Raw genomic sequence first — 70,694 nt, forward strand, 5'->3', positions numbered from 1 at the left:
GCTCATTACCTGCATCCCCTTTAATGTTATTTGAGAAGGACCAGCAGAGGCTGAATGTGTTATATAATTACTGTAGCTTACAGGACGGTACTTCTTTGCCTTTGACACCACGGAACCCTTGACATGTAGTCCTGGCTTCTAACTGGGGCGCCCTATAGTAAAACAATGGGCCTTTCCTGAATGCCATGGTGATCACAGGGACCCGGGATCTCTCTCCGTACAGGTTTCAAGACAGACAGGAAAGCCAATACTCGTTTCTCAGTGAGGCTTGAGTTGCATTCACAGAGCAGGTGAGGGAAAGGTTCGCTGTGGCCCTGGGGAGCCGTGGTGTGTGGGGGACTCAGGAAGGGGGTAACAGAGCAGGGAGAGGAGGAGGTCCCAGCAGATTCATATGTTGGAATCCTTACCCCCAAGGGGATGGCAGCTAAGAGGTGGGGCCTTTGGGAGCGAATTAGGTCATGAGAGTGGAGCCCTCACGAATGGGATTGGCGCCCTTATCAAAGAGACCCCTCGGAGCTCCTCCATCCTGGGGGGACACAGCAAGAAGATGGCCGTTCATGAACCAGAAGGCAAGCGCTCACCAGACACCAACTGACCGCTGACTTCCAGCCTCCCGAACTGGGAGAAATAAACTTCTGTTTTCTGTAAGACATAAGCAATTTGTTTATAGAAGTTTGAATGGACGAAGACAATATTTCTGGTTGTGTCTTTGTCTTTTCTTTGCTTTTCCTTCTTCCTTCCTTCCTTCCTTCCTTCCTCCCTCCCTCCCTCCCTCCCTCCTTCCTCCCTCCCTCCCTCCCTCCCTCCCTCCCTCTCTTCCTTCCTTCCTTCCTTCCTTCTCTCTTTCCTTCCTTCCTTTCTCTCTCTCTCTTTTTTTTTTTCAATTATAAATAACGTGGTGAACATCATTGTGCACATTTCTGGTCATTAGAAGGCTTTAGGCAAAGATCAGATCGCTTCTTGGAAGATCATGGGGGTCAGAGTGCTGGGTGAGATTTAGGTGGTAGCAAAGACTGGAGACAGGAAACCGGCTAGAAGAAATGTCTTGTCACCGCCAGGACAATGAGGCGCGTGCTCCCAGCCGAGACTGCGGTCAGCTGAGGAAGGGAATCGGGACACAAGAAACACAGCGAAGGAGCGCCAGGACTCGGTGTCAGAGAATGTGGGAGAAGCGGCAGCAGTCAGAGATGCAATAATGCTAATGGTGAAGAATGATTATAACATTAGAACTCAGACTTACCAAGTGCAGTTCTAAGCTTGTACGATTTTTTTTTCTCATCGCCACACGACCCTTGGAGGAGGTGCTATGGCTCCCAGTTTATGGAGGAGGAGAATGAAGCCCAGACCCTTTAAATAATTTGCCTCAAGTTCACGTAACTAGCAGGTGACAGAGAGGGGAATCGAATGCTGGCAGATGCCTGCCCCGTCTGCGAGCTTAGCTGGGGGCTCACAGTCCCCGCCTGCCCTCCCAGCCTGGACCACAGCATGGGGGCTGATGGTCCTGCTTGCACGAGCAGGGAGTCATGGGGCAGAGCAGATCTGTGACCATTTTATCTCTGAATGGAACACAATGTCTCTGGGGCTCCAAAGAGCCCCGTGGGAGACCCGTTTGTGCTCGCAGAGCGCTGCTTAGCACCTGGAGGTTTGCACAATAGGTAGGAAGTAAAGATTTGCCCAATGAATGCACAGCCCTGTGATCCATGAGAGGCTCTGCCTAGAAGCTGGGCGCTGCTGGAGGTGACTGGGACCAGCTGGGCTGCTTGCTTGGTTTGTGGGGTCTGAATGCAGCTGCAGAGCCCCATCCGCTGAGTCCCCCTGGACCGGCAGCCCCCGTTTGGCTGACCAGGGTCGCGGCTCTCACCATGATGGCAGCCCGAATGGGACACCACAGGTAGAAAATGCCACCAACTGGCTGTTGACAAGTAACTTCAATGTCTCCTTGAATGTTTGCCTTCCTTTGTCATCCCTACCCTCTGCCAGGGAGGGCATCAGCCATAGATAGAGGGGAAATAGGCAGTCATTGGAAGTGCGGGGACCTCGAGGGACACCCAGAAGCCCCCAGCCCCAAATCTGCCCTGCGAGCCCCATGGCTGCTCAGTCTCCATCCGCCACTGGCTTAAGTCCTCCACTGTGTCCGTGACCACGCTGCTTCCCACGCTCATGCTGCCCCTCGCCACCGTCAGGAGTGGCCATCCCCATAGACTTCTGCTTTTTGGTAAGCAGGAAGAGTTTACCATGACATGTGACTGTCCTGCAGACCCACGGGTTGGTTCTGCAGGGGGTCAGCTGGTGCCAGGACACACTGTCTGGTCAGCACCTCCAAAAACACCTTATCTGTGGCAAAGGCATTTCCTGCTAAGGGAAGCTTATTAATCCAATTTTACCCAGTAGCAGGATTCAAAAACAAGTGGGTCCTCCCAAAAAGCAGGGACTGGTATATTCAATAGGTTGGAATGGAGGGTGGCCGTGATGAGAAAGTTGGAGGACGGGAGCCACGCTGGGCACTCTCAGAGCTTCCACAGCTGCCAGCAGACCTAGGAAAGCAAGCACCTCTGAAGTCTCTGGTGACCCATGAAGACAGATGGCTGTTGGGGGGATGGTGGCTGTTGCTAAGAGTAGCCGGAAAATGAGAAGTCCAAATGTGGCACCTCCTGAGAACTTAGTCCTTACAACAGTCATACGAGGGAGGGATGTTGGCCCATTTCGTGGATGAGAAGACTAAGGCTCGCAGTCCCAGCTAGTCTGCAGCTAGGAAATGGCCCCAGGGTACAAACTCCAGTACCGTGTGGTCTCCTGGGAAGGGGCGGGGACATGGCAGGGTCTCAGTGTCTCAGTGTCTCTACTCAGCCCGGAGCTGCACACCAGCCCAAAGTCCATTTGAGGTTAAGGCCAAGTCCCTAGAAATATACCTCCCTCTTCTCTACAGCCCTCTTGGCTGCATGGCGTCCCCCAGCACTAACTCCTGCTCGTTTCATCCAAGGCTCCCATCTGAAGATGAGGCATTGAGCAGTGAGGATAAGAAAAGACAGGGCAGTGGGTTTTGGGGTTCCAAAGGCAGGTCGGTGGGACCCAGGGTGGGCATGTCCTCCACTCCAACCCTGTCTCTCACATCGGCTCCTTGAGAGATTTCCAGCCTCTCATGCCCCACTGTCCAGACCCCATCATCACCAAACCCCATCATCACCCTTGTTTTAAATAATGTTATTCAAATATAATTCACATGCCACAAAATTCATTCATGGTAAATGTACAAATCAGTGATTTCTAATGAATTTATAGAGCTGTGCCACCATCAGCATGGTCCAGCTTCAGAACACTGCATCACAAAACGCATCCTCCTGACTGTGCGTTAGTCCCCACTGCCGCTGTTTTCTGTGGGCAGATGTTTTCTCCGTTTCTGTAGATTTTCTTATTCTGGACATGTCATGTAGTCCTGTAGTATGGATGGTCTTTCCCGTCTGGCTTCTTTCACTGAGCATAATGTTTCTAACATTGTTCATGTTATGCTATAGATCAGTAGTTCCTTCTTTTTTTTATTGCTAAGTAGTATTCAGTTTTATTGCTAATTAGTTGAATGGACATGCCACCTTTGTTGATCAGTTTCCCATTGGTGGACATTTGGGTTGTTTGGGGCACTTGTGTATAATGCTGCTGGGACCATGAGGCTAGATGGTTTGGGGTGGACCTCCATTGTCTTGGATAGATTATTAGGAGTGCTGGTGACATCATCTCCCTCTTGAATTTTTGTGAAATTCTTCTAGAACCCTGTCTTCTGACTCCAGACTTGCCTCCCTCCAATTCAAGTCCTACACTGTTCCCATAGTCATGTCTCTGAAAGGCACACCCGGTTATGGCTTTCATCAGCATAAAACCTCGCAAGAGCTCAGAATATGCAATGGTCTCCTTGGTGTAGCCTGCCAGTGCCTCTCCAGTCATCATCTCACGTTGGGGATCAGGCCAGCCCAGGAATGTCATCGTATCCCCAGTGCCCAAGTCCCTTTAGAAGACACTTGGTCACTATTATTGGATGAAAGCATGGGACTGGTAGCCCTGTGATCAGAGCTTATTCAACTTCCAGGCATTGGACCACCAGACCCTGGGACATATGCTAGAAAAGGTCAAACAGTAGTGTAGGATTAGGAACCAGGAGCATTGATTACTCCAGCATTGATTCCAGAATTTCAGTGAGCCCTTTCCCAAACATTGACAGCTAAATTCTGAAGCATTTGGTAAGAAATCTATGCCTTTATTTATATGGTTCTTCTCTCTAGAACAACAGATTCGCCATCTGCTTGAAGAACTCCTACTCATCCTTCAAAACTTTGTCAGCCGTCACCTCTTCTATGATACCTTGCCGGATCCCTCCCATTGGTGCAGAATTATTTCCTCTTATTTTCATACCTATCTCTTCTATGTCACTGTATTTTGTACACACTTCGATCACAGCACATTTTATACATTATTTGCTTACATGTCTTATACCACACTAAACCCCCTCCCTGGCATCTTGGGAGGGACTATATCCCACTTGCCTTCTTATCCCAGTTACTGGCACACAGGAGCTGGATACAATTTTTGTTTTTAAGATTTTATTTATTTATTTGTGAGAGAGAATGAGAGAGAGAGAGGATGAGAAGTGGGAGGGTCAGAGGGAGAAGCAGACTCCCTGCCAAGCAGGGAGCCTGATGCGGGACTCGATCCCATGACTCCAGGATCATGAACTGAGCTGAAGGCAGTCGCTTAACCAACTGAGCCACCCAGGCGCCCACAGTTTATTTTTATTTATTTATTTTTTTTAAGATTTTGTTTGTTTATTTGACAGACAGAGATCACAAATAGGCAGAGAGGCAGGCAGAGAGAGAGAGAGGAGAAAGCAGGCTCCCTGCTGAGCAGAGAGCCCGATGTGGGGCTCGATCCCAGGACCCTGGGATCATGACCTGAGCCTAAAGCAGAGGCTTTAACCCACTGAGCCACCCAGGAGCCCCCCACAGTTTATTTTTTAACTGAACTAAACACGCTCAAGCTTTAAGTTCCCCAACGTCAAGGGGAATGACGATACTTGCCCTGGCCACCGTAAGGAATTTTTTAAAATGAGAATAACATGTCTAATAAACAAAAACACCTTGAAAAAAGGCACGAGAGACTCTGTGAAGGTCAAGTCCAGTAACCTGTGGCTTGGCCAGAGATTCTGGTTACTCAGCGGGACATGACTTGGCCCTATTTGGTTCAGGAAGTGCCTGGGGTTCTCCTAAGCTTGCACCGGGGCTGTGAATCTGGTTGTGGTTGGCGGTCTGTTCAGCACTGTGATAAAGAGCCCGTGACTGTTGACAAATCCGTCCCCATCTCCCTCCAGTCCCTTCTCCTGTTTCATCTTTCTTCACTGCCCTTATCGCTATGTGACATCATGCAATAGAGTTATTTGCATGGTGATTGTCGTGCTGTGGCAAAGGCTGCTGGTTGCCTACCCAGGTCCATTCTCCCATCCTCCTTGCCCCTCCACGGGACCCCGTTCCCCAGCCCCTCATGAAGTTGGATGTGGCCACGGGGCTAGGTTGCACTCACAGAAAAGAAACAGAAATGATTGTTGCCTCTGCCCCCCAGGCCTAGGCTTTAGCACACCGAGCTAGCCCCTCTGTGCCCCCTCCCATCTTCTTGCTAGCGACACAGTGTGGCCGCACCACGCTCCACCCAACCAGATGGAGAAGGGAAGTCTTGGAAGGAGCCTGGGCTCTCCCCAGGGACCAGGCAGAGCAGGGCAGCCCACCGACCTGGGAAACACACCTTGAGTTACTACTCAAGAGAGAACTCCACTTCTTTGTTCTTTGATTTAATAAATTTTAGGGTCTCTTTGTTACAGCGACCCAACCTCGCCCTAACTAATGGACCCTAATGCTTTGTGACAGCTGGGACTTTCTTTTTTTGTTGTTCGCCGAAGTGTTTCCAGTGCCTGGAATTATGCTTGGCTCCTAGTAGGGGCTTGAGCTAGAATTTGCTGTATAAATAAATGAAGCCGGATGCCCATGTTTGAATCAGTGACAAGCATGTTACCCTAACCCTGTGGACCTCAGTTTTCTCACCTGCAGTATAGGGATAGTGATGGGACTCACCATTTGGATTACTGAGAAGATTAAGATAATATAGTTACAAAACCAAAAAGATAATATAGTTACAGCTCACAGAGCAATGCTTAACATGTAGCAAGAGCTCCCTGTTAGAGACCATTATTATTAATTATTATTATTGTATAAATGTCATGTTTTCTGCATCCTTGAGGTCTTCAGTAATACTGAAAATGATTTATTTTTTTTTAAATGTTATTTATTTGAGAAGGGGAGATAGCTAGAGAGAGAAGAGGGGCAGGTGGGAGAGGCAGGGGGAAAGGGAGAAGCATGTTCCCTGCCGAGCTGGGAGCCTGACATGGAGCTTGATCCCAGGACCCTGGGATCATGCCCAAGCTGAAGGCAGATGCCCAATGGACTGAGCCACCCAGGCGCCCCCTGAAAATGATATCATGTTAAATTAAGAAATTTCAGGGGGGAAAAATAGCCAGGGCAGCTAGGACAGCGGACGAATCAACTTCTGCCATCGGCTGGCATGAATGAAGGGGATTCACCCCTTAAGGGTGTGCTTCATGAGCTCAGTGTGACGGTTTTGGGAGATACATGCAGATTTATGCAAATCACATACAAATTCACATAAAAATAGCCTCCCTGTGCCTCCGCATTTACTAGAAAGAATTCTGGAGGTTTTATACCATTTGTCTCAGAAAGACACACCTGGAAGGAGGGAAGTGCGCGCAAGCACGCGGAGGTGGGCACGTGGGGCACGCGCAGGGCTGTGTGCGCTCTGGTGCGGGGAGGCCTGGGGAGGCTCGGGGAGGCTCACGCGGACAGCTTAAATACAGCTGTGCAATCAGAGATGTGTGGCTGGTCCAAAATAAACTTTGAAACGCCAGGCTCTGAGGGCCTGCATCCCATCAGCGCCTTCACTCGACAGCCACGGACTCGTCTCCCATTATTACAGAACCACACTTGAGGACACGGGAGGCACCAAGGGAACCCAGGAAGCCTGTTCCTGGTTTGAAAGAGCTCACCAGCTGTCAACAGCGGAGCCATCCGAGTCTTGATTTCTGTAAAACGGACACAAGGACCCACGGCCTGTGCACCTGACCCTTGCTTTAAGGGCCCACTAAGATCATGGGTGCAAGGGGCTGCTTTGCAGTCTTAGAAATGGTTAATGCGCGTGTTTGGGATTGCTGTGCTTATGCTTGTGAGGAAGGGTGTGAGCAAGGAGCGGAAGCTATGGGGCCACAGGGCACGCTGCAGGATTTGTAGGGTTGAACAAATAATTTGGTAGCATGATTACAGAGACCCCTACCTCTCGAGCTTTCCAAAGCAGCTCAGACTTCAAATACTTTGTCCGATGATCATTCCACATGGCAGAATCATCATTCATACACGTCTGTACTCTTTCACTCTTTCAGCAAAGACACTGAACTGGGTGTAGTGTCCCAAGGAAGGTCCTACCCTATGCTGAGTCCCAAGATTTAAAAAATGGAACAGACACGATCTTTGCTCACAAGGACCTTTTTCTGCTGTCCTTGCTCACAAAGACCTCTTTTCTTCTCACACCCGAGCTCACTAACCATCCGGCAGGGGAGACAAGTGTATCATCAATAAATATCACATTGCACGCAAGGAACAATAACAGAAGCCCGGAGAGCAAGAGACTCAGAGAAGGAAATATTTGGCTGCACCTGGGAAGGTCAAGGCCACTTGGAAAAATGCATGGTGTCTTCAAGGGCGAGCAGGAGCCTGCCAGGTGGGCTGGCAGAGGGAAGGCTGTGTGCCCGGGTACAGAAGCATGAAGCATGGCCATGTGCTCCCAGATCTGATGCGGAAAATACGGCCAACAGTGTCAAGACGTACCTTTCCCCACTCATGCATCCCTGACTCCTCTGTGACATTTTTGAACCCATGAGATTTTCTCGGCGGTTACCCTAGACAGCGAGTCCTCACTGTTTGCTGTCTGCTGCTGCTGCCTCCCGTCTCTTCAAGGAGACTGTGAGTCATCTGAGAACGGACGTTGTCTCCTCCATCTTTGTCTCTCCGGGACCCAGGTCGGTGTTTGTTTGTCTGGGACGTTTGTTACAGGAAGTGTCCGAATGGATGACAGTGTCGGAACACTGTTACTTTTGAGATGTTGTGCCCCGTGCTGATTTCTACACTATCTCATTTAATCTTCTCAATAACCCCGGGGGGTGGCTACCATGAATCCCCATTTTACAGATGAAGCAATTGAGGTTTTGTGAGATTACTTGCAGAAGAGAAACAGTCTAGAAATGGTGAATGAGGATCTGAATGCAGATGACCGGCCCAGGGGCCAATGCTTTTAGCTCTGACTCTACCCAACTTTACTGACCCCATGTGGTGTGCTTAATAAAACAGTATGACTTAGAGTTTTCTAGACCTACATGTCAGTGTAAGTCCTGAGCTCTAACCAAACTGAGGTTATTTCTTCTCACGGCTGCTTCCTAAGCCACGGGCCCCTTAAGCATAAGGCTGTGCCTGCTCTGTCTTTGTATCCCTATACCCAGCACGGCACCTGTTCTTCCAGGATGGAGAATAAGGACCAGGGAATTGTCCAGGGCAATCCTGGAAGGACTCCCTAGAGGAGGCCAAGTTTCTTTGAGCCAAACTTGAGATCCAAGGCAGAAAGAGGGTATTGTGAAGGCTGGAAAGTAGATGTGATAAATCCATAAATCCATTTGTGGGCTGCTGCAGGCTTTTGATGGAGTGGAGAGGAACTAGTAATGTGGTTGGAGGAGCCCCAAACTCCCAGGCTACTGTAGAGGTGTCGCTGGAACTCTTTGTGCCCACCCCCACAGACGCCTTTCCCTCCATGAGACCAGAGCCGAGGCCAGCTTTGGAGGGATGAAGGCCCTTCCTGCCCAGAAGAGCTGCGTGGACATCTTCAGGTGAGACGCCATCGGAAGCTATTGAGAAACTGGTAGGTTGGTTGAGATGCGTCACTTGCAGGTAGCAATTAACATAATTAAACATTTTTTGAGTGCCTCCCATGTTCTGGGGCTGATTCTAGGAACTGGATCAATATTATGGCCCTCATAGGAGCTCCATTTGGTGGCAGAAGGTAGAGTGAATAAGTAAACTATCAAGCTAGGTAGAAAAGAAAACAAAAGGGTAGCATAGAGAGTAACTGGGGAGAGAGGGAGGTCCATGAAGGCCAGTCAGAGTAGGTGACATTTGGACTGAGCAAATCTAATGACCAGGATGCCTGGGTGACTCAGTCCATTCAGCGTCCAACTCTTGATTTGGGCTGTCATGATGTTAGGGTCTTGGGATCAAGCCCCGAGTCTGGCTCATGCTTGTGATTCTCTCTCTCCCTCTCCCCTGCCCCTCCCCAATGCTCAGGTTCATGCACATGAGCTCTCTCTCTCTAAAAAAAAAAACAGAAAAGAAAACCTGATGACCACGTGGCACCAACCATGCTAAGAACAGAGGGAAGGGTTCCAGCCAGAACGTGCAAAGTTCAGGGGTGGAAATGAACATGATGAATTAGAGGTACAAAGGACCAGAGTGGCTGGAGGGTGGTGAGCCAAGGCGAGAGAGGTCCCAGATGGGTCAGGAGAGGCACCTGGGGCCAAGACTACACAGGGTCTGGTAGGCTTTTATTTTAAGCACTATAGTGTATTAGCTAGATATTGCCGTGTAACAAATTACCCCAAAATGTAATGGTTTAAAACAGAACACATTTTTTATCTCACTGTTTCTGTGGGTCAGGAATCTGGGTTTGCCTTCACTGTGTCCTCTACTTCAGGGCTCTCCTAGGCTGCCATCACGCTGTTGGCTGGGCTCATGGGCTGGCTTGAAGCTCATGTGGTTATTGGGGAGATATGGTTCCTCACGGTCTACTGATCAGAGGTCGTCCTCACTTCCCGACCATGCGGGCCATTCCAGAGCAGCAGCTTGCTTCATCAGAGCACACAAGCCAAAGAGGGAACAGAGAGGGTCTGGTAGCAAGACAGAAGTCACCGTCTCTTATAACAGAACCTTAGAAATGACCTCTATCACCTTGGCTGTATTCTATTCATTAGATGTAGGTCACAGGTCTTGTCCCAAGTCAAAAAATACCCAGGTGGGCGGGGGGAGGTCACAGACTAGGGGGTGTGTGTCATTTCAAAAGTCTGTTGAACACACACAGAAAGCCATTGGAGGTGTCTAAACAGGGAGTGAGATGGTCTAAGGCATAACTTCAAAGGATCACTTTGGCTTCCTCAAGTATTGGGAGTGTGGGTGGGGGTTGCGCAAAGTGAAAGCAGGAAGGCCGGTGGGGACTTCTGTACCAGATGATGCTGGTTTGGGCTAAGGAGGTAACAGTGGAGTGGCAGAGAAGGACAGCCAAGGTGGCCTTGCCAATAGATAGGAGGGGGTGGGGACAAGTGAAGAGGAACCGGGGATAACTCCTCTGAGTTGGCTATGACATCATGGCATGAGGGTGCCTTTGACTCTTGGGACATGTGCTCTGCATTTTTTTCCTCCTGGGAAAGACCATCGCCAACACCCTCTGGCTCTACCCAAGGTCACCCATTTGCTGGATGGCTAGCTAGCATTAGGAGTGCCAGCTGCAAGCAGAGAACAGATGTCTCCTTGCGCAGGACTGAGGGACTGTCCCCACATCCTCCGTCTTATTAAGCTGCCCACGCTCAGACCAATCAAGCCAGTGAACCGGGGGTGTGGTTGGGGAGCCACTCACCTATACCCATGCTCACAAAGTCAGCCAGAGCTGGAGAGAGTGAAGGTAGGCACGCATGTGTGCATACGTGTATGTGTGTGTGCATACGTGTTCCTCTGTCCCTCAGATGGTCTATGGTTGGAGTGGAGAATATGGTTCAAGGAAGGGAGACTTCTGAAAACTGACCCTAGAATTTTAGGGCATTCTGAACAAATAAATTCCAGACAAACAAGCACTTTAGGACTTTACCTGAAGAACACCTGGGTGAAAAGTAGAGAAGTTAGGTAATTATGGGGCTGCCATTTGCTGTGACAGTCTCACCACCAAGCATTTGATAGATGCCTCATTTAATCCTCCTAACAACCCCGTGCACTAGGATTATCCCATTTCACAGATGGAAAACTGAGGCTTTGAGAAGGTAAGCAACTTGCCCAAGGTGACAGAGCTCATGAATGGGAAAGCCAGGGTTTGATCCGGGTCTGTCTGACTCCAAACCCACGTTCCTGTTACACCCTCACAACCTCTCATTTAAGCTGGTTGAATATTTGTTTCCTGATTCCAGGGATGAAGCTAGAAGCAGGAGCTTTTCTTCTAAGTGGGTCCAGGCTTGCCAGAGACCTAGTGGTCTGGGTTTGCTCTCCTCCGTGCAGGCAGCAGATAGTGCCCCCTGGTGGTGGAGATGAGAAAGGGCCGTGGATGAGAACAGAGGAGCTTGGAGTTGGCCGGTTAATTGGGGGGACAGAGTCACAGCAGTGCCCACAGAGCAGAGAGCCGGTTCCATGAACTCAGGCTGTCCCAAGCAAAGGGCCAGAGCATGTCTCCTTTCCTAGGGCCCTTGGGTGTCCTCCTGCCTCCTGCCCAGTCAGCCAGGTGCTCATCAGAGGCAATACACACCCGTAACCCAAATGACGTCACCGAACACCAGCCACGTTCATCATTCAAACCTAGCATCTGCTCCTAAGTGCAGACTTCTGCACAGCCCATACAGAAACAATCTTGTTTACAACGTAGGGCCTAAGACTTTGGCTAATTTAGTGGTCAGTCTGCCAACCAAAGGGGGAAAACCTCCTAAGGACTGTTTCTGCATACAGGAAGCAGGGTCCACAGAGGGGATTTTCTGGGGGCCACTGTCCACGTAGCTTCCCAAAACCCAACTTTGCAGGGAGACAGACATGCCACTTATGAAACAAGACAAGAAGGGCCACGTAGTTATAGCTCGGGGAGCACTGGGGGAGTGGGGAGCTCTGCTTGGCCAGTTGGGGAAGGCGTGACCCCGGGTTTTGAAAACATAAGAATACCTTGGGTGTTTGCTACACCAGGTTCTGAATCTTTTGAATAGGAATCACAAAGAAGGTGCTGATACACGGTCTCTGAAGGTCTGTCCCTGTCACCTGCGACATTTTCCCATCCGGCTGTAAGAGGCCCCCTTCCTGGGGGTGGGGGGGAGCAGGGTGATTGGAGCAGCTGGGGAGTCAGGATGCCTGTGTTCTATTTCCAGCAGCTATCACTGACTCATGGTGTGACCTTGCTGAGGTCAAAGCTATGTTTTCCTTGCCTGGGGAAAATCAGAGGTGACAAAGTTTGCATTTTCCCAAGGGATAGCAGTCCTGGAACATCGGGAGCCCCTCCCTGCTCCCCATGAACCCCAACTGAGTCTTCTCCTGCTGATATTAATGAAAAATGCTTAGGTTTATATTTGAGGGACTTTGGGGGACACTCAAAGTAAGAAACAAGGCATTCTTGCCATAACAGGACTTAGGGCCACTTTTTTTTTTAATCATTTTTTTAAATTCATTTTCAGCATAACAGTATTCATTGTTTTTGTACCACACCCAGTGCTCCATGCAGTCTGTGCCCTCTCCAATACCCACCACCTGGTTCCCCCAACCTCCCACACCCCCACCTCTTCAAACCCTTCAGACTGTTTTTCAGAGTCCATAGTCTCTCATGGTTCACCTCCCCTTCCAATTTACCCCAACTGCCTTCTCCTAACTCCCCTTGTCCTCCATGTTATTTGTTATGCTCCACAAATAAGTGAAACCATATGATAATTGACTCTGTCTGCTTGACTTATTTCACTCAGCATAATCTCTTCCAGTCCCGTCCATGTTGCTACAAAAGTTGGGGATTCATCCTTTCTGATGGAGGCATAATACTCCATAGTGTATATGGACCACATCTTCCTTATCATTCGTCCGTTGAAGGGCATCTTGGTTCCTTCCACGGTTTGGCTACCGTGGCCACTGCTGCTATAAACATTGGGGTACAGATGGTTAGGGCCACTTTTATAAGCAGTTTCTCTAAATATTCTTTAGATCACGTTTCCTACCAGTATTTCCCCACGTGGGCCTTACGTAGTCTGTGGAAGAGAGGAGAGCCAGTATCTTCTCCCAAGTTCCAAGACGAGAAAGATCCAGGCCAGGAGTGGTGTTTCTCAACAGTTTCATTAGCAGAAGCCCCTTTCCTTACTTTACCACCAAGCACCCCCGTTTTGAAAGCCCTTGCTAAACCCTTTGCATTTAGTACATAGAAATGCATCTCCGTTTTCATTAATCAAAGTTATCTGTGAATGCCAGCTTCTGCACAGCACAAAAGAATCAGTGCTACCATCAAGTCCATTACCAAGAATTGCAGCATTTACTCTGGGTGGCCTCCTTGCAGATAAAGGTCCGGTTTCACCTGATTTTTTTTTTTTTTTAAATTCTGAAAAGTGTTCATCACCAAGGGTCCCAGGGACCCCAGGCTAAGAAATGTTTCCCAGGGGAGATCAGGTGGCCCATGAAAGTTTCTGTGACTAGCAGTGGGGCCAGGACCAGGTTTAGGAGCCCGACTCCCAGGCCAGGGCCGCAGCCAGCCAGTTTCCTTGCAGGAAGGGCTGGTGCCCACGGAGGCACACAGGGGCACGGGTCCGCACGTGTGAGCTGGGAGCCCAGTCAAACACAGATACCATGAAGCTGTGATGCTGTGGGCCCAAGCCAGGGATAAAGGGGCTCTCCTCAGTACCGGAGGGAGCAGCCGAAACCAAGCCTGAGACTGGAAAGGCGGAGAGTGTCACAGATGGGTTCAGGGCGTTCCTGGAGAGTTGCAACAGGGGGACCTTTTTATTCTACCACCTGCCTGTGCTTTGTCTGAGACTGAAGTAACACATCATGTATGAAGCCTGGGGTACGCTCACCCACTCTAGGAGGATTGAGATGATCCCCTCCCCCCCGCATCTGCCTCTTCAAGAGGAAGATGCCAGAGCGGGGGTGGATCCTCTGCACCGGGGGATGATAAAGGCAAGCGGGGGACCCTGGGAAAGTAGGGGCACAGAGGATTCCGAAGGTCTGGCATGGTGGCTCAGAGTAGAAGCAGGTAAAGGGCTGGAGGACCCCAGAAGCTGTTCCCTGAAACTCTCCACCTACCCTCCTCCCCACCCCCCATCCCGGTCTTCTGCAAACACCTGTCATCTGTTGAGCTGTTGGCTCCGTCCCAGAGGCTCAGGTTTTTGATCCATCTGAAGGCATCGAGACTGCATGTACCTTTGGAAAAAGGCTGGGGCTTAGCTCTTATGGTTTTAGAATCTGACCCTCTACCCATTTGTGTGGGGGCCAGGGACCAGGGCAGGGTCTCTGGGGGGCCCCTGCCCAACAGCTGTTCCTTGGGTTATTTTGGTTCTCTGGGAGCTTATCAATTCCATGGTATTTGGACCAAAATAGCCAGCAGCAGGGCAAACTCTTGGTGGCTCTGTGGGGACCTCTCAACCATTTCTAAAGGAGCTGGGGGGTGGGGGGAGTTCGACTTGAGCGTAGTGTTCCCTGGAGAGAAATCTCCTGCCAGTATCATACTTATTACCCTTTCCCATTCCACAGATGGGACACAGGGTTTCCCTAGAGGTGGAGGCCCTGGAACAGAGGCCTCACCACTGGGAGCCAGACCCCTGTCCATGCCTTCCCCCCCCCCCCCCCACCCCGCCGCAGTGCCTCTCCCTTGTGCCTCTTGTAGACTAGCAGCCAGGTCTAATCCTGCCAGGGGGGATTCCAGTTCCTGACAGGCTCCAGCCAGCATGGAAAGTGCTGACAAGCCCTGGCTTCCTTCAGGCCACAGCTGTCTGCCTCACTTGACCCCTAGTGCCTCCCTGAGATGGGTCAAGTGCGGGTGGGCGGAGTGAGGAGGTGAAAATGAGCCACTCAGGAGCTCCGCCCAACCCTAGGTCAGCGGCTCTAGAGCCCTCCGGGATTGCCCCGGGCACAGAGCCAGAGGGACCCAGGTCGTGTTCCCTTTGGCAACGGGGTTGGCGCAGGGGGAGCGCTCTTTGGCACCAGGAGGGCGCCGGGGTGTGGGGCAAGGCCCCCAACACGCCCTCTGGAAATCGCTGGGCTGGGGGGCGCTCGGTAACCGAACTTAGTCGTCGAGCGCTCCTGGCCAAGTTCGCGCGACAGGTCTTATTACCCGGTCTCAGAAAAAAGCTGCCCGGGTGGGGCCGCTTTGGCGCCGGCCACTCGGCCACCTTTATCGCTCCCCGCCTCTCCCTGGGATTTTCCGGCGGGTTAATTTCCTGTCCCGGTAAGTCCTTCGCGAGTCCTCGCCCCTCCCTCCCCGACTCTCGCATCTCGGTCCCTGCGGCCCCGGACTCCCGGAGTCCGTGCGCCTTGCGCTCGGTCGCCCCCGCGCGCCCGGGCGCACGCCGTCCCCGGCCACCTTCCAGCTCCCAGCGCCTGGTCGCCGGGACCCCGCGCGCCGCCCCGCGCCAGGGTTCGCTCCGAGAGCCAGGTCCGAGTCGCCGCGGCTCGCTCCGGTCCCCCCGGCCATGCGCCCCCGCGCCGCCCCCCGCACCGCCCCCCGCGCCCCCGCCGGCCGCGCCGCCGCCGCCGCGCTCGAGCTCTGCAGCCTCCTGCTGCTGCTGCTGCTGCTGCTGCTCCGGCCTGGACACGCGTGCCCCGCGGGCTGCGCCTGCACCGACCCACACACCGTGGACTGTCGCGACCGCGGGCTGCCCAGCGTGCCCGACCCTTTCCCCCTGGACGTGCGCAAGCTGCTGGTGGCCGGCAACCGCATCCAGCACATCCCCGAGGATTTCTTCATTTTCTACGGCGACCTGGTGTACCTGGACTTCAGGAATAACTCGCTGCGCTCGCTGGAGGAGGGCACGTTCAGCGGCTCGGCCAAGCTGGCTTTCCTGGACCTCAGCTACAACAACCTGACCCAGCTGGGCGCGGGCGCCTTCCGCTCGGCGGGGAGGCTGGTCAAGCTGAGCCTGGCCAACAACAAGCTGGCGGGCGTACACGAGGACGCCTTCGAGACCCTGGAGTCGCTGCAGGTGCTGGAACTCAACGACAACAATCTGCGCAGCCTCAACGTGGCCGCCCTGGCCGCGCTGCCCGCGCTGCGCACCCTGCGCCTGGACGGGAACCCCTGGCTCTGCGACTGCGACTTTGCCCACCTCTTCTCCTGGATCCAGGACAACGCGTCCAAGCTGCCGAAAGGTGAGCCTGCAGGCAGGCTGGGCTACACACCGGGCTGGGGATGGGAGGGTAGGGGGATCAGCGAGCACCCGGGGGGCAGGGGTCTTGGGTCAGGTCTGGAAGCCCAGCTCGGGTGCATGGGAGAAACTGCCCCAGGACAGTTGCTCAGGTATAAGCCTGGCAGATTTCCAGCCTGAACTTTGCCTGGGAGTCTGCCAGGGAAAGCGGGTGGGGAGGCTCACATCTGGATTCTCTGGAGTTTTTGAGCCCTGATGCCATGCTTCTCCACCTGTTTCTCCAGCAGCTCAGTTTCCGAAGTTAGCGACCTTCCTTTTTTCTTTTACCTATGTCTGAGACCAACTCACTGGGCTTTGGGTCCCAGGACTGGTGGGTGCAGGTTATTTATGGGCCCCTCCTAAGTGGAAGACACCCTCCTGTGTGGGAAAGGCTGAGCGCTATTCTTGCTACACGGAACATCGATCGAAAGATCCAGCCAGTTCTAGGGGCTCCCCAGGAGCTTCCAGAGCCTGAGCAAGTCTGTTTCTGAGCTCTCAGGTTTGCTCTTCCATCCAAAAGCGATGAGGAATATTCCTGGTGAGGAATACTGGCAGCCGGCTAAAAGCTGGTGATGCAGTGAAGATTTGCAGCTCTGTGGGTTTTCAGACCAGATGTGAAAAGCTGAACGCGAAAACCTTAGCAGGCTGGTGCACCCTTTGCTTTCCTGGTATGCTTTTCCAGTGGTGACACGGATGGACGTACAGATCCCTTTGGCAGATGGAAACACAGAGGGCACATCTGTCAAGGGGCCGTGGAAAGCCCAGCGGAGGGAAGCAGAGGCAGAGCCGAGAAGAGGGTACCCCAGCATCCATAGAGATGAGCCGCAGGACGGGGAGCAGGCAGAATGTCCGTACCCTCCCATGGATCCCAGGCCTCCAGGGGTAGGCATGTGGGCCTCAGTCCCAAGTGATCTTGCCCCCAAGGATTTGACAGAATAGGACCCAGAGCTGTAAGGCACACGTTATAAAAAGTGACATAGATGTGGATTTAAATTTGGTATATCTTTTTTCCACTTCCTGGATCCCGAGGATGTTGCTCCTCTATGCCCTGAATTCCTGTGGTCCCTTATTCACTCCATACTTTACTAAGCACAAACCCCAGGCATCAGGGCCATCATTCCCCAGCAGACGCAGGCCCCTGAACTGGCATTTTCAGCCCGGGCTTCCTCTACCAGGGGAGCAAGTCCTAAAAAGGTCTGACCTGCCCTCAGTCACCTTCCCTGCCCCAGTAGAAGACTGTCCTGGAGACAGGAATGTCCAGATAAAAACCTCATCTTGGAAGGGGGTATGCCTTGGTTCTGATCTCTCCTGTCTTTGCTTTTGGGTGGAATGGGCATCATTAACCTCTGTCGTTAGTTGATTGGGTCTCATTAGTTCCATGTGTTCTCGCGTGAGGGCAAGGTGCTATCGGGTTCAAAGCTACAGACTTCATTCTCAGTTCTGCCACGGATGGATGGCTATGACCTTGAACAGGCCACATGTCCTATCTGGGTTTCTGACTTCTCATTTCTAAAATGCTTTGGTTGACTTCTGAGATCCCTACACAGTCCTGGTCATAGAGTCAGAAGACAGAGTTTGTGTCCTGGTGGAAAGACTGGGTGAGTCTGGCCAGGACCCTTAACTTTTCTGAGCCCCATCTTCCTCCTGTATGAAAATAGGACATGGGCAACACCAGGTGGTCCATCTGACCCAGTGGTTGTCAGGATCAAAACCAGCTAACCTGGGTGAATGCAGGGAACAGTGAGACTGTAGGATGTTATTCCTCATACGGCCGGCCCATGATAGAGGGAAGAAAAGGGGACACCAGGTGGGGATGTGTGGCTGGGGGAAAGAATGGACAGGCTCAGAGCAAGGACCAGTGTCCTGGCCCTGGTTGAGGGTTGGTCTGGTTCAGTGGGGAGAGACGGAGGCAGTGAGAAGGGAGCACGAGGACTTCAGGCACCTCAAGGGTGGTTGGGGTATGTGTGTGCCAAGAGCAGCTGTGGCCTCACTGTGGACTGCCACGTGTGTGGCCAGAGCAGTGTCCAGAGAACCATGAACCAGAGCCAGGTGGGCAGCGAGGGGACGAGCATGGGCCTTGATGCAAGACAGCTGAGTTCTGATTTCCGCTTACGTTTCTCTCTGAGCCTCAGTTTCCCTCCGACTTCAGCATGCCATAACAGCATCCCACACCTTGTTTGCGGTGAGGTTTGAATGAGATCAGCTCCATCGGGGGTGCGCGATTGCTTAGCACAGCCTAGGTGCTTGCTAGACACCCGTCCTTGTCGTCCCTTCCCTCCTCCTCCTGCCTTGCGCTCCTTCTATCTTCTGAGAGGCGCTGGGGCAAAGTGGGTGAGGGCCCAACCTTGGTTCAAATCCTGCCTCGACCTCTTGCTAGCTCTGTGACCCCTCCATACCCCCATTTCCTCATCTGTGAAATGGAGATGATGCTGGTGCCCCCCTCCTAGGGTTACTGGGAGGATTAAAAAGGTATTATGTATGAAGTTCTTAGAACAGTGTCTGACACAGAGCAGCGCGATCTAAGTGTTAGTGCTGTTGTTACTATCCTCTTCTAACTGGAAGGCCCAGAGGGGTGACGGCACAGAGGGTTAACAACAGCTGGGGGACACAGGTCCCCCCCCACCATGTGGCCACCCACTTCCTGCCAAGGAAAATGGGGTTCCATGAGGCCTAAGCTCCAGGGTTTTCTAGGCAAGTGCCCTGCCTCTCCCAGGAGAGAGGACTCAAAGGCAGAAGCAAAGGGATCCTGTCCTGGTTGCCTTGTCCTCGCCTCCCCGTTCCCTCCTCCCCCAGAGAAGCAGAACGGAGCAGAGCAAGTGACCTTGACTGGCTCTGACAGTTACAGAAATGCCTTCGTCTGCCAAGCGAGCCTCCTGTGTGGTCACTGTGCTGATGGGAGCACTCCGTCACGGAGCACACCCCGGGGGAGGGGGGGAGGAAGGGATGCCTTGGAGGCAACAGATCCCCTCCACCCAGGCTCGTTTGGGGGTTAAGCAGGGCCGGGTCTGGGGACTCGGGAGGATCTGTCCCACTGGTGCTGGGGCTGGAGGAAGACGGTGAGGGGATGCCTGCCGAAATGCCCCTTAGCCAACTTAGCACCAAACAAAGCAGACAAACCTAAAATAAGAAAACAAACTAGAAAACCCCCCAGGATGCCCAGTTAACTCTGAATTTCAGATAAACATCAAGTTCTATTTTAGTATAAGTATGTCCCATGCAATATTTGGGATATACTTACACACAAAATTATTTGCCGCTTTCTGAAATTCAGCATAATATATGCCATCCTATATTTTACCTGGTGGCCTGACCTTGTGATGGATGTCACTCGGTAATGGACAGGTGCCATCCCCTTTCATTCAACTGTGCCTGGCAGGTAACTTAACCCACGGTTTACCCACCAAGGTGCAAAGAAGGGAAGTGGTTTGCACAAGGTCATGGTGTCATGTAGTCAGTGGCTGAGATGAGTGCACTCAGGAGTGTCTGACCCTACACCTAATTCTTTCTGATAGATCAGGAGGGAGGGTGAGGCTGTTCCCAACCCTGCCCCCTCCCAATCTCTGATTGCCCTGGGTCGCAGCTGGCCGACCTCCTCCCAGCCCCAGATCCTTCACCTGGGCTGGTGGTTCTCCCGTGAGATAGTGGATCCCAGGCAATTTGCAACAGCGACCATCTCTCTTTAAGTAGGAAGGACTCCAGACTTGGAAGCAAGGGTCCTTGGAAATCACTCAGCTGAGCCGTTGGGTAGAGGGGGAGAGAATGGGGAGTGTTTGGGGGAGATGGAGAATAGCTGGGTAACACCCTTAGGCTTTAAATCTTTTCCCTGCGGGCCTAGCACCTGGTTTCCTTATAGGAGCCCAGGGGGGTGGATGGGGAATGAAGACACACAGGAACTAGGTTGAAATGCAGATACTTGTGCTCCCCCAGGCCTACTGAATGGGTGCCTGGGGGTGAGGCCCAGGGTCTGCATTTTTAATCCCCATTTTAAGCCCCCGGCCCCCACCCCGGGCTTGCAGTATACCCTGAAGCTTGAGAACTGCTTGGAGGTGAGAGGGCCTTTTGGTTCATCTCTAGAAACCCAAGGTCTTGTCTTGGTTCAGAAGCTGAACCAAGAGAAACATCTCCAAGATTTTTTTATTTTGGCAAGCAAAGGAGTGTGGGTAGGAGGATTTCAAGGCTCCTTCTAACTCTAAAATTGTCTGGTTTCAAGGGAAGGGAATATTGTCGTCATATTAAGGATTGGAAAGTTGAGGGCCTGGGGAGGCCAGGTCCCTCTAGAGACCCCTCTGCTGGAATCTAGGGGGCCGTGTCTCGGTGCAGCAGGGTGAGGGCAGGGCGCCCAAACCATTTGGGACTCTGGGCTCACGGGACATCTCACCTATCCCCAGTGTCACTCTGGGAGCTACAAGAAGGAATGGCTACTGGGTTTGAGAAATCATAGCAACAGGCAAGGTGGGGCTGCCTCTGTGATCAGCTTCAGAGGTGCACAGAGTGAGTAGACGACCCAGGTGACAACCTACACCATGCCCCAGAGTGGGTTACAGGGGAGGCGGGTACCGGTCCCAGAGTGGGAGGCCCAACTGCTCAGGTACTTTCCTTCCCTTCCCTCTCTAACCATGATGCATGTGGCCTGCAGGTCACAGCCTGAGGTACTACCGAAGAGACCTGACCTCATCTTGCACCCCAAGACCTTGATACATGTAGCTATGGGGAAGGATCGGCTGGGGGCCGGGAAGGAGTAGCGGGGGGCCACAGCTCATGCTTTGGGTCTGTAACCCTGGCCCCTTAGGGGACAGCCTCCTGGAGAAGGTCCACTAGAGTGCCTGGAGCATTCAAGCATTTGAAGGCTCTACCCCGGTGGGTTCCTGAACCCCTCACTAAGAAGGGGTGTCCTGGCAGCAAGGTCCTGAAAGGGCTCCATGATGAACACCTTCTTCCCAGCCCAACTGACCGCTCCCTGGGGGAGCTGCCCCCCTCGCCAGTAACCCTACTTCCTTTTCTCATGTCCGACATGATGAGGGCCTGGCTTAGTCAGATGAGTGGGGTCGTCTTGTCATACCGCCAAGTAACCAGTATTTCAGCCGAAGGGACCAGCGCTGATGCTTGCTGGAGGTAACATGGGTCCTTTCTCCCAGATGACTCCAAGATGACTCTATTTCTTTCCCTTTAGAAATCAAAGCAATAGGGACGCCTGGGTGGCTTGGTGGGTTGGGGCCTCTGCCTTCGGCTCTGGTCATGATCCCAGGGTCCTGGGGTTGAGCCCCACATCGGGCTCTCTGCTCATCAGTGAGCCTGCTCCTCCCCGCTTCTCTGCCTGCCTCTCTGCCTACTTGTGATCTCTGTGTGTCAAATAAATAAAATCTTTAAAAAAATTATAGAAATCAAAGCAGTTTTATTTCCCTAACTGTAACATAACAGTCTCCTTGTAGAGAAGTATCGTGAAGGAAACAGAAACCACCCTGAATCCCACCGCTATTGAAGCTTCGCAGTATTTTATTCCGGTTTTATTCTTACGTGCATATACATTTTTAAACGAATTGCTGTGGTACTGGGGGTCTTGTTACTGATTTTTTTTTCTCTTATTGAGCCACAAGAGTTTCCTGCCATTACAGTTCTTTGAAAACGTAACGTTTCATGGCCACGTAATATGTCATTTTATGGATCTCTGCGTTGTTGGAAATGGGGCTTGTTTTCCTTTATTTATTTATTTATTTTTTTTTGGTACATAAACAGTGCTGAACCAAACATCCCATATGCGTAAAGCTTGGGGATGCCTCTTGGTATTTTATTTCTCTGGGGTGAATTCTTTGAAGTGGACCTGCGGGGTGAGGGTCGATGGTTATTTTAAACCCCTAGAAGCATGTTTGCCTAACTGCGCCCCGGGGCAGCTGGTGCCATTGGCAAATGGGGAAGACCTGTCTCGCCATCTCTTTCCCAGTGTGGCGTGTTATTATTTGGAAACGTGTTTTCTATTTGGGAGGCGAAACAGTGACATCTTATTGCTTTAATCTGACCAGTCGGGTGGATGTTTAGGGTGTGTTTATACGCCTGAGAAAATCATTCTCGAAGCAGAGGCGGACAGGGGTCTTACGCCCTCTTGCACGTGACCTCTCTCGTGCCTTTGACAGGTCTGTACCTGTCCTGCGTGCACAAGCTAATGCGTTTTTAACTCGTCTCTTAATTAGAGTGGAGTCACGGGGTATCACCTCTCCCATCATTACCGGTGTCCGGGCCGAGTGTCGGCTTTGACGGGCCCCAGGCTCTCGAGTCCCGGTGGAAAGTGAGCCGTGAACGTGACCTAAGGCAACCTCGCCTTGTCTTGTTGGCTCCCGGGGAGCCCAGCCGAGTCCTGCGACTCCGTCCCAAACACTGGATCTCTCTGAAAATGTCACATGCTTGTACCATACTGTCAGTTAACCCAAAGGGCGGCCTCGTTGCTGGGTGACGGGGGCCAGTGGACTCACCTTCCTGCCCATTCAGGGCAGCCCGGGGGACGCAGCCGGGGATCTGTTTTGGAGAGGCCTGTGTCACTGTTAGCTGAGGCTGATGGGTGCCTGGGTGACTCAGCCCCAGAGCATGAGGCCCCACAGCCAGGGGTCATCCAGTTTCCGTTCTCCCAGAATCCTGTGGTATTCCGTGTGGTTTGGAAGGCTGGGCTGGGCAGGCCTGGTCACCTCCGGGCTGGCAGTGTCGATGACCTGGGAGCAGGAGCCATGGGTACATCTGTCGTGAGGACCTGGATCGGGTGCCTTTGCGGGGTACCGTGTCTGTCCCGGGTGCATGATGCAGTCCTGGGGCGCTGTCCTGGGCTCCTGCTCTCAGGCCTCTGCCCCAGCTGTTACAGGTGCTCAGATTCTTGCTTCCTGCCCTCCCTCCCCATCCCTACTTTTACTTCTTACCTTTCTGGTTTCTACTTAGCCTTCCAGCCTCCAAACCTCTGGGCCCCCAAGGCCAGGTGGGGAGCCTTTCCTGAGTGACCTTACTGGATCCCATAATATCGCTGTGACTGCGGCATGACATGGCCACTTCCCGGGTCTCTCAAGCCTGTTTTGAGGGCTCAGAATGTGTCTTTTTCGTCCTTCAATCCCCAGAGGCTGGTACGGTATATGGCATGTGTGGAAACCTTCTGATGCTTCCACTGCATTTACGATAAGCCAGCTGCCTCTCATGCCCCACAAGCCCTCCCCCACTTCCTTGTCCATCCCTGCTCCACAGCCACCCCTGGCCACACGGACCCCCGTCTGTCCCTGGAACATGCCAAGTTCCAGTGTCCAACCAGGACCTCTGAACCTGTAGCTCCCTCTCCCTCTTTCCTTCTCCAGTGGACAGCCACACAGGCCCCCCCTCAGATGTCCCCACCTCCAAGAGGCCTTCTCTGACCACCCTGCCTGGGCAGTCCCGCACCACCCCCAACACATCTTAGTGGAATTTATGTCACAGCACTCACTGAGGGCCACATTCCCTTGTCCACAAGATATCTGTGTCCCTGCAGAAACACACGCTCCCAGAGATCAGCCTGCTCGCTGCTGTGTCCCCAGTCCCTGGGGCCACACCCAGTGTGGAAGGAGCTCGGTGAGGCTGTGGGCGCACCCCCAAGGCCTCTGTCACAGAGACCTTGGGGCACAGGCCATGATCACCGTCCTCAGCTTTCGTCCTCAGCAAATAGGCCTCTCCAGCTGTAGTCAGCAAAGGATACCCAGAACATTTTCCAGCAGAGGCTGAGGCCTGGCAGGAAGGTTCTCTGGGCTTCTTTTCCAGATCTGTGTGATCCTGGCCAAACCCCACAGCCCCCCGAGCCCAGGCTCTCCGCTGTGAAGGAGGGAGGGAGCCGGCAGTGCCTGCCCCTCTCCTGGGGCGCTGCGGGCAAGATGAAGGGGCGGCCATCTCAGAGTCCTTAGGTGGGGGGGTCAGGTGTGCTTGAATTCTCTGCCCAGCAAGGTGCATGCTGAGTGGCTGATGAACAGAGTTCAGGTCCCCAAGGCCACAGATCACAGTTCACCCCGCTGAACCAGAAACCAGCTTCAGCGGGTGAAAGCAGACAGAAGGGTTTCTCGTAAGGATGTGGGGTGTCGCCAGGAAGCCTCAGTCCTGAAACGTCAGTCTCCAGGACGTAGCATGGGTGAGGCCTCCTGGGAGGCCACGGGGAGCGCAGAGCCTCTCTCGTGCTCTCCTCTCTGCCTCTCACACTTCTTCGTTCTCCTCTCCACACGTTGATGGACTTTCTCTACGTTCTCACACACGTGGCAAAACCATGCTGCTCCATCCAGGAGACCCGCTGAGGCCCGGAGACACCGAGCTCTGTTGGTCACAGGAGGAGGCTGCATCTGGCTTGGCTGTACCCATCTCGGTGCGGGCAGGGGAGGGGATGGCTGTGGTGACACGTACACAGGGGCCGGGGCATGGGGCAGAGTTTAGGGAGGGGGCTGGGCAGGCCACCGTGAGGCATCCGTGACCATGGCTTTGCTTCCAGTGCACTGTCTGATGGCAGATACGTCCCCTAACGTTCCCGGGCCCCCAGGAACAGCTACACTCACAGCCTCACAGGTCCCACTGGGTTTCAGCACTGACGGTCAGACCCCAAGTGTCCGAAGATCCGCATAGACGGGGACCGTGTGCTCGCTGCTGGCTCGCAGCCTGGTCCCTGCGCTTCAGAGGCTGCTGACCAGGGACCGCCTGGGGCCGCATCTCCCCCATCCTCGGGGCTGGTTATGGGATAACTGCCAAGGGCACGAGTCAGGACCTTGAGGGAGCTGCGGGCCCCTTGAGATTAAAGGGAGGATTCTCAGAGGTGAACCCAAACCAAAGAGGCAGGAATTGGGGTCCTCGTCCTGGCTCCGTCCATAGCTAGCAGTGGGGCCTGCGGGTCTCGTCCCTCCGTCAGTTGCCCTAGATAACCTCAGATGCCCCTTGGGGCAACAGATGGGAGTCATGGGAGAAGGATGGGTGGGAACGGAACCGAGAGCACATACACATGCAAAACAGCTTAGAGCACTGTGCTGGCCAAGCTTCCTAAAATGTGTTGGTGGTTGTGTCCCTCCTGCTGGCTTCCAATTTTTGGCCCCTGGGCTAGATAATGGTGAAGACTCCTTCTAGCTCTGATTTTGGCTGATTTTGAACCCTCCTGAGCCAGCTTCCTTGTAGGGTCATGGGATGAGACGGCCCAAAGCCCCCAGCTCCTGGCAAGAGTCTCTGGGGTGGGCTCCTGTGGCACAGGTCCTACCCACCAGCAGCTGTCTTTTAAATAAGGAGATGCAAGAGTGTGTCCCCTTCTGCTTCTTCATATCAAGAGAAGATCTGCCCCCTCCCCCAGGTATTAGAATAGCCTTGCTTTTTCATAAGACATCAGTGAGATGATATCTGTTTTATTTTTATTTTTTAAAGATTTCATTAATTTATTAGAGAGAGAAAGAGAGATCACAAGCAGGCAGAGAGGCAGGCAGAGAGAGAGGAAGGGAAGCAGGCGCCCCAGCTGAGCAGAGAGCCCGATGCGGGGCTCGATCCCAGGACCCTGATATCATGACCTGAGCCGAAAGCAGAGGCTTTAACCCACTGAGCCACCCAGGCGCCCCAGGATATCTGTTTTAAACACAACCATCATAAGGGATTTTGATGCATCGGAAATGAAAGCTGCCCATGGTCGCGTTGAGGGGTTAGGAGCTTAGAGCCAAGGGTCAAGGACATCCTGGCTCTGCTGCCACTTCCTTGACTTGGGCAGGTCACTGGCTTTCCTGGGCTTTGGTATCCTCGCCTGTCACCCCCCGGTGAGCAGAGAAATACTGACATAAAGGAGCTTTAGAAGGAAATGGGGAGCACTTGCAAGAGAAGGACCATTGTTAACCCATAAAATTACAAGAGGACGGTTTATGGGTCTTCGGGCCCCTGGAGAGTCAAGTGGCAAGGACCGGAGAACAGCAGTGGGGCCGGCAGCGGGGCCGGCAGCGGGGCCGGCATTCTCTGCGCTCCCTTCATGGGGCATGGGAGGCAGAGGGTGGACATTGCAGGTCACGTGAACTGTTAGATGATGGGGAAAACCTCGGCTTTAATGTTCATTAGTGGGGACAGAAGCAAGGAGCACAGGGAGGAGGTGGTGAGGAGAGGAAGGAAGCTCCCAGCCAGTGCAGGGTGGGGAGGCTGGGGAGGTTTTCGGGGAGCCCCTCTAGGAGGTCAGGAGAAAGAACTGAGCCCCATAGAGAAATGACTGGGGGGCGCCTGGGAGCTCAGTCGGTGAAGCGTCTGCCTTCGGCTCAGGTCATGATCCCAGGGTCCTGGGATGGAGCCCCGCGTCGGGCTCTCTGCTCGGCGGGAAGCCTGCTTCTCCCTCTCCCACTCCCCCTGCTTATGTTCCCTCTCTCGCTGTCTCTCTCTGTTAAATAAATAAATAAATCTTTTTTAAAAAGGAAGAAAAAAAAGAAAAATGGCTGGAAAGGGTAGGCAGTCAAGTGCCACTGATGATTTTCTCTGGCTGAAAGAGTGGTTTTATTTTATTTTTTAAAAGAATAGGCTACTTTTTAGAGCAGTGTTAGGTTTCTGGAAAATTAAGCAGACAATGCAGAGAGTGCCCATAGGCCCCCTCACCCTCAGTTTCCCTATTACTGACCCTGGCCTTAGTGTGGTCCATTTGTTACAATTGAGGAACCAGCATTGATAGTATTACGTTAGTATTAATGGAAACCGACAGTTTACGCTAGGGTTTCCTCTTGGTGATGTACAGACAGGTTTGGACAGGTGGATAATGTTGGGCATCCGCCATCACGGTATCATACGGGTAATTTTACTGTCCTAAGAATGTCCTGTGCTCCACCTGTCCCGTCCCTCCTGAACCCTCTCTCTGGGAAACTCTGAACTTTTTACTGCCTCCATGGTTGGCCTTTTCCAGAATGGCATAGAGTTTTTCACTTCTTCCTTTTCTTCGATGTGCTCTTCTGTGTTGGTACAATGCCTAAGTATTATGTTCCCCCTCCCCGACCTTACCTTTATTAATATGACCCGCGACAGACAAACAGGTGCACATATCTACATTAGCCACAGCTCTGTCTTCCTGCTTCTCCAGGTTCGGATAACCGCCCACTCCCCTTGTACCTTCAGGGAAGGCCGCCCCTCCCCCGTGGTAGAGCTCTGGGCACTGCACGGACTTTGTTGACTTCTGAAGGCCAGTCCACGCCTTTGTAAATAGCCCCTTTGTTGGACTCCCTTCAAATAACCGGGTTTGGGTGGGCTTGGGTGGGCCGTGCTTGCCGGCTGGGACCCGGACTTGAGGAGCTCTTAAAGACTCTTGAGCAAGGAATGATGGCAGGGGGATGTCTCCCCAAAATTATATGTACTCAGATCTGATTACTTCATATCTCAACCCCTCGTATTTCAGATTATGACCTTATTTGGCGATAGGGTTATTTTAAATGTCGCTGGGGCTTGTTTTAATCAGATGTAGTGAGACACGCAGACACAGAAATGACTGTATGAAGGAAGATGTTTAATACAGATCTCTAGAAACAAGAAGTGTGCAAGCTAAGCAGGGAGACACCAAGGACCGTCAGGGGACGGAGGGACCGACGGGAAAGTGCTATCAAGAATCTTTTTTGTGGGTTTTGCAGGAGGAAGGGGGAGGGTTGGCTAGTTTGAATAATTTGGGCAGGCTGTGGGCTGGGGTGGGGGGTCCCCTAGTGTCCAGTCCCTGGCCCCGGTGAGAATTCCAGACTGCAAGATTCTGACCAAAAAAGGTGGATGGGGGTGTGGACTGGGACTGGACGGATTGCTTAGCAAAACTGTGCTTTCAAACTGGTTGATTACTGTCTCTAGGAAGTGGCGGACCCTGGGAGGGGCCCCAAGATGTCAAAGCTAAATAAAACACAGAAAGTCAAAAACGTGATTAAGACAAAGGTCACTGCAGATGTGATTACTTAGGATACGGGCACAAGGGTGGGCCCTAAACCAGTAGGACTGATGTCCTTATAAATAGGGCCAATGGGGGCACACGCCAACAGGGAGAAGGCTGAGGTCAAGGCGATGTGTCCACAGGTCAAGGAACACCAAGGATGGCCAGCAAACCCCCGGGAGCAGGGGTTCAGTAGCCTCCAAAATGGTGTCCAGCCGTCAGTCAGATTTTATGATGTCGAAGCGAATCCCTCTGCTGCGTTTGATTAAAGGGGAATAAGCACTAAAGGTAAAATCAGGCTCTTGTTTATTTGATCGGCTGTTCTCTGCTCCCTGCCTCGAGCAGGCTGTTCCCATAGCTCATTAACGGAGTGTCTGACCATGTTCCAGGCCCTGAGCTAAGCAGCCCAGGGCAGCCCCACCCAGTGGAAAGACAAAGTGAGCCACAAATGAACAGATGAAATTAATTTTAATATTTTATTGAACCAGCAGATCTGGAAGTTAATTTTTTTCAACCTGTCGTCAAGGGAAAAGTCATTCATGAGATCTTTTCCCATTGTGTTTGCACACCGAGTTTTCACAGTCCGGGGTGTATTTGACACCTGCAGCACAACTCAGTCCAGACTGGACACATGTGACCTTGTCAGCATGTGACCAGGCGCTGCCCCAGGGGACGGCAGAGCTCTAGGTCTGTTGGTGTTGTCTCAGGAGTACATTTCCAGCCAACATCTCCCCATTGGACAGGTAAGAAAGCCAAGGCACAGGCAGGTTAATGTAGCTCTGCCTGGGTCACCAGCCAGAGTGGAGGTGTGACCCGGAGAGACTGGCTCCAGGATCTCCGTCACTGGCCCCTGCGAAGCTTCTCAACTCTCATATCGGAAACCGGGATCCCCTCGCGGCGAGCCCATCCTCTCGGGTCCAGAGCCTCTGCTTTGGACTCAGAACCAGACTTGGTCAGGAAGCTTTCCAGAGTCGGAACCTGGCCTGAATCCAAAGATCACCTGAGTGTCTTCGCAGAAACCGGAGCAGACGAAACACGTGTGAAAACGAGTTCGGCTGCAAGCGTGAAGGACGTGGCAGTGATCTGGGTGAAAACTCCGCTCTCTTGGAGGGCGCGCTCCAGAAAACTCAAACTCAGCTTATGGGGTGATCTAGTTTATCCTTCTTCATTTTCAGGTAGGAAACTGGCTCAGAGAGATGGAGTGACTTGTCCAAAGCCACGCAGTGAACTAGTGAAACGCAGACAAAGGTCTAGCCCAGCCTCCCTCCCCAGTTCCAGGCCGCTGCCGTACCCTCATATTGCTCACCAGTCACCATACGGGGATGTGGCACAGTGTCTGAGAACTCAGGCTTTGCATTTAGAGACCCCACCCCTTGAACCCTGCTCTTCTATATACTAGCTGTGTGAGTCTGGGCAGATAACTAAACTCTCTGTGCTTCAGTTCTCCCATGTGTAAAATATGGACAATAATATTCATAGCTTGGCACAGCGCCTGGCACACCGAAAGCCCCTAATGAACACTGTTATTATTATCAGCCATAAATCTATGCCCGTGTCGCCTCCCCAAGGACCCCAGTTCCAGAGGCTCACGCTGAGCATCCGATATGTCTCAGTGTGATACTGCTGTGGGTCCAGTCCCAAGCGGGGCTCAGCCTCTGACTCACTGCATGATCTTGGCGGCTGTGTTACAGGAAACTATTCCTGTAACAGATTCCCACAAAATTAGGGCCTTAAGGTCATACAGATCTATGATCTTACAGTTCTGTGGGCCAGAAGTTCAAAACAGGTCTTACAGGCTGAAATCGAGGTGTCTGGGTTCCTTTGGCCTTTCCTGGTTTCCCATTTCCCCACATGTGAAAACAGAGCCTTAGATAAAGGTGAGGGCCTCTCTGCCCACCCAGGTTGTTTCTAATGACACCCCTGTCCCTCCCTCCAACCTCTGACCCTGTGGTCACTTCCAAACATCCCACAACTCAGGGCAGGTGGAGGACATCATGATGAAGATGATGGAACCAGGACAGGTGGGGGACATCACAGTGGAGATGGTGGAACCAGGACAGGTGGGGGACATTGTGGTGAAGATGGTACACATGGCAGAGATGGGGGATATCATGGTGGAGATGGTGGAACCAGGACAGGTGGGGGACATTGTGGTGGAGATGATGGAGATGATGGAACCAGGACAGGTGGAAGACATTATGGTGGAGATGATGGAACCAGGATGGTTGGGGGACATTATGGTAGAGATGGTGGAACCAGGATGCTTGGGGGACATCATGTTGGAGATGGTGGAACCAGGGTGGTTGGGGGACATCATGGTGGAGATGGTGGAACCAGGATAGGTGGGGGACATCGTGGTGGAGATGGTGCTCATGGGACAGGTGGTGGAAGTAATAATGGTGGTGATGGTCAAGGTGATGGCATTGACAGTGATGCTGGTGGTGGTAGTGGAAACGCATGCACGCCTTCGCAGAGAAAGATTTTCAGCCCTCAGTGATCATCCCTGCTCATTTCTTACCAGGAGGAGGACAGGCTGGGAAAACTGCACTGTGAGTCTGTCGATGTTCTATCCTCGTGCAGTGACTAATGTGGGTGTCCTGAGGTCCAGGGCTGCGAGTCAGGCTGGAGCATAGCTTAGCAGAGTCCCAACCCTGGCGTAGGACTGACTGCTCTCTGCTGCCCATTCTACAGAACGTGGTCTGTGGAGACAGTCCCAAGCAGGAGCCCTTGACCTGATGCTGCGATGTCTCTTCCTCTGGTGGAAGCCAGCTGATTACTTAATCAGACAAAGTGTCTGCGGCTGAGACAGGGAGGACAATTGGGAATTTCCCCTGATGCCGCAGCCCATATTTAATGAAAGTTATGGTGGAGAACAAGGGCCAGCACTATAGAAAATTAGAACTGGTGTTCCCAGCACGCCGCCCCTCTGCAGTCCATGCAGGGGTGCCTCCCCGCAAAGTCTTCCTCTGTGACACCAAGAGGCTGCAGCAAGGAGCCATGGGACCCGCACCTTTAGGTCCAATAAAAGGGAGATGTGGGGTGGGGTGACAGGCGCAGAAACCTTTGGATCTAACCTTCTACAGGGCTGCAAAATCAGGAAGCCGTGGCTGGAAGTCCGACCTGGCCTGTGAAAGAACACGCTGCTTCTTTCTGTCTACTTCTTCTTTGGGTTTGGAGTTCTGGAAACCAGCCCCTGGCCCACATGGAGCCCTCCGACCCCAGAGTGTTGGAGAGGAGAGTGATAGGAGGGTGAGCTCTGGTCACGAGCAGTGGGACGAATGCCCAGGGGTCCCCAGAGGGCCTTCATGCTGGTCCTTTCTTCAGGAGATGGGAGGGGAGGCTCCTTCCCTGGGAGCTGTTGCTCTGGCTAGTTTGGGTGGAGAGAATCAGCCACACTCTCTCCCTAACCCTCCTTGACACTGGGGCCTTCTCACACCTTGAAGCGTTTAGTATAGGTTTTGGGCAGGGCGTTTGCAGAAGAACCACTCCGAATGGCCCACGAGCCCATGATACGACATTGGGCTCTACTCGTCGTCAGAGAAATGCAGATTACATCAGCAGTTATGCTCTTTTATGGCTTATGAGATCAGCCAAGATGAATGAGTAACAAAATCCATTGTCGCCACAAGTGCAGGGACGGTCCTCGGCTTGTGGGAATGCATCATGGGGAGATAATTAAGAATGTGTATACAGATGCCCATGGCGGCCTTGCTTCTAGTAAGGAAAGAACGGGAAGGGCCCTGGGATTGCAGAAGGAAATCATGGCTCAGCTACACAGTACAGTGCCTGCAGCCATTTAAAATAATGTTTGGGGAGCAGGAGCGCCTGCGTGGCTCAGTTGGTTAAGCGTCTGACTCTTGATCTCAGCTCAGGTCTCGATCTCAGGGTCGTGAGTTCAAGCCCCGTCTGGGGCTCTGCACTGGGTGTGGAGTCTGCTTAAAAATCAATCAATCAATAAGGCATTTGGCAATGACCTTGGTCGGATGGAAAGATGTTCCCAGTGTGCTTACCCAACAGAGCGGCAGAGTATATTTCTACCTGGGTGATATCTGTACGCAGATGCGCAGAAGAAATCGAGAAAGGTATAAGCCAGCGTGTTAAATATGTATGTATGGGTCCTTTTATCCTCCTTCCTTTTGTTTATTTCTGTTCTTTCAGTGAATTCGTAGGCTTTGCCTACGTGGAGTTGGGAAAACAAAAAAATATATTTTTAATGACAAAAGTGCTTGGAAGAGCTTGTCGTTGATGTGGGTTAGGCAGGTCTGGGGTTGGGTGGGGAACGCTGGCTCAGCAGGGAGGGCCCCAGAGATCCGCTGGCTGCAGGCCTGTTTGTTGGCAAGGGGCAAGAGATTAATCTCAATCTACCATCCGCTGTGTCACCGTCTATTTTGGGAGAGTGGCAGCTCTTCACCCTCTCCAGCAAAGGTGTCAGCTGCCGGGGAGAAGTCATCAGTCAAGGGGACAGAGCAGCAGCAGGCGGGGACCGAGCCATCCGGCAGAAGGGAGGAGGCATGTCTCCAGGGGATGGTTCCCGCAGGGCAGGGCTGCCGGACGGAGTGCTCTGGCCACCTTCATGGTCAAGCCACTCAGGAGTCAGTTTATCGAATCAGGGAGCCTGTGGCCCAGTGTCAGTCACATGCTGACCCCCGGGGCCAGGGAAGGGCCACACATTTTCATGAGGTCCCCAAGGAGTGGAAGGGGATGACGCAAAAATGCGATCTGGGAGCAGCCTCCAGCTAAGGAGACCGGGAGGACGAGAGGCCCAAGGACAGCAGGTGACTTATGTGTCACACATGAGACACCCGGAGTGGGTTGAATTGTGTCCCCCCAAGAGATATGGCCAAGTCCCATGAGTGGGAACTTATTTGGAAAGGGTCTTTGCTGAGGTAACTAAAGATCTCGAGATGAGCTCATCCTGGATTTCGGATGGGCCCTAAATCCAACGGCAGGTGTGTTTTTACAAGAGAGAGACGTGACAGAGGCAGAGGGGGGGGGGACATGCTGTCATAAACCGAGGAATCTCTAGGGCCACAAGAGCTGGAGGGGGCCACGCCGCATTCCCCGCCTCGAGCCTTCAGAGGGAGCCCGGCCCTCCTGGCACTTCAGTTCCAGGCTCTGGCCTCCAGAACCGGGAGGGAATAAACTTGCTTGAAGCCACCCAGTGTGTGACAATTAGTTCGGGCAGCCACAGGAGAGGAAGACAACACCCAGACCCTTGAGCATGACCTTCGGTGTTCTTTCCACCAAGTACCCTGGGCGGGGGCTGCGGCTGGAGACAGCACGGGCTCCACACCGGGTCTGCACGTTCACTGTACAGCCTTGGCGTCCTGATACGAACCACTGGGGCTTAATATCCCCTGCAGTAATTTGTGCAAGCACTTTTAAGGCAATAAGGGTGGGTAACAGCTAACCGCCCAGGTCTGGAGTCAGACTGCCTGATCCCAAATTATGGTTCTACCATTTCTCCGCTGGAGGATCTTAAGCAAGTAACGCAGTGGTTCAGTTTCCTTACCTGCAAGCCAGAGTCACCATCGTACTTGTCCCAGTGTCTGCTTTGTAGGTTAAAGCAGTGTAGACAGTGCAGGGTGCTTAGAAGGACACTTACCATGTGGTAAGACTCCAGGGAGGTTAGCTGATGTGCCCCCACCACTTGTGGGGGGCTTTTTGTTCCCACAACATCTGTTCCTGAAGAGCACTGCAAGTTTCCACCCCTCAAGAGGGAAAAGCACGGGAAAAATACGTAAAGGTTCTCTTTCCTTGGAGGGAGCAGAGAGTTATCTGCTGATGAATTTGGGGAAAAAGACTTTGGTCCAGCATCATCAGCCGTTAGGGGGAATGGCCTGTCTGTCAGGGGTGATGGCTTAGGAAGCTCCTTGTGGTGCACCGCTAAGCCATTTCCCCATCCTATCTTTATTCATACATTCATTCAAAAATATATTTTGAAAGTTCTAGATACTGGGAATACAGCAGGGAACAAAACCAGAAGCCTGACCTCACAGAGCCGACACTGGAGTGGGGAGCATCAGAGAAGCAGAAAATAAACGAATACATATCTAGGCAATATGGCAGGTGTGGTTGGGTGTTTCAGAGAAAAATAAAGCCAGGTGGGGGGGGGTGGAGAATGATCGTTGGGGTGGTGAGAGCATCTCCTACAAAGTGACACCTGAGCAGGGGCCCTAAGAATGTGAAGGAGTGAGCGGGGAAGAGGGAGCAGGTGCAAAGGCCCTGAAGTAGGCCTGTGCTTGGGGTGTTGAAGGAATGGCAAGAAAGGTAGAGTGAGGGGTTTGGAGGGAAGGCAGTAAGGATCTTGGGTTGCATTTTGAGAAGGATGAAGATGCTTGACAGGGAGGGGTACTGAGCTGAAGAATGATGGGATGTAAGTTTTTCCGTAAAACACTTGCGGCTAATGAAGGGAGGATTGGGGGTTATCTGTGGAACCCCACATCTGTAAGAAGTAGGAGGAGTTCACATCTTTGAATGCACTTCACTGAAGAAGGGTGAAAAGTCATCAAAATTGGTAGCGCCCAACATTTTTGCCACTAAGAACCTATTAAGTTAATGTTTCCAGACCCCAGCGTTGAAAGGTGTTGTCCACCACACACCTGCGTGTTTGACTAACAGCCCCTATGGCCTCATCACAAACAAGTCAGTGGCTTCTGATCGGTTTTCTGACAGATCCGCAGCCCACCTTCTAGACCCTACCTGGGCATCACACACTGGGACCCTTCCCACCTAGACATTTCTGACCTATTCTGGATTTTCTTGGTTTTTGTGATATTTGTGCACCGTGTGCCAGGCTCTAAGCTGGGAGCTGTGGGTGCAGACATGGTGGGCAGGGCTCCCCACCCTGTGGAAGATGTATGGAGGTTCAGGAAGGAGAAGGCTGACTCAGGGAAAGGGGGAATGTAGGTAGCATTCAGGGCAAACTTCCCATAGGAGGAGTTTCCTGAGTTTTGAACAGGAATTGACAAACCTCCTCAAAAGGGCCAGATGGCAAATCTTTTGGGATTTATAACTACTCAAATCTACCATTATAGTGGAAAAGTCGCCCGCAAGCACGTGGAAACCAATGGGCCCGGCCATCTTCCAGTGTGACTTGACTCCCAAAAATATATAGGGCAGGGGTAGAGCAAGAGAGGTGTGGCCCCAGAGCTGTTGTTCGCGGACATCTACTCTTGAGGAATAAGGACATGAACCCCCCCTCCCCCCAGGAATTGCTCCAGGTGGAATGGGAAGTACAGAGTACAGACAGCACGCCCCAAGGAGGCCCCAGATCCGGGGTCGTCTGTCCAGGCATCTACAGGCCCTTCCAAAGGGAGGACAGTGAGGGCAGCGTCCTGAGTGGTTCTTAAGTGTTTCCCCTTCTCATCTTATCCTGCACTTCCTAACTTTAATGGCATACAAAAGTTTCTCTTATAAAATGTTGATGATAATGATGGTGATGATGATGGTGTATGTTTTGAATGTCCTTATGGGGCAAAGTTATAAGCTGTAGTCCTATGTTAGTCTCTCTGTTTCTTTTTCCTTTTCCTTCCCTTCCCTTCCCTCCCCTCTCCTCTCCTCTCCAACTCTCCTCTCCTCCCCTCTCCTCTCCTCTCCTCTTCTCTCCTTCCCCTCCCATCCTCTCTCGCTTTCCCTTTCTCTCTTCTTTTTCTTTCTTTCTCTCTCTCTTTTTTCTTTAGAGCATATAACATCCAAAGCCTGAGGACCACAGCTCTAGACTGTAGGCTCTCACGAGATCTCTGTCATGGGCAGGGAGTCTTGGCCCCACCTCTGGCCATGCCCCTCACTCTGGGCTGCGTCTGGGACGCGGGACAGGCAGAAACCACCGCCCAGAGGCTGCACACTCCGATGGTTGCACAGGAGTCCGGGGGGGACAATGAGTGAAGGGGCTCATGGCACGTGTCCTGTCTCATTACAGCAGCCCGACAGTTGTGTCTGTGTGAAAATGCTGCTTCAGCTCCTGATTTAAATGGGATTTTTTTTTTAAGATTTTGTTTATTTGACAGAGATCACAAGTAGGCAGAGAGGCAGGCAGAGAGAGAGGGGGAAGCAGGCTTCGTGTTGAGCAGAGAGCCCGATGTGGGGCTCGATCCCAGGACCGAAGGCAGAGGCTTTAACCCACTGAGCCACCCAGGTGCCCCTTAAATGGGATTTTAAAAGATTCTTTAAAGACTACCACATCGCACTGACCAAAAAAACAAAAAAAAAATTTTTTTAATGTCTTAATTCTAATTCTCAGCTCCTGGCCATGATTGTCTGGTGACCCCACACTCCGTCCACAGGAAATCTGCCAGGGACCATCCTTTGGGATGATACCGTCGCTAGGGGGCGCTGTCCTAGTCCTGGAGGCGCATCTACCACCCACCCTCGCTTTTGGATTCCACCTGTGCCCCTCGCCTGCAAGGCCTTTCTCATTCTACCCGAAGAATCCTTCAAACTCAGAGCTGTTCATTCGCCCCATAAGTGTTGTTGAGAATGCACTAGACCTTCCAGACACCCTCTCTCTTCATTCTCTACATTTGTGAAGCCCTGTAGATCCCCAGCTGTGAATTATCTTCCTTTCCAGTGGCCTCATGTGTTGTCGGTTTGGTTCCTCTGCTGGATTGTAAACGTCCTGGGGCCAGGGATGTCACTTCCTTAGGTGCTACAGACAACACGGGCAGACGGAGGAAACACAGACTTCAGAGTAAAACAGACCGAGTTGAGTGCAGCTTGAATTCTGGCTTTCCCATTGAATAGCATGTGAATTGCCAAAGATTTCTGAGGCCCGTTTCTTCAGCTAGGAGTTGAGCATCTCCCAGATGACGTAAGTGATAAATGGCGGGCACTAAGGGGCGCACACTATATCCGAACACAGCAGGTGCTTGGTACACGGTCCCCACACGGGTGTGTCCACATTTCCCACTTTAGGGCATGGGTGAGGACTCAGGACGTCGTAGGTGAATTATACTGAGTTGGGAGATTCGCATATTCATTCTTTTCAGAAATCTGCCCAGTGTGTCTCTCCTGGGCTCTTCCAGCCCTGCTCTCCTCCCAAGTGTTGAATCACTAGGGACCAGCCCTTTGCAATGTGGCTGCAAATCCCTGAAGAAAGGTCACATGCCGGCTTTTTAGGAGATGATGGCTTTTATTTAAAAAGAAGGGGCAAGCCAGTAAACACATGAGAAGATGCTTGAGTCACTATTCATTAGAGAAATGCAAATCAAAATCACACCCACAAAAAAATGAGATACTACTTTGCACCCCTTAGGATGGGTCTTATTATTATCTTTTTAATGTGACCTAACAAGCGTGGGCAAAGATGTGGAGAGATCCGATCCCTTGTGTGGAGCTGACAGGAACGTAAAATGGGGCGCAGCCACTGCAGAACACAGTAGGGAGGTCCCTCCAAAAGTTAAACATAGAATCACCATATGACTGAGCAGTTCCGCCTCTGGGTATAGATCCAGAACAGCAGGTGGAAATTTCAACAGATACTTACATGCCGATGTTTATAACAGAAGTATTCACAATAGCCGCGTGGTGGAAACAACCCAAGTGTTGCATCAGCCAACAAAAGGAGATGTAAAATGTGTATCCACTCCATGGAGTATCATTCAGCTTAAAAAAGAGGGAAATTTCGATACATGCTACAGCCACCGAGGGGCCTTAAAAACATCGTTCCTCGTGAAATAAACCAGTTACAAAAGGACACAGAGTGTATGGTTCACCTCTACGAGTAGCCAAGTTCATAGAGACAGAAAGTAGGACAGTGGTTAGCAGAGGCTCGGGATGGGGGAAGGGAAGTTATTCTTTAACGGGTACAGAGTTTAGGGGATGAGAACGTTCTGGAAATGAGAGTGGCGATGTCTGTACAACGTTGTAACTATACTTCATGACACCAAATCGCACACTTAAAAAACAATTAAGGCAGTACGCTTTATGTCCTGTATGTTTTACCGCAACACAAAGTACACGGAGGCGGGTCCTCTGGGTGGCTCAGTCAGTTGGGCAGCGGACTCGATTTCAGCTCTCGTCATGGTCTCAGGGTCAAGAGACGAAGCCTCTGCGTCAGGCTCTGTGCTCACTGGGGGAGTCTCACTGGGGAAGTCTGCATGAGGATTCTCTCTCCCTCTCCCTCAGCCCCTTCTTTTGCATGCTTTCTCTCTCTCTCTCTCTTTCCCTAAAATAAATAAATAAATCTTAAAAAAAAAAAAAAGGACGCAGAGGAAGAAAGAGAAGGAGAGAGAGAGTGGAGGAAGAGGAGGAGATTGGAGGAAGATGGAGAAGAAGGGGGAGAAGGAGAAGCTACCTCCTCTGTGGTCAGAGAATGGTTCTCAACGTGCAGATCTTCCATTTTCCACACTGATGAATCCTGCTTTTGCTCTGAGCTCTTTCTGCCTTTCTTCAGGCATTCCAAGCAAGTAGAGGAAAGAAGACAGTTTCTTTTGAGTTTTCACGCTAGACCCATATAATTAAAAAATGCCCCTCTCGCTGCTGCAGAAAAGCACGAAGAGCACAGTGACGGTGGATTTTTTTTTTAAGATTTTATTTATTTGACAGAGAGAGAGATCACAAGTAGAGAGAGAGAGAGAGGAGGAAGCAGGCTCCCTGCCTAGCAGAGAGCCCGATGTGGGACTCGATCCCAGAACCCCGAGATCAGGACCCGAGCTGAAGGCAGAGGCTTAACCCACTGAGCCACCCAGGTAGCCCCTGACGGTGGATTTTTGACTGCCTGGGCATTTAGGCAGACATTGTCCGCTTCTGAGGGTGTCTTTGGATGAGATGAACATTTGAATCTGTAGGCTGGGCGGAGCAGAGTGCCCTCTCCAGTGTGGGTGGGCCTCATCTAATCAGTTGACTAGAACGAAACAAAACTGACTTTCCTGTGAGTAAGGGAGAGCTCCTCCTGCCTGAGGGCCTTGGCCTGGGATATCGGTTCTTGCCTTTGGACCCAAACTGGAACATTGGCTTCCTGGGTGGTGAGCCTGCCAGTATTCAGCCAGGAAGTACCCCACCAGCTCTTGGGATCTCCAGCTTACTGGGTGTGGACCTTGGGACTTACCCTCCATAATCATGTGAGCTGATTCCTTATGATACATCTCTTTCCTTACACACACACACACACACACACACACACACACACACACACCCTATTGGTTGTGTCTCTGGAGAACCTTGACTAATACAGGGAGCCTCCTCAGATATCTGGAGTCAGGTGTGGGTGCAATTTGAAACCTTAAAAATCTGAATAAAAATGAGCGCTGTTTTTTAAGCATGAATGGTGGCCAGGCGCCACGGTAAGTTTCCAGATGTCCCCTTATGTCATGCTCACAACACCATCACCAGGCCAATGGGGGGGGGCATCCCTGCACATCTGCATTGAGAGCCGTGCTCCTGACAAGGGAGACCTCTGCGGTCCGTCTAGGTCAAGGCTGGAGACAGGAGAGTTGCGGGAAAGTTCTAGAGCATCTCTTTAAAAGACAGTTTGTGTGAAAGGAGCTTGTTGTGAGATTCTGGGTGAGGCTGGGCAGCCCTGGGAGTCCAGGTGGGCCGGGTGGTGGTCGGAGTATGGACTCGAGCCAGGCTGGCTGGGCTCACTCTCAGCTCGGCCATTCCCCAGCTGTGTGGCCTTGGGCAAGTCACTTAATGTCTCTGTTCCTTGTTTGGATCATCTGTTAAGGGGATAGTTCTAGCAGGCTCCCCACTGGGCTGGCGTGAGGAACAAATTACCTAATATACGTAAAGACCTAAGAGCAGTGCCCAGCACACTCAAAATGCTATATCAGTGTTGGCTTTTGTTCACTGATCTTAACTCAGACAGCTGAGGAGATGGGGGTCAGGAAGGGAGGGAGAACATTCCAAATCAAGCAGGGACATCCCTCCCCTCATGTGCCCATGCCCTATCCCCCCTTTCCACTGGCCCTGCCCTAGTGCCCCTACCGTTAGACGGAAGGTTCTCAGGCCAGAACTGTGTCTTTCTCTTCTTCCTTCCCTCCCTCCCTCTTTCCGTCCTCTGCTTCCTTTTTTGCATCCATCACAGCCTCTAGCATAAAACCTCACCTGTTGTGTTTAATGCACGGATCAAAGAAAGCCATTTAGTAGCTAAGCTCAGTCACCAAGAGTGGTCCTGGCATAGAAGGTAACTTCCTTTGCCGGGCACTTCCCCCTAAAGTTCTCAACCAGAAGGACTTTATTGCCCTCGTCCCACGTGGCACTGTTGGGAGACATTTGTGATGGTCCTACTGGGTGCAGGAATGCTGGTAAACCTTCTGCCCCACATTGGATTGCCCTCCCACAACACTTAACTGATGCAAGACGTCAGTACTGGCAAGGGTGAGAAACTCTAGTCTCGAGTAAGATCGTGCAGGAGAGAAGATATACCCAAGGTCAGATTGTCCTGACTCTAGAGTTCTGCAGCCAGCCTGGGACATGAGAAGCAGCGCCCTGCCCCCTCTGCTGAGCCTTGTCTGCTGGGATGACACACACTCTTTGTCCGACTCTTCTTATTTCTGTGCCTATTGTGAGCTACAAAAACCCATTAAGACAGTGTATCTCATCGTGCTAGCTCCAAGTGTGGTTCTAGAGTCTCCCACTACTGGTGGGCTGGTGTGCAGTGGTTTGCAAACAAGTCTGTTTCTTCTAGCTACAGAGAAATGTGGGATGGCATTCTCCAAAAGTGTCACTTTGTAAATATGTTAAAAAAAAAAAAAAAGACCATTGTGGGAATCGGAATGGACTCAAGAAGTCTTGGCGAGCAGAGGTTGGATTTAAACGGCAGGCTCTGTGGGCTTGTGTGGTTGCGTTGCGGGTGTTCTCCAGTGACTACAGCTTATCAAAGGCAAGAACTTAGGAAGGTTCTCTGGGCAATAGTAGTGACTTGGTACAGATCTGAAGATTGCAAATATCTTGCAATTAGGAACTTCATTGGAGTTCATCTCGTTTATGTTCATAACATCCCTGGCTGTGGGCAGGGGGGTGTTTAGAGGAGGCTGGTCAATTGATTTGTCCACTTTCCATTGAAGAAAACAAGGGAAGCCCAAGGGAACCCCGATATGACTCTGTCTTCAAGTTCTCCTAATTCTGTTCAGATGCATTTAAAAGGCTCATAAGTAGTCAACGAAAGTTGGGCTTCTTTAAGAAAAAGAAAGTCAAAAACGAGCCCAGCATAAACTGGAGAACGATGCAGAGCTCTCGTCCGGCTCATTCCCGGGGTATGTGAGGTGGGCGCGGGATCAGGGAGAGGAGGGACTCGGAGTCTGGTTGCCATGGCAACGGCTTCCACAGGGAGGACAGCATCAGTGGGTTTGGCTGTACATCACAGAAAAGACGGGCCAGGACAGAAGGAAGGAGGAAGCCTCTTCTTCTGAGCTGGAGGAGGAAAGAGATACAAACAAAGACCCAAAGGGTGGTTGCAGGTTTGCTGGGCAATTAGTGAGGCTGCTCTACGCTCGACAGAAGCCAACTCCCTTGTGAGGTGTGAAGAGATCATTCTGACTTTCATATAATTCTGGAGATGGATTGAGGGCCAGCTCTTTGAAATGGAAGTCCTGACAAAGAGAGCAATTGTGGGTTTTCCTAAAACTTGAAAGGTAGCCAAGGGGAAGCGGAGATTGTAGGCAGCTGAGCTACATGTCAAAATGGTGTCCTCACGTTTCTGGGAAGCTGAAGGCAAGCTATGAAAACTCTCTGTGCTTCAGTTTTCTCATCCATAAAATGGGCATGCTTGTACTACCTACCTCATGAAGTTGTGGCAGGAATGAAGAGTTGGTATGTTTGTAGCACTTGGAATAGAGTTCGCACGTACTGAGTGCAATACGGATGCTAGTTTCTACTGCTTTGTCTTTCTCTCCTCTTCCACATCAGAAACAGAAGACCTGATCTCTTTATGGATTTTAAAATGACACATTTTCTTGTATGTGAAGTTTGTGAAATCATGGAAGTAACTTGACTTTGTATCCAGTTCGTAATGTGTATCAGTCAGGGTATGTAGATTACACTTGGTAACAAACAGCCTTTGGGGGCTGACTGCTCACACAAGTCTATCTTTTGTTAGTGTCCTAGAGTCCTCACATGGCCTCACCTCTGTGCACATGCAGAGAAAGAGAGAGAGATCTTTGGGTTGTTTCTTCCTCTTCTTAGAAGGACACCAGTCCTATGAGATTAGGGCCCCACTCTTCTGACTTCCTTTAACCTAATTATCCCATTATTATCTCTAATTACACTCACACTGGGGGTTAGGTCTTCAACAAATGCAGGGTTGAGGGGGACACAATTCAGTCCATAACAGGGTTGGTGCTGGAGGTGGGGTCTCTGTTCATGATATTCATTTGGAGACCCTGGCAAGTCTGGGCTTCATCTCAACCCATGTCCACGTGTCCCACCTCAGCTCATACTAAACACTCCTTTGCCCACTCTGCTACCCCTGGCTACACAGTGTTGCTGAACACTGAGCTCTTTGCCAACTTCCTGCCTCCTCTGCCTCAGTTGTTCTTCTGTGACTGGTTCCATCTCATTCTTTAGATCTTTGCTGAAACAGTACCTCCTGAACACCCCAAATAAAATGGCCCTCTTTCCCAGACACTCCTCGTTTGACCTTAGTGTGTCATCTTCGCATTTATGTATTTATTTATTTATTTTTTTAAGATTTATTTATTTGAGAGAGAGAGAGAGAGAGAGAGGAACACGTGTGCATGCATGCAATGGGAGGGGCAGAGAGAGAGGGAGAGAAGCAGACGTCTCGCTGACCACGGATCTCCCAACCCGGGGCTCGATCTCCCGACCCTGAGATCACAAACTGAGCTGAAATCAAGAGTCGGATGTTTAACCGACTGGGCCACTCAGGCGCCCCAACATTTATGTATTTCTTGATCTACTCATCAGTTGTCTACACCTAAGCTGCGTTAGGGCAAGGATTTTGTTGAGCTCACTGCTGTATTCCCAGGGCCTAATGTGTGGGAGATACTCAATAAACACGTGTTGAAGGCACGAATGTGTGTCTGTCTTCCAGAATTTATGCTCTTTGAGATTAAGGGCCCTTTTTGCCTTTTTTGCCACCAATCCCTTGGCACAAGATAAAGTGTCCACTAAATGTGTGTTGAATGAATAAACGAGTGTTTGGAAAACCATTGGCATGGTGCTTGGATCTTCATGCCCCGGGCAAGTTTACCTTTAGGCTCCCTAGAAAGCAGGAGGGTGTGGACCCCTCCCCCCTGCAGTCCTCCGAGCTGTCCCTGTACTTCACTGGCTGGCAGATGAAATGCTTTATTGTATATGAAGTGCTTAGACCAGCATCTGGCCTCTGGTAAGCTCAAGTTAGCATTTCTCATTACTGTTGTTTTAAAGCACTTTCTCACATGCACTCAGCAGTCAGATTTTCCTGGACTGGAGGGGGGAAACTTCTTTTCAGATCAGCCACTCTCCAAGTGAAATCTTAAAGGGAACCTCAGTACATAAAACTGAGGTTACCAGGGCTCCTCTGGGCATCGTGGGAGAGAGCATCCCAGAAGCTTGCCAACTCTCCAGGGAACCTGCATTTTAAAGCTCTCTTCAGGTGATTCTGAAGCTCACGGAAGCTTCACAGCTTTGGTAACTGCTGTTGGAAGGCCACCTTCAGAGAGAGCCCATTTCCCCCGCTCCCGTGGAGGGAAAACTCTTTTAGAGTAGTGGAGTTGTGTTCACTTTTGTCCTGAGGACAAGGGGAACGGCACCTGGCCCGGAAGGTGGCTCTCCAAAATGGAGTGAATTTCATCCGTGGGCACTTCCCCCGGCCGCCCCTTCCATTGACACCCCCACCCCGCCCCCGACTTCCCAGGAGGCCAGGTGGTACCCAGGTCTGGATCAAGGTCTACAGAAGCTCTGACCCTGAATCTCCTTTTGCGTGGCCACGGAGTGGTTCAAAACCCAGTTCCATATCTTAGAGCGGGGCGAGGGAGACCAAGGCCTTCTGATTTTCCCACGGGGATTCCTCTGGGCTTTTTAAAAAGCTTAAATTCCATTATAATCAACTCCCCCCTCCCCTTTTGCTCTTGGGGGAGGACGCTCCCACTCTGCGCTTGGCAAACCCTCGCCCTGCCAACTTTTAGGCTGGCCTGCAGATGTTTCTCTCACCCCGCCTGCTTTTTCCACAGGCCGCGAGGAAATCCAGTGCTCCCTGCCCCTGGGGAACAGGAGGATATTCCTGCATGAGCTGTCCGAGGCCAGCTTCAGCGAGTGCAGGTTCAGCCTGTCGCTCACGGACCTGTTCATCATCATCTTCTCCGGGGTGGCCGTGTCCATTGCTGCCATCATCTCCAGCTTCTTCTTGGCCACCGTGGTGCAGTGTTTCCAGAGGTGCGCGCCCAACAAGGACACGGAAGACGAGGATGAGGATGAGGACGACTGAGGCTCCCCCTCCCTTCCTGGCTTGCGGGAGCCCAGGCCGGGCTCCTCTCCATGCGGAGAGGGAAGAGGGGAGGGGGGAAGCTAGAAGGAGTCAACCTGCGGCAGGGCCCAGGGAAGCCCCTGCCCCTGGCCACGCACCTGGCCAGTGCCCGTAGCCACGCCCCGGCCACGCCCCCGGCACGCCCAGGCCACGCCCCCGGTCGCCCTCTGGGACCTCCCATCTCAGAGTTTAGAACCTGCCCGGAGGAGCTCTGGAAACATCAGGGGGGCCTGCCTCCCCGCCCCGCCTGAGATGCGAGAATGGGGGAGGAGACGACCCGTCAGGCTTCCCCGCTGATGGCTTAACACCAAGTCAGGCGGTGTGGACCCTTGCAGTTCCCACCGCCAAGCTGGTTTGTGCACCTGTTATGGGCCTGGACTCGGGAGTCGGAGCAGCGGCCCCCTCCTCCCCGCGGGAGGCAGCGGCTCGGATGGGGACCTGTCCCTGGAGGGCCCTGTCCCTGGAGCCGGGTTTCTCCTGCTGTAACGGGCTTCAGCAGCCTCGGAAGGTGCGGAGGACAAACCCCCATTTGGCTACAGGGGCACAGAGGGAAAAGCTCAGGCCAAGCAGTGTTCGTTGCTGTATTTGGGTAGGCAGGTGAGGAAGACTTTGGCCGGCAGGACTCACCCTCATCCTCGGCCTCAGGAAGCAACTCGTAGAGGAAGGACGGTGGGTCATACAGTCTGGAGGGCCTCTATACCCAGTCACTCTGCCCCCCGAAATACGACCAATCGTCCTCCTCCCCTGGCCCCCCAGTTCCAGTCCCTCCTTGGCCCATTAATGCCTGACCCCGTCTCTGTGCTGGCCTCGGTCTGGACTTGTCATCTCCAGAACTTGCAGCAAACTGTCTTCCAGGCCAGGATTCCAAAAAGCAGGTTGCACCAGACCAACAAAATGTCAAAAACAACCAAACCAAAAAAAAGCAACCAAACCCGGGACTTGGCCTCTGAGAAACGTCCCTCCCTCCGTGGCCTTAGGGTGTGTGTGATATTTCTTGGGAGCACGGGTTGTGACAGGCACTGCTTTCCTGGATGTGTAAGATGGCACTTTGGAGCAGAGATAATATAAAACCATGTCACGAGCCCGGTGGGTTGATACGTAGTGACAGTGTCTGCAGCCTCAGACCCTGCTGGAGACTGAGACGTAGCTGGGGCTCAAGAGAAGCCCCTGGGGTGTTGCTGGGAAACACCTCTCCATTGTTTCTCACAATATATTCCTTCTGTGTCCTTGCTCCCTTGCTCCCTGCCATCTCTGTGACCACATATACCGACTGAGCGCTTGCAAAGGGCCAAGCACTGGTCTGGGCGGTGTGGGGGGTGGGTGCGTTGAGTAAGAAGACAGAGTCCCCAGCTCTCTTGGCCTCGATTCTTACGGAGGGGGGTGGGACACAAAACAAACAAGGAGACCGAACTGTAATTGCAGGTAGAGACAAGCACTGTGAAAGATATAAATGAGATCCCGCGGAAGAGTAGCGGTTAAACTCAAGAATGGAGAGTTGGGTGTATTAGCCAGGGCTCTGCAGAGAAACAGAACCCACAGGACATATATATTCTATATATCTATTACTTATCTATTACTGTCTGTCCGTCTGTCCATCCATCCATCCATCCATCTAGATTACAAGGGATTGGCTCACAGAAGTATGGAAACCGAGAAGTCCCACTACATACAGGTGACCAGTTGGAGACCCAAGGTCAGCCGGTGGTGTAGCTCCAGTCTGAGTCCAAAGGCCTGAGAACCAAGACAGCTGCTAGTCTAGGTTCCAGACCGAGGGCAGGAAAAGACTCAGCTCAAGCAGTCAGGCAGACAGTGAATGAACGGTGGGGAGGAGTAATTCTCCCTTCCTAAACCTTTTTATTCTGTTCAGAACCCCAAACAGACTGGATGCTGCCCACCCACCCCGGGGACCACCCTCTGCTTTACTCAGTCTGCAGACTAATCTGTTCCCATCGGGAGACACCCTTCCGGTCACACCCGGAAATCATGTTTAATCCCATTTCCGGGCACCCTGGACCCAGGCAAGTTGATGCATAAAATTAACCATCATATCAGGGAAGGTCTCGGCGGGTGGCTTCAAGCTGAGTCCTGCTTCCTTCTCTCCCTCCTTCTTTGCCTCTCCATCTGCTCTCTTTCTCTACCCTTCTTCCCTCTTCCCCCCTCTTGAGGAGACTTCCAGCCCTCAGCATTGTTGCCTCAAGGGGAGGAGACCCCTCGCTCAGGGAGCTGTCTTGTCACAGAGTCACTGGGTAGGTGGGGAGAGGGGCAGCATCTTTGTCACACGCGTGGCCCCTCAGCCCCAGAGGGAGCCACCTCTGGGGTCTACCCCTCAGTGCAGGTACCACTTCCCTTGAGAAAATAGTAGGAGCTGCCTGAAAGTTGTCGTCACCAACGTGAGGTGCTGTGTGAATGTCAGGCCTGAGGTTCCAGCCACCATGTGCCCCTCACTGTGAATGAAGGCTCGAGCAGAAGGTTTTCAGTCAGGAGAGGGGCGCTCTGCTGATGGTGAGCTACGGGAGGGACCGAGGAAAAGACTGTGGTGGAGGGTGTGTGTCAAGGGCTCAGAGGTTGAGAATTGGAGACACAACACAATCTCCCATTGGCCCCTCCCCAGCCTGGCCACAGACTCACTGAGACTTGTGTGGGGTCAGATTCTCTGCCCGTTGTCAGTGTCTGATGCCCACCCTCAGGGGCACCGTCAGAGGGACACCACTGAAGACCCTCCATCCAACTGGGCCCCCGCCAAAGTTACAACTTGTTTTTTCCCGGAATCCTAGGGAGATGGTGCCCCAAACTGGGATATTCCTACCACAGCTTTGTTCTATGGGGCTCCAGGGGATGAATTCCCACCTCCTGAGTCTATGCTATTCCTTATAGTGTGACCCCTTAGAAACGCAAGCCCTGCACAGCGTGGGGGTCATTCACTGAGGGAACAAGTGAGTGGGGGAGGGGCAACCTGGAGCCGGAGGTGGGCGCTCGATGGGCGTCAATCAATCCCACGTCTGCCAGCTGCACCCCAGAGTTTTCGAAGAACCATGACTCTGGGGAAGAAGAGGTTTAAATCATTGCCAGCTGAAACCGTCACTGTCTGGATATAAAACTTGCAAACCACTTGGGTGGTTGGGGACAGGAGGGACATCCACACCAAGAAAATACACTGGCCAGGAGCCCCGGCTCAACTGGAGAAATGCCTGTCGAGAAGTGGGGTGTCAGCAGGGGTTTAGTGATCCCTGACTTGTTCTGGGGTCTCAAGTTGTCACTGGCAACAAGGATGACGCAACACCACCTCTCAGCTCTCCACCGTTGTCCCTGAGTCTCCTGTGTCCCCTCCCCAGAGTCTCCTCATCACAGCACCCCGTACTGTTTGCTGCACAGCACCCACCCAGGATGTGAGGTTATCCCACCCACTTGTCTACATGTCTTTGGTCTACCTCTCTGGCCTGGAACATGAGCTCCCCAAGCACCGGGATGTAGGTCATTGGTGTCCCCAGGTTTAGAGCGATGCTTGGCACAGTGTGGTGGCACAACCAACATACATATTGGGTAAAAAAAAAAAAAAAAAAAAGGAAATGAATGAATTCTATGCACTATACCAGAATCTCTACAAACACGAGCTCTTTTCAAGCATTCTCATAACTCCAGGTGAAAGTCACTATTCAACCCATTTTAGAGATAAGGAAACTGAGGCCCAGAGAGGTGGGCAGGTGACAGGACATGGCAGAGCTAGAGCCCACTCATAGTTGGACTAAGAAGCCTGTGCTCCTGCTTACGGTAATAGTTCACGAGCCTTGAGGAAGCTGTCTGTGAGGTGTTGGGCCACACCCATTACGCGGCTCACAAGCCCTGGAAGGGGGTGTGTTGGTCCAGCTTCCCCCGAGAAACAGAACCAAAAGGATGTCATAGAGAAAGAGATTTATTCTAAGGAGTTGGTTCGTGTGACTGTGGAAGCTCCCCGGTCCAGAATTGTCAGGGCTGGCTGGCCAGAGACCCAGGGAGGAGCCAGTCTCGCAGTTCAAGTCGGAACACTGTCCCCTGCACAACTCTCTCCTGCTTGGCGGAGGTCGGTCTTTTGTTCCATTAGAGCCTTCTGCTGATTCCATGAGGCCGTATTATGACTGGGCGATCTGCTTTACCCAGAGTCCACTGATTTAAATAATCTCCTCTAAAAACACCCTTGTAGAAACACCCAGCATGTGTGACCGCATGTCCGGGCACCGTAGTCCAGCCGACTTGACCCATGAGGCAAACCATCACAGACAAGGTACCACGATCACCTCCCCTTTACAGATGCATCGCCTCCACGTGGCCATTGAGAGAACTGGTTCGGTCCTGGGAGTAACTTGCTTGCCCGGACACAGCCAGTAGGGAGCGGGATTTGGCCACATATCTCTCCACGGGGCTGCATTCCCCACTCAGGCCAGCGGGGCGGGCTGGGCAGGGACGGCGTGGGGTGGCCCTTTTCTTGGATCTGTGTCCTGGGCTCCAGGAAAAGCAGTTGGGTGCACCCAGGATGAATTTATTTTGAGTCTCTCATCCAGTGTCTCAGACTTCTTCGGGACAACCAAAACCACCAAAATATTTTGCCTTGTCGCTCTCCTTAATGTCTGATGCCATGTAAGGATGACAGAGGATTCTGGTAGCAACATAGATGAATTCGTCTTTTATTAGGCTGACAGTGGGTACGACCCTACAGCCCATGAACCCAAGCAAGGGGCCTCTGGTTGGGTCTGGCACTTTAGAGGGCCCTATCCCAGCCTTTGTCTAGCTGTGCTCTTCCCCCCTCAGATGAAGAATCTATGGGGCCCAGGGTGCATACCCACTCAGAACGGGCATCCTCTTCTAGAACATTCTCTGGGTACTTAGGACTCCAGAACTCGCTGCACAAATGACATCAAAGGATATGGACCCACCATCCCTCCTCCAGGATGGAATAAGTGGTCAGGCAGTAGAGATTGGGGGATGGGACTAGAAATTGGATGTTACTTAAGTGTGCATAAGACCCCTAGAGGCACGGGATGGAGGCAGAGCTGGGAAGAGAAACGGGGAGGTCTTAGAGGCTCAGTTCTCCCCACGCACACATTCTGGTGCAGAATGTCTAGGAATGTAAGAATCATTTGAAGCTGGCCTTCCGTTCATTAAGGAGGTAGTTTGTCAAGGTTGCTGGCTGGAATATTTTCTTTAGCACTTTATCTTCATTGATGACTTACGATGGTTCGATGTGCGTATGCGAAGTGTATTTTTAACCCTTGTCCCAGCTTCATGGGTTGTCACAACTGGGCCTGGGTACCAGAGCTGGGGCCAAGAGGCGGCCACAGGCCCTGGCTCTGGCCTTAGGGCCCAACACTGCTTCTGCTCCACGGGGCTTTGTACAGAAAGCATGAAAAATGCACACACACGTCACCAGCCACAGAGAAGGCTTTGCAGGGAACATGTATGTTTCAACCTCCCCATTCTCCCCTCCTTCGCCTCCTCCCCTCCTCCCTGCAATGCCTCGCTTCAGGCTCAGATGGCCGAAGTTATAGGCACAGATTTACCTTCCGACAGTGGTGGGGCACGGGTGTTTTTTCTAAGCTATTAAATTTAACTGGACCCTGGGGCACATCAAGTCTCTAAGCCTCCTTCATGTACATCCCACACCCACCAGCCGAGTCAGCCGCCAGCCCTGGCCTTGGCCATAAACTCCTTTTTAGTAGCCTGAGGGTTAAGTAACTCATTAATCACAAAAATGGTCTGTTGAATCCTGTCTGGTAAAACCACCCCAAAGCACACCCCTGTGGCTTTCATTTGCCTGCAACCAACAAGGTAGCTTTGTTCTTTCAGACTCCAGGCTAATAAACACGCAACCAAACTCTAAATTGTTTTTTTCTGGGGAAGGATTTCTAAACAACGAACACGAACACTCTTTCTATTTGCCAATGGGATCTATTTTTGGAAAACGCACATTTCCAGGGTGCGAGTTTACTGTATTTTGGTCTTGGGAAAAATACAATGTGCTTTTTGGTAAGCCCTCATACCTGTGTTCAGGACCATTCCTCAAGAGCGTATCTGCTTCGTTGGTGTCTTAGCTGGGAGTGGGTTGACCAGGAATCGTTGTCTCCAGGTGTGTCCCCCAGTACAATAGAGCGAAGCCACCATGCGTTCACCAGCCTCCAGCAGAGTCCTGGGTAGCGGACAGCTGGCCCTCCAACAGGGGGTCTGTCCACTCTGTCTTTACAGCCAGGCACCCTTGGCCATGCCATGGACCCTCTCGAGCCACGACCCCCCACAGTGAATAGAGTAATACTTCTCAGCAGAGTTGATGAGAAAGGATGAAATAATGGCCCCTGCAAACGTGGACCCTTCCCTCCCCACTCATAATCCCAGTGGTGCCTCCCTGAGCATTCACAGGTGCACAGAAGAGGGACCGTCTCAAGAGAACTGTGGAATCAGCAGCCGGATCCCAGCCTCCGATCACAGGAGCCAAGGGCCAGCCGGCCAAAGTCCTCTGGCGCGTAATGAAGGAGCTCAGCCATCCTTTTCACCCTTTTGGGACCAGCCCCAGCCCATGGCTCGCGAGTCTGCATAGATGACAGAGGCCACGTTCACACGTGTAACCTGCACACCCCCGGGGTCCACTCTCCAGAGGTACAGATGAGGCCACGTGCAGATTTGTTCATTGTGTTGTCCTGGTGGCTCCCACCTGCCTGACTGCAAGTCAGGGACAGGGTTCCCCCTGCCCACTCCCCTGCCCACAGACAAGAGGATGGAGAGTCTCTCTGAGGCTTAAGTCCCACCCTGAACTCATGTCCACAGAGTGTCCTTCCTGTTTGCTGTGGGTTCACCCTCGTCGTGGGCCGCGTGGCCTCCACCTGCCCTGCTGGGGCTCCTTGGGGGACCCCTCCCTCATGGTCAGTGCCCCCCGGGTACGTATTCCCACATCACCCTCCCTGATCCCTCGCTCAGCCCACAGAGCCACAGTGTGTTTCTCAAGGAAATAGAGACAATGTCCCCTCCACGGGGTCAGATGGGGGAGGCTGTGGGGATCTGCTGAGGCACGGAGAGCCGAGGGCTCTCTGTACCCTTGCACGCTGCCTAGGAAGGCAAGAAATGCAGGGCAAAGTGTGCCCACCACTGGGCTCCACACTGGCATACGTGGACGTCTTCCCCTGCCCCATGGGGTCCCCTGCCCCCAGAGATGCCCGTGAGATCGCGAGCTCCCTGAGGTCAGACCCAGCTGGTCCCCATCACTAAACACTGACCCTTGAGCAGGCCTAGCAGATAGGACCCCCCAAACGTCGCACGAACAGGGAACGCACACTCTTTCCCAACTGAAGAGGCCACACCAGGTGGCCTCCCTTAAGGAAGGAAGTGTGAGGGAGTGAGGGGACAGAGCAAGGTCCAGACTGGGTCCAAGCTAGCCTACTGCACTTTACACATGGCCACCACTTAGACGGTCCTACCAGAATATTCGGGGGTAGTATTCCTGGAGCATTGAAATAGAGTAATAAAATATTCTGGTATAGGATTCGCATCCACCTATTTGAAAGGCCCATGGTCTGTGTGATGCTGCCGTGGGTGGTCCTGGCCTTTGGCAGCCTGCTCCTGCCCCTGTCCCCACTGCTCATGCCAGTGGCCCCTTGGCATGCAGGCCTCGCTTGTATCCAGCCTGAGAGCCCTTGCAGCCAGCTGTCCTCTCTGCTTGGGATGTTCCTCCTCCAGATCTTTGCTCCTTCTTGTCATTCTGGTCTCAGACCAAAGGTCACCTTCTCAGCGAGGCCTGCCCTTCCCATCCCAGCGAAAGGACCATCCCCTGTCTCTAATGCACATCACTCTGTTTCATCCACTTCAGAGCACTCCTCGCTGTGCGGGCTTCTTCGGTTTTGCCTGCCTCTCTGTTTGCTCTGTTTTCCTCCTCCCTTGATTGTAAACTGTGAGAGCAAGGTCCATGCTTACCTTGTTTATGCCTAGAGCCTAGACCTGTCATGAGGTTGGCAGGAGCCTGATAAATATTTGTGAGGTGGATGGGTAGGTGGGTGGAAATGAAGATGGATGATGGATAGGTGGATGGGTTGGTGGAGGGATGGGTAGGCAGGTGGATGGATGAGTGAGTAGATGAATGGATGGATGGATGGATGGATGGATGGATGGATGGATGGGTGGATGGATGGATGGATGGATGGGTGGGTGGATGGGTGGATGGATGGATGGGTGGGTGGATGGATGGGTGGGCGGATGGGTAAGCAGGTGGATAGATGGGTGAGTAGGTGAGTGGGTGGATGGGTGGGTGAATGGATGGGTCAATGGATGGGTGTTTGAATGGATAGGCAGGTGGATTAGTGAGTGAGTAAGTGAATGGCTGGATGGTTGGGTCGATGGATGGGTGGATGGATGGGTTGGTGGATGGATGGGTGAGTAGGTGAGTGGGTGGATGGGTGGATGGGTGGGTGAATGGATAGGTGAGTAAATGTATGGATAGGCAGGTGGATTAGTGAGTGAGTAAATGAATGGGTGGGTGGGTGGGTGGGTGGATGGATGGATGGATGGGTGGATAGCAAATTTTCTACTCTTTCCAAGGACTTGAAAGCCACACATAACGTGTGAGGGATATAACCAAGAAAGGATTTACAAGCCATATAGTGTGTGTTAAAGGAACATGACTCTTCACCTTGCAGGGGGCAGAGTTCCAAGTCCAGGGATGCAACCATGTCAGGGACCACTTGTTGTATTTCCTTCCTTAGCAGTTGCCCATCTGGAAGCTCAGGAGCCTTCCTCCCCTACCCCAGGGCGAACTTTTGATTATGGATGCACCCCCAGACTTTGCACCTTACCTTTTGTGTGAGAGCCCTGGGAAAACAAGCCCGGGTCAGATCGTCAGATTGCCATGTCCTGTTAGGTAGTGGTGCTGCCTCTGCCTCCCTCCCATCCTCTCTGAGTCCCCCTCCCCCTTGCTCTCCTCTCCTTGGCCCTGCCAGCCTTGGCATCAGCGGCTGGATACTGAGTGATCTCCATCCATGACCATCTGACCCCTAATTACTTCCATTAATTACTTGGACAGGCTTTCCCTGCAAGAAGGACTTAAAACCCAGTGACGGCGAGAGGGCGATGCTCTTCACCTGTCCTTGTCTACCACCTGCCTCTAGAGGGAGGAGATTGCACCAGTCAGGGTATTTAATTTTCCAAAGATTTGCTCTCCCTGGAGGTCAGTCTGTACCTTTGATGAGCTCCCTCTAACAGCTTATTCTCTTGCTAATCCTGAATCTTTCAAAGTGGCTGATGGCTTGTTGGGAGAAATAAGTGTGAGAGCAGGAGGGGGAGAGCTCTCCTCATGGGTCCAGCATGGGATTAAGCCCCTGGATGATTTCTGGTCCCTGTTCTTTTTTTTTTTTTTAAGATTTTATTTATTTATTTGACAGAGAGATCATAAGCAGGCAGAGAGGCAGGCAGAGAGAGAGGAGGAAGTAGGCTCCCTGCTGAGCAGAGAGCCCGATGCGGGGCTCGATCCCAGGACTCTGAGATCACGACCTGAGCCGAAGGCAGCGGCTTAACCCACTGAGCCACCCAAGCACCCCTCTGGTCCCTGTTCTGACTCTCCCCTGGAGCTTCCCCACCACCCCTGCCCCCAGCCCAGAGCACAGAAGCCCAAGCGGGGCATAGACACCCCTCAAACCAGTCTTAGGGAGACTGTGTGGGTCTGCACTTTCTGCTCATTTTCCCCATCATGCATAAACCTTGTCCTAGATGCTCCTAGATGCTGGGACTTGATCATTCATTCATTCGTTCATGCATGGGTGCACGCATTCAGTATATACTCAGTATATTCTGAGTATATACCTGGGTGGGCACTGTCCTACGGTGCCAAACAGGACAGACACAGTCTCTGACGTCAAGCACTTTCCTACCAGAGAAAACAAGAAAGACAATGATCAAAACAAAGGTAAGAAGTTAGCCTGCCACTCCCTGAGGGCCCAGAGCTGCAGCCAGCCCAGGGTGAGGGGCCAGGAGAAGGGTACCCAGGGACAATGGGCCCTGACTTCCCTTTCTTAGAACATTTACTAAACAGGGCTTTCAGTTAAGAAAGCTTCCTCTGTCCCTTTGAGATGTACCCCTATGTCCTGTAACTCAGTAGTTTTTCTCTAGAGTCATTCCTCTGAAATGCAATCGTTAGGAACACGGGGCCCCAGTCTCCAGTCCCTCTGGGAGGACAGACTCCTAACTTCCATAACTGCCTAATAATCTGTGCACTGAACACCCTCTGTGGTTCTTCTGCCCCCACCCCGCGGCCCCCACCCATTCTCCCCCTCCCTCACTCCCCCTTTCAAATGCCCAGTCAACTCTGGCAAGTCTGCCCTCCCGCTACTGTTGGCCTCCCCAGTAGAATCTGTGTTCACTGCTTTCGCTTGCATCCTGCTGTGTTTACCTTGGACACTGCAGAAGGGGTGTTTCATCTGGAATGAGAAAGATCGCCAGGCTAAGGGGCTGGCTCTAGGGCAAGAAGGTGGGGGAGAATGTTCTAGACAGAGAATAAGGGAGGAACTCGAGGAGGTTTAGGGTCAGGAGATGGGAGGGATGAGGTCTCTGGTGCCTGTCAGGCTGCTGCTTCCCACCCTGCCTCCTTCCCTTTCCTAGTCACCTCTGCCCAGCCCTCCCTGCAGCCGCCCATGGCTTCCTTATTCCTTATTAAAGACAAAACTCCAGATAGGACACACCGTCCAGCCCTGCCTTGAAGGGGACAGCCAGTGGCGTGAGTGCCCTCACAAGCCTGTACAATGGTCACTACAATCTGACTCTGGAACATCTCATCGCGGGGAGAGAAGCCCCATACCTATCAGTGGGCACTCCCCATACCCCTTCCCTCACCCCTGTGACCACTGATCCACTTGCTGTGCCCACGGATTCGCCCATTCTGGACATTTCGTGGAACGGAATCGTACAAACGTGGCCTTCGGTGTCCAGCTTCTGTCACTCAGAATCTTGGTCTCCAGGCTCATCCCCGCGGTAGTGAGGGGCGGTGGCCACGCTCCCCCTGCTCAGCGCGGTTACGTTCCACCGCTGGGCGCGTCTGCTTTGTCTGTCTGCTCAGGGCATAGACGTTTGCGTGGCTCTGCTCTTCTGCTGCGGTGAATGATGCGGCCGGGAACAGTCACGCACGCATGTGGGGTTTTTTTATTGAACAAATTGTTTCGGCTTCTTTCGGGCGTGGACACGGGGGTGCGATGGCGGGGTCGTAGGTGACTTTAACTTTGGAGGAACCGCCTGTTTTCCAAAGCAATCGCACCGTTGTCCGTCCCACCAGCAGCTTCCACGTGTCCTAATCCCCGACAAACTCGACAACATGTTATTGCTGGTCTGAGGGTAGTGCCCCGTGGAAGTGGAGGGGCACAGCCTTCTCTTCCTATCGCCACCCCGCTCCCTCTTTCCACTGTGGCTTTGCGTGCAGAGCGGCACCAAGGGTCTGGCGAGAACATTTCAAAAGGGGACAGGGCTCTGACTTTTTTTTTTTTTTTTTTTTGACAGACAGAGATCACAAGCAGGCAGAGAGGCAGGCAGAGAGAGAGCAAGGGAAGCAGGCTCCCTGCTGAGCAGAGAGCCCGATGTGGGGCTTGATCCCAGGACCCTGAGATCATGACCTGAGCGGAAGGCAGAGGCTTTAACCCACTGAGCCACCCAGGTGCCCCAGGGCTCTGACTTTTATGTTTTTCTTAAAATTTAAGTTTAGTTTTTAATTTTTTTTTAACTTATTTGAGAGAGCACAAGCAGGGGGGAGGGGCAGAGGGAAACAGGGAATCCCTAAGCAGACTCCCCACTGAGCCAGAGGCCCCACACGGGGCTCCATCCCAGGACCCTGAGATCACGACCTGAGCTGAAGGCCGGCGCTTACCCAACTGAGCCACCCAGGCGCCCCCTTTCCTGCTCGTTACCCTGCTCTTTCCCGCATTGGCACGGAGAATCCCCTCCACCGGGGCAGGTAGTTGAGAGCAGTCCCGGGTTCTTCCCGGTAAAACACGCTCCGTGAGTTTTGGCTAAAGAGGCCTCCAGCCCCAGCACTTCGTTGTCATCTTCACCACCTGCCTCTGCACCGGACCACGCCCCGAGGGGAGGCCCGTGCCCCGGGGAAAGGAAGAAAAGCTCTCAGAAAACCTGCTCTGACCCAACGGGGTGAAGGTGGATTGTTTCCAGGAGGGCAGGGCTTGGGCAAGGGGCAGGCTGGTGCCGGCGGGAGCCTGTGAGCGGGAGGCTGTCCAGACCCTGCGGGGCTCGCTGCTCTCAGCAGATGGCATAGGCTCTTGCTGGAATTGCAGCTCCAACTGCTGGTTTGGAGCCAACGTTCTCTGATTCGCAGTCCCTGTTGTAGAAAGGTGTACGCTTGCCTCCCCAGAGGGCAGCTGAGTCACTTGGCGAAAGCAGATCAGCCCTCACTGACATGGCTGGGACAGGATGTGTGCCGTGCGGTCACTGGAGGCCCGAGCAGCTGGGAGGCAGTGTCCAGTTAGGCTTTGCCCAAAACTCCCCCAGGGGCTTTGCTAATGGCACCTTCTAGAACCTTCTCTGGCACTTGCCTTGGGTGGTTGAAGCCACCCCCATGGGAGTTAGACGTCCCTCCTCACAATGGAGGGCTGGGACAGTGGCTCCCAGAAAAAAAGGTTTGCCAATTTCTGGGGTGTAAATATGACCCTGTTGGCCAACATAGAGTCTCCAACCTGAGGTCACTGAACTCGGAGTTGGGAAGAGATGCATACAGTTGGTCTCACCAGCTGATAGAAGCAGGCAAGAACACACCACCACTCCCTTCCCACAGCCTCCCAGGCCAAAGGCAGGCTACTGATGAGAGGTAGGATATCAGAGGTACAAAAGCCCCTCCCCTTTGTCTTAAGATGGGACTGGCCCTGACGGACCAGTCATGCTTAGGGGCTCCCTAGAGGACTGGCTAAAGCCAGACTTCTGAAACCAGTCTTATGCTGTTCCTTCCCCTGGGTTCTTCTGCTTCCCTCACCCTTTACGGGAATCTTCCAAGGGCTCTCACTCAGTAAGTCACGTGCACACAGATCCGCGTCTCAGGGTTGGCTTCTAGAGCACCCAACCTGAGACGGGCCTCTCTGCCAAGTGGTGCCCCAGCAAGCTCTGTCCTGAGGTGCACTTGGGATTTCCTGATGGTGGCGGGAGGGAGGGCATGGCCATCCCCCGACTTTTTCCGGTGGTCAGAACTGCCTGTACTTCCAGGAAGCAGGAAATCGGCCCCGACTCCACAGCTAACCAGGGCCAAGGCCCTTCCTCTTGGTCTCTCCCAAGCCCAACAAGGAGAATCATGGGTACGGACTCTATCACCTCTGGAAGCTTTGAAACCCTTGGTCAGGCCCCATTCCTGGAAACTCAAGATTCCTCATACCCATGTTGGGAAACTTGTGGTTTAAAAATGCCTGGGGAGGGCATGTTGATCAGGTGAGGATGGAAATCATGGTTCAAGGGCAGGCTTCTTAGCCTCTGCACCATTGACATTTGGTCCAATTATTCTTTGTCCAGGGTGAGGGATGGGTGGGGACCATCCTGAGCAGCATCTCTGGCCTCTTCCCATGGGATGCCGCTATCCCCCACCCCAGCTGGGACAATGAAAAATACCTCCAGACTCTACCAGCTGTCTGCTGGTGGGCAAAATCACCCCCATCCCCACTCCCTGACTCAAGATCTACACCCATGAACCTTGAAATGTCACGGCCACACATCGAACTGCAGTAAGGAGACCATACGGATAGGACTCCCCACAAACACTTCTACTTTAAAAAATCTGTTGACATTTTATTTTCCAACTATATTTGCATAGAGTTTACAAATCCACTTGCTCTTTTCTTTTTTTTTTTAAATTTACTGTTCTCATGACCGTTCTTCTAATTGTCAGTGAGGGGAAGGAAAATGACTTCTAGTTCTGTCCGTGCAGACACATTCCTTTAGCTTTGCCACCCTCCACCTCAGACCTGCGTCCCCTCCCCGCCACTATCTTTAAATACAGGCTGTCCCCTCTGAGTCCTTCTGTCCTCCACGCTGTCAGCACAAGCTCCTGCAAGATCTTAGGGAGATTCTGGGACCCAGGATGGACTAAGGGGCTTGGGAGACAAGTAGAAAGTAACAGGGATGTGTATATGTGGGGAGGGGGAGCAAGCCACTGCCACTGGGAGAGGGGCTCATAACCAAACCGAATCAGGGGCACAGCACTCTCATAGCTCCTAGTAAGGGGTAGGGTCTAGAGCATTCTTCTAACTGGGGAGTGGGTGGAACCCCAGAGGTGGGCATATTCAGCAACTCTCAAAAGGTGGTTGGTTATAAGCAGTCACTTTACATCCCAGTAGGGTCCTTGGCATTTAGGCCCACCATGTTGGGTTCTGGGGAGGCACTGAATGTTCTTGAGCAAGGGCATGGTGGCTCCAGGTAACACTCCACAAAAGCAGCAAGGATCCTGACATTTGCTGAACCTCCTGACATTTTCTGATATCTCTCCAGCTTACAGCAAGCCGTCCGAGAATAATGGGGTGGGTAGCGGGTGGAGAAGGCCATTGGAGGAGGAAGAGATCCCGGGCTGTCCATCAATTAGGCAGAAATCATTGAGTAGCCAATTCGTGGGAATTCCCTGGAGGTCACATCTGGATTGTGAAGTCCTTCCCTGTCCAGGGGAGGCAGAGTTTAGGGGAGCAGCGTGCCTTGGCAATGGGGTGCTAAGGGAGCAGGTGGCTTGTTACAGGGCAAGCGCTGATGAGCACCTGCGGTCAGTGCCCGTCTGGACGATGCGGGTTGGCCCCTCCCCACTGTGAACCGCACCAGCTTTTAACCCAGGCTTTGACATTCCAACCAGCACCTTCCAAACGCCCTGATATATGGCGCCTGCCCAGGGATTTTCTCTTGTGTAAGGGGAGGATTTTCTCAGATTAAGCGAACCCAGACAGACAGACGTAAAGCACTGGGCGAGGCTTTGGAAAGGAAACCTTGGCCTTTCTGCAGGCATATTCTCAATTTTCCTGAATCCTCATGAGTGACAGGGATGTTTCTTCAATCCGTCTTGGGATGAAAGACTGAACAAGGAACATGACTCATGAGTCCTTCCCTTTTCTTTTCTCATGATCTGAGTCTCTAAATCCAAAGAAATATAGGCACATAAATACGGTCCTCCCAGGACGGGTTTACACAGGTCCACAGGCCCTGGTTGGCGGATTTCTTTTTTAAAATCAGGAACTCAAAAACGTAGTGGAAACTGTCATTTTCAACCCCTGATGTGGCATCCCCTCAAAGGGTGTGAGATGAACCCTGCCTTCTTTGTTGCCGGAGGGTGGGCTCACATCCCTTAAAGCGGGCTGATTTCCCACCCTCTCCCAGCACCCAGAGCAGCCCCAGAAGGCATACGGGGTGATGAAAATGTTTGGGGGTCATTCATAGTGAACTTGAGCCACACTGTGAAAGTACTAAATACCCCTGGATTACAGGACTCTACACTTTCTTTCTTTGTTTAGAGAAGGAGGGGGTAGGGAGGGGCAGAGGGACAGGGAGAGAGAGAATCTCCAGCAGGCTGCATGCCCAGCCAAGAGCCGGATTCGGGGCTCGATCTCACAACCCTGAGACCACGACCTGAGCAGAAATGAAAAGTTGGATGCTTAACCGACTGAGCCACCCAGATGCCCCTAAACGCACTGGATTATACACATTCAATGCTTAATTTTATGGTGTGTGAATTTCAACAACACTGACAATAGGGCAGGGCATAAAACCCCCTGCCCACTTGGACCTTTCTATCTCTCTGACCCCAAACAAGCTCCTCGGTCTTGTTTCCCTGGCTTCAAACTCGAGGCTCCTTATTTTAAAACCCCAGCCTCACCCCCTGGCTTCCTTTGACATTTATAGTCATTGTTTCCCAGAAATATGATCTTATGTTCCAGCTTTGACCTGCCTCCTGGGTCTCCTTATCTCCTGTCTAGGTGAAAGTTCCAAGGGTTACTCCAAGCCAGCTGAGGGGACTGGGGCCCCCAAATGATGGGGGTGATCTTTAATACAGTAGCTCTTTAGAACGTTGAACCAAGAGGGAGTAAAAAGAAAGCGGGGTGTGGGAGTGGGATTGAGGGTGACACCAGATGGTGACTCCAAGCTGCTTGGCCCTTCCCTCCGAAGCATGTCTATATGTCTTCCTTTTTTTTTTTTTTTAAAGATTTTATTTATTTATTTGACAGCGAGAGAGACAGCAAGAGAGGGAACACGAGCAGCGGGAGTGGGAGAGGGAGAAGCAGGCTTCCTGCTGAGCGGGGAGCCAGATGCAGGGCTAGATCTCAGGACCCTGGGATCATGACCTGAGCCGAAGTCAGACACTTAACGACTGAGCCACCCAGGTGCCCCTGTACTTCTTCTTTACTGGTTTGCGTGGGCATTTCTGGACAGAGATACAGCAGACAGACAGGGTTCTCAGATGGCCCCAAGTTTCCCACGCCCTGGTGGGCAGACCCTGCACAACCCTTCCCTTTGAGTGCAGGCAAGACTGAAAAACTGTTGGGATTTTAAGGGTGTGATTAGGTTACACCTGAAGATTAAAGGTGACAGGATTTTGCAGCTGTCGACTTTGGGTTAATCACAAGGGAGGATGTTTTAAAGGAGAAGGATCCTGGAGAGACTATCCTGCCGGCTGGAGGAAGCAGAGCCATGAATTCTGCCCCAGGAGCTAGGGGTAGGACCCTGGGCCTCAGAGGAGACCCCAGTCCTGGCTGACATTTTTTTTTTTTAAAGATTTTATTTACTTACTTGAGAGAGATCTCAAGTAGGCGGAGAGGCAGGCAAAGAGAGAGGGGGAAGCAGGCTTCCCGCTGAGCAGAGAGCCCGATGCGGGGCTCGATCCCAGGACCCTGGGATCATGACCTGAGTCAAAGGCAGAGGCTTTAACCCGCTGAGCCACCCAGGCACCCTCCCTGGCTGACATCTTGACAGCAGACTCATGAGACCCTGAGCTAAACCACTCAGGGACTCCCAACCCACAGAAACCCACGGAGGAGGCATGGGTGTTATTTTTTGTTGTTTTAGGCTGTTAAGGTTTGTGGTGACTTGCTCTTCTACATAGCACATTAATATACATTGACCAAGAAAGATGTCTTGGCCAGAAAAGCCCTCAGTATCAAGAGATTGGAGTCAACTCTTAGATCTGCTTTCTGAATGTGATGGGGGGGTGCTGGCGGTGCATCTATCATGGAAGAGTTTTTTGTGAACAACTTTACTGATGTATGATTGACATGTAATAAATGGCACCCTTAAAGAATACAACTGGTAAGTTTTTATCGATCTGTCCATCCCTTTGCAATCCTCACCACGATCAAGATCGTGAACATGGTCTTCATCCCTCACGCCTCCCGTCCGCATCCCCGGGCAGCCATGATCAGCTTTGTCACTATAGATTAACTTGCATTTTCTAAAGTTTTAAGAAATGGAACGGTTCCCAGTGCATCCAGCACAGCCCCTGACTCAGGGAGGGAACTGGTAAGCTCTGGCTCAATGATGCAGCCAATGGCTCCATCCTGGGGAATCCCGACAAACTGAGAGCATAGCCCCCCGCTGGATTTGCTAACACCGTTGCTGAAGAAACTTGGGTCAGCTCATGGCAAGAGAAGCCAATAACTCAAGGGACGAGGGTTTGGAAAAGAGGAAGGGAGAAATTTATCTCAGGGGCCGGCATCTGGGGACACTGACCGGCTTGAGCCTTAACAACCGACCCCTCCGCCAGCCAGACGGACATTTAGAATTTTCTAGAGAGAGGTCCAGTGGGGTACACACAAGAGAGCGGGTGGAAAGTGCGGGGTCACGGGTGGGGGATCGTATGTGTTCAGCACAGGATTGCAGGCAGAGAAGGGGGTGTGTGGAGTGTGGTCTTCTAGGCATTCCCTTGCTATCAGGGCTTTTCTGGGCTGACGACTAGGATATTCTGGTCATTGCAAAACATCGTCAGTGTCTTCACAAGGTGTGATGAGACATAAGAACATAGAACAATGGATTTTACGTAAAACATGAGTAAAGTGGTCTTGTCTATTTCTGGTGTTAACTCTTGGGGTCTGGAGTGGAGCCAGAGAGCTCGCCTGCAGAACCAGAGACTAGGAATTCTTTTTGGTTGGGCTTCCCCTCCGCTCTGCACCAACATTTGGAGACTGATCCATTGTTGCTATATGCTGTTGCATACATCAGAGGTCATGCCTTTTGCTTGCTGAGTGCTCCTGAATGCCCTTTGATCGGAAGCAGGACACGCAGTGGCTCCGGGCTTCAGTTTCTTCTGTCAGTAAACAAACACCAGATCCCCTGGGAGCTACCACCCGGCTAACTCCACGTCTTCTCCTCTGGGATTTTGGACACAGCACCCCTCTTCTGGTACCTTCCTGCCTGTGTCATAGATGCCTGGGGATATTCTAAGGGTGGCAACGGTCTCTTAAGTCTGAAAAATCTGTCTCTCTTGGTTCTTAACTTACAGAAAGAGAGGCTTTGGAGACTCCAGTATTCTAGGGACCCTCTGCGACACTGAGTGAGCCCACAGACAGCAGACCCTGCTCGTGGACATGCCAGTGTGCTCATGACCCTGATCGCCCAAGAGTTCTGGAAAGAGAATCCCATTCCAGTCTTGAAGACACAGAAAGAATCAATCGAAATCTCATGGTCGATTTGTTGTGAGCCTGCCCTCCTTTCTGCAAGGATTCCGGGGGAGGAATATAAATAGTGTGGTGGGTAACCAGAGAGGCAGCAAGGTGCAGGCTCTGCCCTAGAAAAGACGTGAAATATATTTGAAGGAAAAAAAAAAAAGGAAAGTAAGTAAGGGAGAGAGAGAAACAAACAAAAACAGGAATGCTTTTGTATCTCCCTGGCAGCGCTAACCTCAAATCCTGTTTCTGATGGTTCCATGGCCTCTGTCGAAACAGCAGGCAGCTTACTTGCCAAATCATGGATAAACATTGTCTTTAAAAAGTGAGAGCTGAGGGGCACCTGGGTGGTTCTGTTGGTTAACTGCCTGCCTTCGGCTCAGGTCATGATCTTGGGGTCCTGGGATCAAGCCCTGCGTTGGGCTCCCTGTTCAGTGAGGAGTCTCCTTCTCCCTCTGCCCCCCACCATCAAATAAATAAAACCCCTAAAAATTTTTTTAAAATTTAAAGTTAGAGTTGAAGTTTTCTTTCTTTTTAGAGAAAGCAAAAGAGAGAGAGAGAGAGAGAGAGTGTGTGTGTGTGTGTGTGTGTGTGTGTGTGTGTGTGTGTGTGAGCAAGCAGTGGGGGGAGTGGGGAGTTTGGTATGAAGCCCAATGCCCTGAGATCATGACCTGAGCCAAAATCAATTGTCAGATGGTCAACTGACTGAGCCACCCAGGTGCCCTGGAGCTGAAACTTTTAAAACAGAGAGGACATGTCTCTATGGGTAAGGCAGCTCCTGGGTCTAGACCCACCTGAGCAAAGAAGCCCTTAGCTTGGTCTGAAATTCCATCTTCAGCGGGAGTCACATAGCTCTCTCTGCTGGGGAAGACCCCCCTGCTGAGGGCATTGGCTGGGCTATGCTTAGGGGCAGTTTCTTCCGGCGCCCCAGACTACAGTCTCCCAGTCTCTGCCTAGTCCAGTGGGGGCCATCTCTGGTTTATTCACTTAAACCCCTGCTTCGACCACCCACTGGGTTTGGTCCCGTGGTTCCTGAGGCTGGGCAAGAACAGTGGCTTCCTTGGGCCATGGCAAGGCTGCCAGCCTCCGGGTTGAGTGGAAAGCCTACCAGGGACCTCCCACTACAAGCTGGGGCTCCCTCCTGGCACAGGTTCCTCTGGTCAATGGAGAAGCATCTTCTCCATTGCTGGTTGGCACTGGGCAGCATCGCTGGGGTGTCTCCATGACAACCACATCTCCTCTTCCACCTCCCTTAGGAAAATTACCCAGTGAATGCATGTGTTTCAGACTGATTAGAATCAGATAATTTTAGAACGAGAAAGTTACTTAATTTCTCCTAATTTCTTCCTCTGCTGATTTGTGGATATACTGAGTCATGAAGAGGTGAAGTGACCCCAGTGAAGTGACAGAGGTGGTCAACGGGGAAGCCAGATGGGAACCTTCCTGTGTCACTTAGGATTGGGTCCGGGGACAAGGTTTGACTGTACATGACAACAAACAAGTGAACAACAACAACAACGAAACAGATAACAGTAGCTTGAACAAGAGAGTGGCTTATTTCTCTCTCTGATGAGGCAGCTGGTCAGTTGAGGATTGTCTGACCATTCCACAATTCCAGGAATCCAAGCTCCATCTCACTGTGACTCTGCCATCTGCAGCACCCGGCTTCTGCCTCATGGTCCAAGATGTCTGCTTGAGTTCCTGCCATCACTTCAGCATCCTAGCAACGAGAAGGAGGAACAGAGGGGAAGGACGTGCCACTGCCTCCTAAGGGGACCTCCCGGAAGTTCCACCAACATTTCTGCTTATTCCTTATTGAGTGGAACTTGGTCACCAGGCAGGTTAGGGCTGTTTTAAGGGAGGCTGGGAAATGAAAGGGGAGGGGATCACATGACCAGCTAAAATGTTGTTTTGGGGGATGAAACGAAAGGGAGAATAAGTGTGGGAGGCAAATGGAAAGTTCCCTGTCCCCTCCAGCCCCCCAACTTCTGCCTCAGGTGTCACCTGGGACTGCAGATCTGAGCAGGGAATGCCTAGATTCAGTGGATCCATATTTTCAAGTTTTCTGCTTGCTAAAAAATTCATCTGTAAGCCCCAAATCAGTACTTAGAGCACTTTTGTGGTCATTCGCAGACATGCCTGCACTCAGTGACCGGATATTTGAGTCACCCGATGTGAGGGTTCCCAGCTGACGTGGGCCAGGTGACGCTCTGCCCTCCTGTCTTACGCTCTCACAGCCCAACCTTCCCATGGCCTATGTAGTGCCACTTTTCTTTCTTTCTTTCTTTCTTTTTTGCACTTTTGTGCACTTTGTTGGTGTTTTTCCTGTTTCAAATGGCCCCTAAGCCATTTTAATGTTGTTGTGCGGTCTGGTGTTCCTAGATGCTAGGGTTTGGGATGGACCTCAGAAAACATAATGTGCGTTGGACAAGCTTCGTTCTGGCCTGAGTTATCGGGTGGTGGGCCATGAGGCTGACGTTATGAATCTATGGTATTTAGCAGATAAGGTGTCTGGAGACAGAAACACACATAAAACAAGATTACATATTGATAAGTTGGGAAAAATGTGACCGGAAGTCTCAAGGAAACTGACCATACATTTCCGCTGGAGCTGACGATTCAGTATAGACCTGTTCAGCATCTTGCAGACTTTATGGAATGTGAATGTCAGAAATTACGAGAATTGACACCACACCACACACACACACACACACACACACACACACACACACACGCAATGTTATTTAATCCTTAAAGACCATTTAGCTCGTTTGACAGACAAGAAAGCCAGCTCAGAGAGGTTAAGCAGCTTCCCCTACATTGCACAGCCAGAAAGTAGACTTGAACTCACTTCTGTCCAACCTGAGTTCTCCCTCTTGCTCCCGTCACGGGGAATAAGAGAAAGCTGGAGTAAATTTGAGAACAAGATGAAGGTTGCAAGACAGAGCGTGATGCTCAGAGAGGTCAAGCCTCCATCCAGCTCCACTGGGCAGAGGAGCCCAGGACTCCCTCTCCTCCCTTCTTTGGGCCCAGCCCCTGCTGAGAGGCCTGGAGCAGAGACAACTGTGCAGAATGGCCTGGACCCCCAGGCGTGAGCTGCAGAGTGGACAGTTGGGCTGGGGGGTGGCGGCAGGTATGGGGCCCTTGGCGGGCGACAGTTACATGTAACCAAGGATTGACTGTGGCCACCCGCCCTCCCTCCCTCTGCCCCGTGGAAGACCTGCCATCCTTCATCTTTACACAAAGCAGGTGGCCAGCGCCTCCTCACCCCCTGCCCTGGGGGGCCGGTCCGCGGGTTCCTTCACATGCAGGCCCCAGTGGAAAGAAGAGAAAGGCATCTGCCTTTGGAAAAACGGAAAACAGCAGACAGTGAATGCTTCTTTCTCAGAAACAGTTCTTTGGGTTTCCTGGGTTGGAAAGACCATGTTCTCTCTAACAATGATTTCCAAATGTATCTATTTTTATCAAAAAAAATCATTAAAAAATATCTTTAGATAGAACTTGATGCAGAACTCTTGATGCAGGTTGACCATGGGTTGTCCCCTATCTCTGGGGAGGGTGTGACATCCTTCAACCCCTGATACTGAAGAAGTCAACAGTATCAGCCATGGAGGAGGAAACATCACCAGGTGCTGGGGGGCTTGTCCTTCTCCTCCACAAGAGCTGTCTCTTCTGGGCACCTGGCTGACCTGGCCTCCTCAAATGCCACTTCCACCATGGAGCTTTCTGGATTCTCCTCCACAGGGCATGTCCCATGCTATGGTACATGTCGTCCACCAGAATTATGCAGTGCACAACTTCTACAACCAAATATGGCAGCCTGTCGTGCCTCTAGACATAAGTAATCTCTCCCTCCTCTGAAGTTGAAATAAAATTTTTTTAATGAAGCATTACTACCTAGATTGAGTTTTCCACACATGCATGTTCAAATCTCCAACTCTTCTACTTTCCCCCCCAAAACAAAAAAACCTCCTTGGATTTGGATTTGTCCTCTTCTCTCTTCTCCATTTTATATGCGGCAGATTGGAGTTTCCAAAAATGGCTTCGGTGGTATCTCCCACAGCTTATACCCCTCAGCAATATGACTTTGCCAAATCCCCATCAAGAGATGGAGTCAGTGGTGAGTGTTGGGAACCCCGAGACTGTTCTGAGGAATAGAATATGGGGGAGTGATGCTAAGGCCAATTCCAGGGGCCTGGCAGACCCTGCTTCATGCCCCTTCAAAGCAAGGGTCATATTGGAAGGTCAGTTCCCCCGAAACCACCATGCCGTGGGACGCTCAGGCATGAAAGATGGGCGCTGGTGGGTGAGAGACCACATGAGAGATGGTGAGGAAGAGTCCAGGGCACCACAGGGCCAACACCATGGTAGCCAGGAGCTACCTGGACATTCCTGCATGGTAGACACCTCACAGAGAGAACAAGTCACAGACCCATGGCCCCAGTAGGACTGGTCACGGCTCCCCGGTGAGATATCAGAGAGAGGGCAGTGGACCCTGCTGCACCCACCCCAATCCTGAACCATGAACACCCCAAAATGGCTGTTGATTTACACCACTGAGTTTTAGTTTGGTACAGAACCACAGACAGCCAGCGTGTCCTACATCCCAACCCACACCAGCATCACTCCTTGGCTGTCATCTTTGTCTTCCCCTTCTTCTTCTTCCCCTTCTTCTTCTTCCCCTTCTCCTCCTCCTCCTCCTCCTTCTTCTTCTTCTTCTTCTCCTTCTCCTAGAAAGGGATTTTTAAAAAGACTTTATTTATTTAGAGAAAGCACAAGCAGGGGGAATAGCAGAGGGAGAGAAAGAAACAGGCTCCGGCAGAGGAGGGATTCCAATACTGGGTTTGATCCCAGGACCTTGGGATCATGACCTGAGCCGAAGGCAGATATTTAACCGACTGAACCACCCAGGCACTGCTGCCCCTTGGCCTTCTCAAGAACTGATTACCTGGATGCCCCCCCCCCCCAGTCTGTATTTCACCCAGGCGTCAGAGTCTTGTAAATAATCAATCTCATGGCTTCTTTCCTAGAGACCTCAAAACCTATCAAGTCTCCTCCTCTCTCTGACTTACAGCCCTTGTGCCAGGAACACCTTCCATCAGGTTCTGGAATGAGCCAGGTCTTTCCTGCCCTGGGAGGGTGATCTGTACATGATCTTCGCCAGCCTGGACTGCTCTTTCGCGGGGGTTGGGAGGGCTGGTTTCTCATCAGTCGGCTTGAACAGCACCTCCTCAGAGAAGTCTTCCTGGCCTCCAGATCCAAAGGATCCCCCCTCGCCCTGCCCACCCTGCATGTCCTCTGCCTTTGTTCCCTGTCTACCCCCCTGCCCTCCCTGGAGCTCTTTCTCATGGCTCTGAATGTTATCTATCTGCCAAGCTGTCTCCCTCTTTAGACTATGAACTGTGGGTACAAACACGTTTGTCTGGAAAACCTCGTAGCCCCAGCTCCAGCCCAGTGCTGGACAAATGGTAGATGCTTAGTTTGTGGAATGAATGAATGAATGAATGAAGCTCCCAAGACTGGGCTTAGAGCTCATACCTCTCTGAAATCCCGCAGCGCTTAGCCAGGGACCCGACTGCCAGCAGATATTCGCTGGACAAATGTGGCGATGCCGTCTGTAGATTCCATATGTGTCCCTACGGTGGGAGCAGGTGGGGTTTGGGGGGCGTGTTCAAGACCAGCCTTGTTTTCCCTCCCCTGAGGGTAACCTGAGAGGGTCCCTCACCCTCTCTGGTAGGGTCCTGGTAAGGGAGCTGAAAATTGAAAGTCATACTGCTTGCACCCCATGAAACCAGGGGAAATGAATGAATGAGCAAATGGGTGAATGAATGAATGATCAGGCCACTCCTGGAACCCGTGGCATGACAAGAGTAAGGCTGACTGAAGACTCCAGCCCCAGGGAGATCCTCGAGAATTGAGGACCATGAACCATTGTGTGTCTAGCATCCCCTCCCCAGAGAGCCCCAGGCAGGGGGAATTCACCTGCTGCCCACTCCTCAGGTTTCCTGGAGGACACCGGCCCTCCCCTTTCTCCCGCCCCTCCACCCTTTCTTGTCTCCTTCCCTTCTTCCTCCTTCACCTCCACCCCATCCTCAAAGCCTGCAGCCCAGCCCCATGGCCAGTTCAAGCAAGGCTGAGCATCTCTGGTCCTGGAGTTTTGGGCACCACGCTGACATTTGGACCTGCACACACTTACCTCCGGCGTCTTCTCGCTCGGGCGTGAGCATGGAGGCAGGGGGAAGAGGGATGACCGGCCATAACCCCTCTAGAATCAGTATCAACAGTATGTAATGAGTTCCTACACAGAGCAGACATTGGGTCCGTGTGGGGTCAACGCTGATAAATGAGATAGTGAGGTTTTATGCTGCCCGGATCTGGTCATCTAGAAAGAACAGGAATGTAGAACATCATTACAGATCGTGCTGTGTTTCTTCCATGGGGGAAACCAGCATCAAGAGTGATGGGGAGGGGCGCCTGGGTGGCTCAGTGGGTTAAGCCTCTGCCTTCGGCTCAGGTCATGGTCTCGGGGTCCTGGGATCGAGCCCCGCATCGGGCTCTCTGCTCAGCAGGGAGTCTGCTTCCCCTCCCCCCACCTGCCTCTCTGCCTACTTGTGATCTCTCTCTCAAATAAATAAGCAAACTCTTAAAAAAAAATAGTGATGGGGAGGAGCAGAGGTGGTCAGGGAGGGCTTCTCTGAGGAGGCAGCAGTGCAGCTGAGACTTGGAGGACAAGAAGGAGCTGTTCTAGTAAAGAGGGGTAGGGTAGGAGAGGAGAAGTCCCTGCCTGTCTCCTTCCAGCCCCCAGAGCCAAGATGCTGCAGCCGGTTAAGGCTCTCTGTACCAACTCCCTTCCCAACCTCTGGCTGTGGGAGGTTTTACCCTGAGAGGGAAGGGTCACCTCTGCCTTGTCTGGAGGCCAGTTAACATCCCTTCAATGTGCCGCTACGGAAGGTGACAGCTGTTTGATTTATCTCTCGCTGACATGCCTCCCAGTCCATGAGGAAGCAGCCCCTATATGGCCCTGAGCTGCGTTCAGACGGGTCAGCTTGCCGCACACGTGTCTGTTCAGGAGGCAGAAACTGCTCTAGACAAGGAAGAAATGATTTGATAGCAGAAAGGATTGTTGGGAAACTGCAAGGGTTTGGCCAAATCCATGTGTGGAGGATTTGGGGGTGGAGGACAAGTTGCTGACTTAATTGCCTTATTTTTTTTAAAAGATTTTATTTATTTATTTGACAGAGAGAAATCACAAGTAGGCAGAGAGGCAGGCAGAGAGAGAGGAGGAAGAAGGCTCCCTGCTGAACAGAGAGCCCAATGTGGGGCTCGATCCCAGGACCCTGGGATCATGACCTGAGGCCGAAGGCAGAGGCTTAACCCACTGAGCCACCCAGGCGCCCCTAATTACCTTATTTATCACACTGACCAGATCCTGTTCAAGAAAGTCCCAGCGAATAACAATGTGGAAAATCAATTTTGAGCTCCTCTGGAGGAAAAAAACCCAAAACACTACTATTAGCCATACTCCTCTGTAACGTTTCTTGATTATGCCAGAATATA

The 70,694-nt window shown here is 52.1% G+C and overlaps 1 protein-coding gene and 1 long non-coding RNA gene across 3 annotated transcripts; one reads left to right on the forward strand and one right to left on the reverse strand.

Moving 5' to 3' along the window:
• Positions 1–12,946: 12,946 nt before the first annotated feature.
• Positions 12,947–15,958, reverse strand: LOC125098833 (uncharacterized). Of its 2 annotated transcripts, none has more exons than XR_007126959.1 (3): positions 15,839–15,958; positions 14,195–14,273; positions 12,947–13,001 (listed from the first exon to the last, which is right to left on the reverse strand). It is a non-coding gene; the product is annotated as an uncharacterized LOC125098833 (long non-coding RNA). The 2 variants fall into 2 exon arrangements; XR_007126960.1 differs by having other exon boundaries at positions 12,949–12,998.
• Positions 15,366–50,292, forward strand: LRRC38 (leucine rich repeat containing 38). The gene is made up of 2 exons (XM_047728005.1): positions 15,366–16,217; positions 44,237–50,292. The coding sequence occupies exons 1-2, from the start codon at positions 15,542–15,544 to the stop codon at positions 44,488–44,490; spliced, it is 930 nt and encodes a 309-aa protein (XP_047583961.1). The 5' UTR covers positions 15,366–15,541; the 3' UTR covers positions 44,491–50,292.
• The last annotated feature ends 20,402 nt before the right edge of the window (positions 50,293–70,694 follow it).

This window comes from Lutra lutra, chromosome 4 (genome assembly GCF_902655055.1).
Source record: "Lutra lutra chromosome 4, mLutLut1.2, whole genome shotgun sequence".
Classification (NCBI taxonomy): Eukaryota; Metazoa; Chordata; class Mammalia; order Carnivora; family Mustelidae; genus Lutra; species Lutra lutra.

Excerpts from the sequence above, each read along its gene's own strand:
- LRRC38 (XM_047728005.1), top strand. The coding sequence starts at position 15,542 with ATGCGCCCCCGCGCCGCCCCCCGCACCGCCCCCCGCGCCCCCGCCGGC. Across the intron at positions 16,218-44,236 it reads CGCGTCCAAGCTGCCGAAAG|GCCGCGAGGAAATCCAGTGC; the intron begins GTGAGCCTGCAG and ends CTTTTTCCACAG.